At 41.1% G+C, this 72089-nt stretch overlaps 1 protein-coding gene across 4 annotated transcripts; it reads right to left on the reverse strand.

Moving 5' to 3' along the window:
• Window positions 1–20194: 20194 nt before the first annotated feature.
• KMT5B (lysine methyltransferase 5B) lies at window positions 20195–54351 on the reverse strand. 4 transcript variants are annotated; one of them, XM_075712628.1, is made up of 10 exons: window positions 54016–54351; window positions 44097–44339; window positions 43113–43260; window positions 32062–32227; window positions 30632–30741; window positions 28215–28381; window positions 27529–27548; window positions 27228–27364; window positions 24301–24497; window positions 20195–23004 (listed from the first exon to the last, which is right to left on the reverse strand). In XM_075712628.1, exons 2-10 carry the CDS (start codon window positions 44254–44256, stop codon window positions 21539–21541), a joined length of 2571 nt encoding a protein of 856 aa, XP_075568743.1. In that variant the 5' UTR covers window positions 44257–44339; window positions 54016–54351; the 3' UTR covers window positions 20195–21538. The 4 variants fall into 4 exon arrangements, with proteins under 4 accessions (XP_075568743.1, XP_075568744.1, XP_075568746.1 ...); XM_075712629.1 differs by having other exon boundaries at window positions 44097–44342; window positions 54016–54032; XM_075712631.1 differs by lacking the exons at window positions 43113–43260; window positions 44097–44339; window positions 54016–54351 and adding an exon at window positions 40988–41014.
• Between the last annotated feature and the right edge of the window lie 17738 nt (window positions 54352–72089).

Raw genomic sequence — 72089 nt, forward strand, 5'->3', positions numbered from 1 at the left:
CTGTAGCACTTCATATTGAGGAAACGTCCACTTGTCCACTTGTCCACTTCGGTAAGCAGAACCTCCACTTCATGACTCAAGGAGAAGAGCTGGGGGAGGAGGAAACAAGTGAGATGGAAACCAAAAGCAGGCTGAAAGGCAGATGATCTGCCTGATGAGAGCTATTTAGCTGTGATTACACACTGCTACTGTATGCCCTTTGACTCTCTTGTACTGCCCTATAGTAATTCAATTGCTTCCCTATTTTCTTCTCTCCCTGTGTCCCATTGTTTACTCAACTCTGTTGCTGTTTTTCTTCCATGGTCTCAGCTGAAATTAGTGAGGCAACTCCCCTCACCCAAAACACACACAGCTTGTTTATTGCTATCAGCACACACCTTAGTGCTTACTGATCTCTGTGCCTTAGAACAGGTCTTCCCCTTCCATATTTTGTATCCTCTTTGGAGACCATTTAATTCCAGCCTTTCCGTTTCTAGCCCTCTTTCCTGTGCTATTTTCCTAAGTATGCCAGGGCTCTTCATCCTGTACTAGAGAACCAACTCACTCTTCTGGTGCAATTCAGTGCAAGAAAGGAAGAATCCTAAGCATCCCTTGCTGAATCCTATCTACACCTCAGTCATGCACTTACTGCTTCATCTGCAGCCAATGCTGTGGAGTATTAACGGTCCTCTCAGGTCCTGGGTGTCTCTATAATACTTGAGTGAGTTTATTATTTAGCAGATAAGGCCAATGTTATTCTTTCATGCTCACAACTTGTGCAAAACCCTTGACAATTCACAGCCAAGTTCTCGCGGAGCCTGTGGTGATCAGTAACACCTGGGTTCCAGCTCTTCAGCCCTCTTGGACCAGGTGCTCCCTCCATCAGTGGTTCTCTTTTGGTAGACTAGGGTGTAGCAGGCATTGAACAGCAAAAGGCCTGAGCTAGCAATCATTCAAATTAACAGGAGCTTTCCTATTGACTTCCGAGGTCTAAGTAACCCCAAAAGGCTCAGCAAAGAGGATATAAGAAGTGAAGGGTAGTCCTCCATGATTTGGGGGAAAGAAGCTTTCTAATAAGGTAAAAACAATCAACATCTGTCCTGGTTTCGGCTGGGATAGAGTTAATTTTCTTCCTAGTAGCTGGCATAGTGCTGTGTTTTGATTTAGTAGGAGAAGAATGTTGATAACACACTGATGTTTTAGTTGTTGCTGAGTACTGCTTACTCTAGTCAAGGACTTTTCAGCTTCCCATGCTCTGCCAGGTACACAAGAAACTGGGAGGGGGCACAGCCAGAATAGTTGATCCAAACTGACCAAAGGGCTATTCCATACCATATGACGTCATGCTCAGTATATAAACTGGCAGGGGTTGGCCGGGGGGGCAGCGATTGCTGCTCGGGGACTGGCTGGGTATCGGTCAGCGGGTGGTGAGCAATTGCATTGTGCATCACTTGCTTTGTATATTGTTATTATTATTATCATTATTGTTATTATTATTATTACTATTTTACTTTATTTCAATTATTAAACTCTTCTTATCTCAACCCAGGAGTGTTTTTCACTCTTACTCCTCCGATTCTCTCCCCCATCCCATCGGGGTAGGGGGAGTGAGTGAGCGGCTGCGTGGTGCTTAGTTGCTGGCTGGGGCTAAACCACAACATCATCAAAAGCACCTTGTCTAGAGCGCCAGGTTTTTAAGTCTTCTTTTAAGCAGCCCCTCTTATGCAAAGTGAGTGAACATGAAAGCAGGAGCATCTGCCAAAGCTTTTAAACCAGAGGAACCGTCTGTTCTGAGTGCTAAGAGGCCTTCACTGAGGTCACTCTGATCCAACCAAGCCTCACAATCTTGCTTTTGAGAAGCACCTGACCAAAGGCATCCCAAAAGTTGCGGATCTTGGATTGAGCTTATGCCAGCTGTTGTATAGACCAGAGCAAGCTGAGAAGATGTGGGATAGGTGGGGGACATCCTGTAGGAAGGCACTGTCTGTCAGTAGCAGCTAGAATGAACCCCAGCTTTCTTCTGCCTGTATCAACCTACCCCCAAACTCTTTCAATGTAGGGACTGACTGGAAATATCAAGGAAGATGGTGTTGGATATGGAGGGTGGGCAGCGTCCTGTCCAGGTGCTTCATGTTCCTTGTGTGCTCCTGCAGGCAAGAGGATCCATCCTCAACTTTTCCCTGAAGCGAAGCTGAGTAAAAGGGCCCTTTCTAGATTGCCAAAGTAGGGCCAGTCCTCCATGTGTACCAGAGTGAATTTGAGGAAAAATGTAAAAAACAGCCACCTGAGCTCGTGTGCCGCTTCTAGGGCCCAAAACATAATGAAATCAGCAAAATCAGGGCAGTTTCAAGGTTTTACTAACTCAACAATGCGGTGACATCCACCCTACAGTCTTCTGTGAACCTGCTAAGTGAGTGGTAGAGTTGGCAGGGCGGATTTCACTCTGTCCCTCAGTGGGTCTGATCCGCCACTGACTGGAACTTTAAAGCAGATGAGAAATGTTACCTGCTCAGATTAGTTGCCTTGCTTGCATGGACAGTGATACAAACTTCAGGGGAGGCATGAATTCAGCATGACTTGACTTGTACAGAGAGAGGAATTTCCTTTAAATCATTATTGTTCTACCAGCTGTAAAAACTCAGATTTCTATTTTTGCACAACACTTCTCCAAACAAAGGCATTATACTGACATGTGTAATTAAAATCCACACTCTGGGGAACTGCAAAATTGACCATGCCTTCTGAAGAAGTAGCTTCTAGAAGAAAAGTCAGCAACTCTAGAGAAAGGACAAACTTTTTCACAAAATTGGGGGAGGAAACAGAAAAATCCCTCACTCTTGGATTTCTGCTTTCTATCACATGGTACATGTGTTTATCTCCTTCATTGCATGAGAAAATGGTTGCATAACTGCCTGGAAATCTCAGTGCAAGGTCCCTCCTCCTCAGTACAGTTTAGTCCCGTTAATCTCTCCAAGGTCTCCCCTTTCCACTGCCTATTGTACTTCCATCTCCTGGGCCATCACTGCCTGTTATTCTTTCCTGTCAAGGTCACTCTTACCTCTGTTCTTGTCCCATTCTTTCTATCTCCCCCCTTCTCCTGTTGCCATCTTTTGTGCAAGTGCCACTCAGCCTCTCTGTTGTCTCACTAGCTAACTCACCCAGTCTTGATCCATTTCCAGAGCATTGGGAAGAGAGGAAATTGGAAGAAGTTGGAGAAAACAAAGCCTTCAAGCCTGGCTACAGGACCAATGTTTTTGCTGTCCCTCGTAAGTGGAAGTTGTTGTGAAGAGACTTGTTGCCCTTCTGCTGTGGGTGAAGATGTTCTCACATAATGTTTCAGTTCATAACAAAAAGGCTTGTGCATGCTCAATATAATAGCAGATAAGAAACAGAGCAGAAAGGGTTGGGAGGCTGTGTTGAGCTTGAACTGCAGCAAATAGTATTTCCAACAAAGAATAAGGGTAGTCCATAGTGTCAGCTGCTGTGTTTCTCCCTCTGATTAATAGGTCAAGAAACCTCCGTTCTCCAGAGCCCTGTGCTCTGCAGCTAGAGTGCACTTCTGCAAATGCCAGAATGGACAAGTGACGTTCACTCACTGGCAGTGGTCTGGCCATTGATATTTCTCAATTAGGTATTCAGCTCCATCCCTGCACACTGAGTTTAGCAGCTTAAAGGACTATTGCCACCCTTGCTGCATAGTTTGCTCTCAGAGCATGAGTGACACAGGGTGTCTTCTTACTGCCCCAGAAGCAGAACAACAGCACAGGATGTACAGAGCCTGAGGAAATGATTTGCTGGAGTATACAATGTTGGCCTAGTGCCGCTGCTGTGGAGGTCAGGGATGAATCTGCCATAGGCTTACGTGGCAGCTGGTACTATCAAAAAATGCCACCCTTGGCCTCTGTGAACTTGGTCTGCTTTCTCTAGCCCACAGTAGAATTGAAAACTTCTTTCACCCACAGCCCTGTGGAGAGGACTGGCAGTAAAGAAGAGCTATCCAGACAAATATCTTGCTTCCTAACAGCACTTCGAGATCTGCCCTTCAACGAGACTCCTCCACAAGGGGACAAAATCACAACCCTTAAACAGAAACTTTTTCTCTACATAGATTTGCATCCAAGTAGAAGTCAGAGAGCCCACTAGTTTTCAGAACCCATCTAAGTCCTCATCCAAAACTTCAGTTGAACTTAGCTTCATGCCACAGCTTATCCTGTTTGGTAGTTTTTCTCCTTGTTTAAATAGGTGCCCAGACTCAAGCAAAAAATGATGAAATCAGAATCCTGGGAGACCTACTATGCATGACTATCACAGTTTAAGCATTGCTGTTGTGCTTTCAGATAAAGTCATATCCAGGCAGTGTGGTGCCAGCAGGTAGAAAGCCCACCTGAAAAGAATTTGAAAACATAAGACACACAAATGAAGTAATGAAATATCCAAGCAAAGAGCTAGAAAGGCACTAAAATGAAGCCTGAAGAGACTTGCCAACATCAACAGACAAAATCTGCTGCACACCCAGCCTTAGCAGGAAGAAGGAATTCCTTGCCTAGAGATGTCTTCTGACCAGAAAGTCCTGGGGATGATAAGCTCTGTAAGAGCATTGGCCCTTGGATGATACCAGCCAACAGGTCTATGGTGAGACTGCAAAACGGATTCCTCTGAAGTAACACATGCCATTCGTCTCAGACCACATTACAAAGTGAGGTGGACATGGCATTTATATCGAAGTTCAAGTCATCCTTGTTTCAGTGGACAGGTAATTCTGCAGCCCTTTAGTAATTCTTCAACTGTGGAGGTCCAGAGTCTAAGGTCGGGCCCTCATAAATGGGAATTTAGTCATGTTCAGCTGACTCTGTTGTTGCCCTTTGAATGGACACATCAACAATATGAGTTGAACTGCCTCACCCACTTCCACTAATCCCCTCCCTTTTTGATACCATTTTGTCAATGCAAACTGGAAGCAGAGAGGACAACTCAGACCTGCTACAGTGAACTTTGGCTGCAGTGTGAACTGTTTACCCTGACCACTGAGTACTATCACCCACCAGGCTCCAAAATCAACATGAACTATATGATCTGACGGGCTTAGATAACATTCACTAACAGCAAACAGAGCAACACTAGAGGAGCAAACTGACATACTCCAGCTACTGCCTTGTGATTTGCAACACCATTCAGGTATAATATACTCCTCTACCCAAAGAAAGGACACGCGCAGCTTTATAACTGAAATCCCACTTCACTCATGTACAGAAAAGGGGACTTAAGCATGCGCCTACACACTGTTAAATTGGAGTATCAGGGGCTGCTTGTAACACAAGCTGTTTGCAAGCACTTGATCATGCCTGCTTGTACTAACTTAAAAGGTACACACTTAAAGTTTAGCCCCTTTCAGGCTATGTCTCTAGCACAGTAGTCTCCTAGAATGGCTGTTAGCACTGATACCTTGCACTGTTCTTGTTCTGTCCTTCAGAACTCTGCCTGATGCTCCCTGGAAAATTTCTCAGAGTGCTTCAGCTGACAGTAGCATTAAAAATCACAGCATGTGTCTGTAGTCTTCTTTGTATCAAACATTCAGAAATAGCACACAGCAGATATGTAATTGCATGTGAGGTATGCTCTTAAAAGACTGCTTCTGTCTCAGGGTATGTCTTTACCAGAGATGACCATCTCCAAGCAGACAGTTGCAGATCTTGCTCCAGTGAAAATAGTTTATTCCCCTAACAGCTGTGTAACTTCAAGTCTTTGCTGCAAAATACACTACTCAAGTTTTGTCCTTAATTTGAGTGTCATCCATGCACAAAACCTCCTAAATTTTTCCACTGGCACATCAAGATGAAGAGTAACACTTTTATTAATGCCAATCACTGCTATGACAGCCTTCCTGCCACACTAGTTTCCAAGGACTGCTGTTGAACAGATACCTTGTGCTGTCCTCCTTGTCTTGTCCTTGAGAATTCTGCCCATTATTCCTTGGAAATGTTCCCAGAGCAGTTCAGCTTAGAGCAGCACTAAGAATTGCAGCACATGTCAGTAGATGTTTTTGTATCAGATGTTCTGAGATACAATGCAGCAGAGGCTTAATTATCACAAGGTTAGCTCTGTTATATCCCCTCCTGGTTATTAAAAAAAAAAAAAAGAAAGGAAGAAAGGAAGAAAGAAAGAAAAGTCGTCAGCAAGAAACCACAAACCGTTCCTTAAGCGGTAACCAGGCTACCATTTTTTGGAACTTTTCCTGCTATAACAAAAGACACCATGAAGACAGAAACTTTGGCAGCAGTGGTTTTGAACTCCACAACCCCTAATTTTCCTCTGCTTTTCTATGCATGTGTCACTGGATATATAATCGACTGCTAGGGAAACAGTCAACCTGCAAATAGATATCTAAGCAGCAGCAAGCCTCTGGATGTTACTATCGCTAGAATCGAAAGCAGATTTTCACCAAAGCAGCCCCAAATTCCTGAGTTAACTAATATCTTGTTTTGCCTAATCACTATTACCATAGTGACTGCCGGAACTGCTGCTGAGCCATCACTCTGCGGCTCGGGTCAGAGATGAACAGGACGCAGTGCTGGGAAGGAAGTGACTTGAACTCAGGGACCAGTGATGGGGATGTGGGCTGTGGGATGGGACGCTGGAAGCAGCCTTGGTAGGAAAGGCAGTTTAAAAAGGGAAGAGGTCCAAGCATCTCCACTGAATAGCAGCCTCAAAGGGCTAGCACAGTCAAAGGTACAGCAATGCTATAAGAGGAATCAAAAGGTGAAGGAAGAGGAGTTGAAGATGAGGACCATGAAGGAAGAAGGCGTTCACAGTAACACAGCAAATGCAGTTTAGCTGGAGCAAGCCGATTCATTTCCCTCGGCAGCATTTCTGTGGACTGCTCCCTCTCCTGGGGAAAACTTGAAAAGAAGGAAAAAAAAATCACAACCCAAACCATTTCTTCAAGCAAACAATGCACCCACAGAGCTCACACGGGGACAGTCCCCATGCTTGCAGGTTCAAGTTGGAGAGGGCAGGGTGCAAGACTCCCATGCTGCCCTTCCCAGTGTGTGGCTCTGTCCTGGCTAGAGGAGCCCAGGGAGGTCAAGAAAGCCATAACCTCCAGACTCTGGTGCAGAGCTAAGCACTGCTCCAGCCTGCACAAACAGCAACACTGTCTTCTCCCTGCTATGGTACTGCTGCCAAGCACCACCCAGACCATCCTCCACTCAAACCAGTGGAGTTACCCAGTGGCGCAATAGGCCAGGATCCACAGGAAACAGTGCTTGCAAGCACTTTTCAGTGTGAATGCTGGAATGGAAATGCCTCTTTTCTGGGAATTGGACAGAGATCATCAGTTCCAGTCGAGTGCTGGTAAGGACTGACATTTTTAGCCATATAAATAAATTTCAGAGTCTGTGAGTGAGGAGAAGGAAGGACAATCTTGAAAAGTACTCTCATGGTGAGAAATAGTCACCACCCTTACTCCTTTAGGATTCCAAAGTCCAGTTAAAGTCTTCTCAATGAAGCTAGCTCAGAAGATCTTGCAGTAATATTAGAACCAGCTGGTGAAAAATGGCATGTTATAGAAGCCAGTAGATATCCACGTGAAGCAGCCCTGGAGAGGTGAAAGGCTCTGCTGAGCTTAACAGCTCATGAGCATATACCATACTAGCTGATACTGGTGTACAGCTAATGCCCCTTTAGCCTTTTTCTTCTAAATCCTTGTCCTGTTGATGATCTGTAGAAAAGTTATGATTCTCTGCTGTAGAAAAGTTATGATTTAAATACATACAATTAAAAATGACAGAAGAATGATTTCCATTTCACAGAGGGAAAAAGGGGGACAGGTTTGCCTGTAAGCAGGAAGCAGTGGCAGGGCTGTGAAAAAAACCCTAACTTTCCAAATCCCTGGAGTTTGACCAAAGAATCATAGAATGCTTTGGGTTGGAAGGGACCTTTAGAGGTCATCTAGCCCACCCCCCTGCAGTGAGCAGGGACAGCTTTAACCGGATCAGGTTGATCAGAGCGCCATCCAACCTGACCTGGAATGTTGCCAGGGATGGGGCCTCCAATACCTCTCTGGCCAACCTGTTCCAGTGCTTCACCACCCTCATTGTAAAAAACTTCTTTCTAATGTCTAGTCTAAACCTATTCTTCTTTAGTTTAAAACCGTTATTCCTTGTCCTGTCACAACAGGCCTTATTAAAAAGATTCTCCCCATCTTTCCTGTAGGCCCCCTTTAAGTATTGGAAGGTCGCAATAAGGTCTCCTCGCAGCCTTCTCTTCTCCAGGCTGAACAATCCCAATTCTCTCAGCCTGGCCTCATAGGAGAGGTGCTCCAGCCATCGGATCATTGTTGTGGCCCTCCTCTGGACCCGCTCCAGCAGGTCCATGTCCTTCTTGTGCTGAGGGCCCCAGAGCTGGACACAGTACTCCAGATGAGGTCTCACCAGAGCAGAGTAGAGGGGCAGAATCACCTCCCTCGACCTGCTGGCCACGCTTCTTTTGATGCAGCCCAGGATATGGTTGGCTTTCTGGGCTGCAAGTGCCCATTGTTGGCTCATGACCAGCTTTTCATCCTCCAGTACCCCCAAGTCCTTCTCCGCAGGGCTGCTCTCAATCCCTTCATCCCACAGCCTGTATTGATATTGGGGGTTGCCCCATCCTAGGTGCAGGACCTCGCACTTGGCCTTGTTGAACCTCATGAGGTTCACTGAGGCCCACCTCTCCAGCTTGTCCAGGTCCCTTTGGTTGACATCTCATCCTTCTGGAGTGTCAACGGCACCACTCAGCTTGGTGTCATCTGCAAACTTGCTGAGGGTGCACTCAGTCCCACTGTCTATGTTATTGATGAAGATATTAAACAGCACTGGTCCCAGTACGGACCCCTGAGGGACTCTACTTATCACTGGTCTCCATGTGGACATCGAGCCATTGACCATGACCCTCTGGATGCAACCATCCACCTTGTCTAGTTGCACGTTCTATGCCAGCTTTGTGGAAGCTTTCATCCTGGTGATGCAAGGATGAAAGAAAGCCTTGCTTGATTCTTAATAGTCTATGAGAGTCATCATATGATACGATGTCAGGCAATCACGCAATCAGCAAAGGTCACAAGACATACAGCCATTCCTCTTGGCTTCACAGTCACTTTCTAGAGCCAAGACTCCTCCTTCTTACACTATTTTGCAGTCAAGTGCAGCAGCACTCATGCCTGCCAGGCACTGGGAAGCCCTACCATAACAGTCAGGACCTGTAAGAAGCACACCATTTTTTTTGTCTACAAGCACCAACAAGAGAACCATAACGGATTTGCAAAATCTAATTAGCATAAATAGATTCTTACTGACTGAAACTGCTTGGCAACATAAAAGGGGTGCAAGTCTCACTTTTACAGATATGCTAGGGGTGGGGTGGGGGTGGGAGAAGAGCTTTTCCACAAGATAAAAGGGAATGGAGGAAAGTTACTGTTGTCCTACATCTTCTACAAGCTAAAAGAGGAAAGAGGTCTTCTAATTATTTTACTCTTCTATCAGAGTTACAGCTATCTAATTCAAGACTCATAATAAATACATAAAAGTTTGCATAACTAGGAAGAGTCCTTGTCCTGAGGAGCTTATAGTTTTATTATACTTAAGGGCTTTATTAGGCTTATAGCTTTATCAGGTGACAGGTAATATCATCCCTGTTCTACAGACAGGACACAGATCAGGAGCCAGACTTCAAATGCTTCAGTGACATGTAAGGCAAGTATGAAGGACACACAGGAATAGGAGAAGTAATAAAGATAAGGTGGAAAAGTTCAAGACTGTAAAAAAAATAGTATCTGTTGCAGCCTTCCCTGACCAAAGCAACCAAGCAGTCCAATTCCCAGGCACTCAGACAAACTGATCCTTTCCCCCTGAGACTGCCATCTCTGCCGCTGGGGCTGTGGCATGGGATGGTAGCCAGTGCCTCAGACTCCACAGTGCAAAGCATGGGCTTTGTCACTGTCCTGGTTTCGGCTGGGATAGAGTTAATTTTCTTCCTAGTAACAGGCATAGTGCTGTGTTTTGGATTTAGTAGGAGAAGAATGTTGATAACACGCTGATGTTTTTAGTTGTTGCTGAGTACTGCTTATGCTAGTCAAGGACTTTTCAGCTTCCCATGCTCTGCCAGGTACACAAGAAACTGGGAGGGGGCACAGCCAGAATAGTTGATCCAAACTGACCAAAGGGCTATTCCATACCATACAACGTCATGCTCAGTATATAAACTGGCAGGGGTTGGCCAGGGAGCAGCGATCGCTGCTCGGGGACTGGCTGGGTATCGGTTGGCGGGTGGTGAGCAATTGCATTGTGCATCACTTGCTTTGTATATTATTATTATTATCATCATTATTGTATTGTTATTATTATCATTATTTTATTTTATTTCAATTATTAAACTGTTCTTATCTCAACCCAGGAGTGTTTCTCACTCTTACTCCTCCGATTCTCTCCCCCATCCCATCGGGGTAGGGGGAGTGAGCGAGCGGCTGCGTGGTGCTTAGTTGCTGGCTGGGGCTAAACCACAACAGTCACTCACCCACCTCTAGCAGAGATCATGCATGCAAAGAGGGTGGCTGAGGTGGGGGATGCAGGTTCCCTTCTGCCTCCTTTGTCCTGCTAATTCTGGCAGAGGCATTTCTCTCAGTAAGGTCTGGAAAAGCTCAGCTCTCAGGGCCCTTAGCCCACTGACATCTATGGCTATTTCTTCACTGATTAAAAACATCTACACATGCTTTAGGTTTGGCAGAGCCTCCTATCTCCTCACCTTCCTTTCTGTGAGTCAATTTGGCTTTCTGGAGCACCCAACCTAAGCCAGACTTTCAGAGCAGGATCAGCATTTGGGTATTGTTCTGCTCTCTTTTTCTACAGAAGTAAAATTCGGATTCTGGGGCCCAGTTCAAGGGCACACAAACAGCTTTTAATAGCCAACGAACATTTCCTGCATCTCTGACCACTGTCATCCCACTGGACTAGCCAGTCAGTGTCAGCAAATTCTTAAACCTGCACAGAAGGTGACACATCAGTGTTTAGGAGATCAGTGCCATTTCAGAGTCTGTCACTTCTCTGCTATGTTCCCTTAAGGAAGCCAGTTCATGTTTCTGTGCCCCAGTGCCGCCTTTGCCACTGTAACTCTGATCTCCTTCATTATAATACATGGTCGATTATTGCCTCATTGTTCTTGGCAATTCTTGATCCAAAAAAAGGTATGGGCAAAAGTAAGAGTCCTGAGACTTAACCCCATGGTTTCTGTGAGAGCAGCAAGCCTGGGCTGCAGAACAAAGAAAAAGGGTGACATAGCCTGGATTGAAGGAAGGCCAGGTAATGTTCGGCTACATCTTTCACTATTTGTATTCCTCCATAGTTTTCATTAAGACTTTTAGAAATTAATCTACTAGGTCAGTTTAGATAATAAGTACCTTGCAGTGTGGGGGACAATAAAGTAAACCAAACATGAGGGTTCAGTATTCCAGAAAGACATGGTCAGGATCTTCCTACTACTGATAGCACATAGCATGGAGGTGCAACCCCTGAGCAAATGTTGGTTTAAAAGTACTGCATAGCAACAGAACAGGCAGCAGCCAACTTGTTCTCACTTGATTTTGGGAGCTGTGAGGCCAGCCAACAGCCCCTCCCGCCCAAGAACACATACAGTATTCCTGAGGCAAGCGTTAATGCTGAATCTTGACCAAGAAAGGATTCCTATAGACTCAGCAGATGACGAGGATGTTACACTGCTTGCCTCTTTCCACTCTTTCCCCACTAGCCCCATTCCTCCTGTACTTTTACTTCCCCTTGTCTGAGGACCTTTAACACAGTGGCAAGTGGCTACCAGAAGGATGCGAGGCGCAGCGGCAGGAGTTATTCTGACTGATGGAAACAGAAGAAACTCAAGAGACACGCATGGGTAAGGCTGGAAAGTGCTGAAGGGGGAACGTGCTCCTGGTGGAATGCAAGAGGATTAAAACTAGTAAGAGCACAGCTGCATTCAGCATCAAGTTATTCTCTGATTCCCCTTGCCAAGTCTTGCTGTGTAACTTGGATCGTTCCCTCCCTCCAGATCACTGCTGGCTAGTTGTTTTCTTCTCCCAGGTATCATTCAGATACACTCCTGGGGTATCACACAGTAAAAAGCACTAAATGGCCAAACAGCTTGTAACTAATACATACTGGTTTCTAAAAGGGAGGAGGGCTGAGAAATCCCTCTCTTGGAGTGTGAGTGCCACCTTGTGCTGGGAACGGTAACAGTCAATGGATAAAAACCAACTTGTCTGGAAAAATCAGGAGAGAAGGGGGACAAGAAGCCATCTTTGGAGCAAAGCTGCATTAGGCGTTTTGGCTTTTGGAGATCTTTCCTCCTGGTACCAACCAGCATCGCTCTCAATGTCCTGCTGTAGGGTACCTTCTGCTTTTTTTGAAGGGACAGGTGGGCTACAGTGAGCAGCTCTTTGCAGATCTGCTCTCACCTCAAACAGACCAACCAAGTCAGACCTCAGAGGTAACTATGCATGAACAGCTACAGCTGGCAGGTGTCAGCTCTGTCCTCAGCACGGACAAGTCCAGGAAGAACCAATGTGTCACCTCAGATGGTAAAATTTTGCTGTTACCAACATCCACACTGGAGCCTGGTTTGCAACAGATAAGGCTGTAGGTAATACAGGTGTGGAAGATGAACCCATAAAATGCAGCAAGCATTTTATAGAGCAATTTCAAAATGCAAAATACAGCTATCCTAAACCAATGTGCAGGTGAGAGAAGTGAGCTGGCTTGCTAGGGGAAAAGAAAAGCAAGGTTTGAATTTGTTTGTTTAAGATTCACTTTGAGGGTTTTACTCTAAAGATGGGTTAAGTTTCACCTGGTCAAATTACATGAGGTGCCTCAAATGAACTTCTGAAAATGCCTACTTCTCTACACTGATTTTTAGGGGAGCTTTAGTATAGTCAGTCTCATGGAAATATTTTTTGTTTGTTCAAAAATGGGAGATTGTTACTGTGTGAAAATACATTTCAAAGTCAGCCTAAAAGATTTTGCACTACTGTTGATCAATTTGAGTTTAATCTTTTTATAACTTTTTTATAACTTGGAATATTTTCTCAAGCTGGCTATAGACTTGGAGACAGTATTGCTTTGAATTTTACTTGCTCCATGGTTTCTTCACAAACTTAAGAGGAAAAAAAAAAGCAGATTGTGGAAAATATTTCTGTAGCAAGGTAGGAATTCCTTTGCAAACACCTTGGAAAGGAACAGGGTGTGAGTATCCTGTTCATGCAAACTGCTCACAATCAGAATCCAGAAACCTGAACTTTGAAGTTAAGACTACAGCTAGGTACACTAAGGATTAAAATGCCACAAGGACAATATTGTTTTCTCTCAGAGCAAGAGTGATAAACCCAGGAAATTCACAATTCAAGTTATGTTCAAAAGAAATCTGACTGTGCCATAGAAATGCAATTGGAGCACACAGCTCTTATCCCAAAGGGTCTTACACAAAGCATAATTCCAAAGCTACACATCTAAGCAGTCCCTTTGTCTCCAGCAAGACCAGAGATGCATATAAAGGTTACCCTCTATTTACATACTCACAAAGCCGAGTCAAACTAAAAGAGCTAGATGGATTATTTTTCTCATTAGTGATTAACCACCACAACTGCATGTGGACAGGGGGAGTACCATCTTGTTTTTCTGACAGTATGTAACTCCACATCCTGAGGAAGGAGGGAGGACCATCAACTGAAACTTCAGAGTGCTGAAGGCAGAGAGAACACCACCAGAGCTGAATTCTGTCTTCCACTTTCCTCTCCCAGACTCCTGCCTCTTTTGGCATTTGCAGCACATGAGCTCTGATGTAACAGGACAGACAAACATCATCAGTGATGTCACCCAGTTCAGCAACTAAGGTGGCAAAGAGGTGCCAATGTTGGTTCCCAGCAGCAGGGCCACTGTTGACTGCTTTGGTGCTGCCAGTACAACCTCACCAGAGTGAAGAGACTGCACTGCAACTGCACAGGGGTAAAGGTCTCAGTTTGACTGAAGCAGTGGTCCTTAAGGTGATGCTTGGCACCAGCAGTCCACATCAGCATGAGGACAAACATTAGCACCTACTGGGAGCACCACTGAGGGTTCTTGCTGACTGCTAGCTCTGCAGTCCTAGACATGAGCTGTTAGGTGTTTTTTTCCAAACTCCAGACACTTCTCTCCTCCCTCTGTAGATGTGCCACTTCCAGGGCAGCAACTGCATCTTGCATGCAGGTCAGCCACACAGGATGGAAGTGCGATATTGAAAAAGCCCTTAAAGAAAAGAGCCGAAGATGGAGTAAAACATTAAACTCCCAGATGGAAGCAGTAAACAGGGAGCAGGACTGTGTGAACCAAATACTTCCCAGTAGGGAAGTATACCATTTAATTGGATGCTTGATGCCATTGACATGGTATCTATGTGCTCTGCCTGACAGAGCTGCAAGAAGGGGTATGCACATATGAACTAATTACTGATTAGCCTAATAACACTGTCCATAATATTTCATTACAACATTTTTACTGACAGTGTTAATTACTGCCCAACCTAACAGCGAAGCGTTACACACAAGCAGGCATGAGACAGCAATCAGCTCATCCGTTATCTAACCTGTGTGTTCTCACTAGCTGACAGCAATCACTTTTCCTTCCTTCCTACCAAAGGCTTCTCACAGCTCTTCCCTCTTGGGGCTTCCCCCTCTTCAAGCCTGTGAAAGTCCTGTACATCCTATCCATCCTGACACACCTTGTATGAGCAAAGCTGTAATGGCTCAGACCAAAAAAGGCCCATCTATCCCAGCGTGCAATCTCTGCTAGTGACTGATAATGTAAGATTGGTGCATAGGTAATGGGTTCACACACTCCTTTTTAAGAGTAATACTGCCACCTGTCTCCCTACAACTGACTGAAGCTCAATGGTGTAAACTCACTCCCTGTTAAGTGACTACACTTACTACCGTCAGTGCTCCATAGGTATAATTACAGCTTTAGAATTTGTGTATTACAAACCTAAGAAATATTAATGTTTTATGTATTTTTTTCCACAACAAATAAGACTTTAAGTTTGGGGTTTTTTTTTAAATAAAAAGATGATATTCTACATTTCAGTCTTTCTTGAAACTTTAAGAAATGTTCAAAACACTTAATATCTCAATTCCTTAACCTTCTCCCATTTATTGCCTGCTATTCTTCTTCTATCTTGAGTTCACAATTGATGCTACTTGTATCTACCAAAATAACTGAAGCATACACATATGGTTAGTTTCACCAGAAATTGCATTTGTCATCCTGTGCTGTAAGTTAAAAGTAGATATACCAACAGCTTTGGGCTTTTTGCTAGGAATCTAATAAACCTGAAAAGATTTTCAATTTATTACACAACATATTCCCCAAGCTGGAATCCCTCCCCATTAGTCACTTATTCCAGACAGCTGAATCATCTGTGCCACTCAATACTGGCCTTGGAATTCAGAGTTACTTTCTACAGAAGAGGACTTACTCTAGGCTTAAACGTTATGCAATGCTGCATGGAACAGCATGGCTTTTTGAGGGGGGGTGAAACTATTTTTCCGCTTGATTTTACAACACTCAATTTCAATATAAAAGTTAACAAGGCAGCTGAGAGACGACAGAAAAAGATAAAAAGCTATTCTGCCTCAAAACAAATCCCTCTCCCCTCCAGCAACAGAAGAATACAAAAACATTTTTTCATTTCAAAATGGTTTTAAATGAAAAGCAGCATGCAGAAAATGCATGGGACATCTACAGATTTTTAACAACTCAAAATTTTAAAAAACTTGTGTGTTATTCAGCTATCAGATACACAACTTTGAAAAATAAACAAAATACATTGAATTTTCAGAAGTGATTAACATGATCTCAGAAACTGATGCTTGGTCCCATATTTAAATGGGATATAAGTACTTTGGCTTCTGGATTTCACTGTAGATCCAAAATAGCAGCACTCTACGTAACTTTTCTGTGCCATGTCAAGAAGAAAACTTTCAGAAGCATTTAAATCACTTAAAAGCCTAAATCTGGTTCTTAAATGTAACTGTAAACCCTGTCTTACTGTTAATACTGAACGCATCAGCACAGTGCTTTCCTTTCAAGAATGTATACTTTGAGGTCACACCCAAGGTTGGATCTCAAAGCTTGCTGTTACTTCTGAAGTTGGAAAGTGGTGTTTGCTGAAGCATCAGCAGTTTGGCATTATGTGAAGGTGATCCCTCCTGGACTGTAGCCTGCTGTGACTGGATGGGCCACAGCTAATCTTTGGCTCTAAAACATTTTGGGTGGGCCTTGCACTTGAACTACAGGAGAGGACTTAATCTCTGGATCTGGAAAGACTATCCTTCTGTCTCAGCATCCAGTATTATCCAAAAAGATTTTGGTAACCCTGACTGTGAACTACCCAGCTGTCCTGTCCTAATGCTGTATACACATAGTTTACACAAATATGAATAAAATCATGTCCTATCCAACACATTTGTATGATAGTAATTCTCTACCTTAGAGTTACCAGTTTACAACCAATTCTGTTATAAAATGTTGCAGCCAAACAGTAACTGGAGCAGAAAAGACTATAAATCTAATTACAAAATAGAATTGACTTCTGATGAACATCATAAAGCATCAGTGGAAAAATCTATGGTTTGTTGGACTCATTAATAGCTCCACACTTGACTGAAACTCACTACCAAACCCATGAATCTTTGCTTGTTAAGCTAAAACAATTCCTGAGCAACACTGTTTAACTGGCCCCATACGGAGCCCATACTGGCCCCATACTCCCATAAGGAGTCCTCCACCACCACCACCACCTAAGCTACTGTTTCTGTGCCAGGAACTGTTCTGATCAAGTTTCATGCAAGGATGAATCCAAGTAAAATTACAGTTAAATCAAGTGTAGCTGCCCGGGAAGAAGTAATGGATTTCCTCTGCCTGTGGGGAAGAGGAGTAACACTGAAACAATCATGTATAAGCAATAATATTTCATGGGATTAGTGTAAATAAGGTATGTGAACTGAAGAAACCAGAAAAAAAACCCCAGCCAAAAGCAGACGTGAGTACATACTTTGCAGAGTACCTTGGGTGCATTTAGCACATAGTGGCTGGCAGTATAAAGCCAATGCACTGTGAACAACAGAGTAACACTCTGAATGATGGTAAGCTTCACGCAAGCTAACACTTGAGCATTCAAAGTACATACAAAGACAACACCTAACACCCAACAAATTCATGTTCATCTTGCAGAGAATCCACAGCAATTTTATCAGATGATTTTTTCAAGTCCAAAACCCCCTGCTTGCACCCTATAGCTGGAGTTACAGATGAGGTAGAAAAAAGCATGCTTGATTAGCTCAGAGGGGCACTCATTTCAGACAATATTACAATAACATCCAACAGTCACAAGCTTCTGCTGTTGGCCGAAGCATTGCTTCTTGGCTGAAACAATTTTCCAGAAATTCCCTGATGTCCAGGGAAATGCCCCTGTACAGGTGGAGCAGGAAAGGCTTGATTCTTATTTGGCTATTTCCAATCAAATCACTCCTCCTCAAATAAATGTAAAATACCTTTTTATATCACTCCAAAGAAACATGGGAAAGGTTAGACTGCCCTATGCAAGACAGACAAACATACTGAATAATCATCTTTTTAGTCTCTCTGGGATCAACATGAATAGTATCCAATAGGACTGAACTGCCTGTAATGTATTTTGCAGAAACTTTACTGTACAGTATGTCTATGCAAGCTTCTACTTGAGAAGAGTGCTTAGGAGTGCTCCCTCTCCCATATGCTCACTGCATTTTTTATTTTTTTTTAAAGCAACACTCACAATTTTGTAACACTGTTTTGTTAAGAAACAGTATTTGTTATTGTCTTAAAAAGAATCAACACCTTTGCCCCTATCCTATTAAATCACCACACCAACAGTGCAAGTCAGTTAACAGTTACATCTGCTACCCAAATGTTCAAAAGCCCATGCTAAATCTGTCCTCAACGATACGGCAGCTCAGTATGCACTGCCTGTGCCAGGATGCTCGCAAATCCACAGCCAACCTGCCATTTTCATGGTGGTTGTAATGTTTCCTTTTTAGCCTCACAACCTGTTACACATAACGCAAAACTAGCTGGCAAAGCCAGTCTGTAATATGCTTCCTCCAGTTCTTCAGCCTGCTAAAGGATGTGCTGTGGTCACTCTAAACCTACCCAGCTGTTGCATCTTTTCTTACCAAGATCTTGGGAAATGAGAGACATAAAGGCTAGACGGGGTCCCTGACAGTCAAATCACTATTAACTTCACAGTGCTTCGTGATCTGAATTGGACAGCAAGAAACATCCCCAGGTTGTCAGGTTCTCATATATGGGACACAAACATTTGTCTTCCCCAACTACTAAGGTTAGGGAAACATTATGGTCTGCCAATTCACATATAAATGATGAAAAAAAGAGAAATATTTTCTGTGTCAGGGGAAGGACAGAAGATATTTGCGTTGTGCAACCCTTGCCTAGCTGACCACCTCGGGAGAACACATTTAATTATTTTCAAGGTGTGTAACACCAAAACTCTGTATAGCCAGATACAGCTATGGACCTGACTACCCTGGAAATAACTAAAACCTTTTGTTCCAAATTCTCCAAGATGTTTGTTCAATGAACAAGAGCAATCCAGAGTTCCTGATGCCCAAAGAGCTACTTGTACTTATTTCCGCATCAGAGAGAAAGAAAAGCAGCCCTCATTAAAGGGTTGACTGAACTATGAGTTAGTAGGAACATCTAGTCCAGGAAAACAGCTTCCACCTCTAAGGGCAGGATTCTCTTGCAATTTCTTCACCACCTGTTTCATGATCTGCTTTCATTGCTCGATGCTGGTTTAGCAAGCCCTAAACTTGCTCTCAAGCATACTGGTCAGTAAATACCAACAATAGCTGGCAATGTTTATTTGCTGCATCAACCCCCTTCTCCTCAAGTACCCAGCGAATTATGTTTCTGCAAACCAATCACCCCCCACTAGAACCACCAAGACTGCCAGAGGACCATTCAGCATGAGTCTGCAAGCAGGAGCAGCAGGGAGATGGAAGAGCTGCAAGAGAAACTGACTATGGAACAAAGTAGGGGAACTGGTATCCCAGAACATGCTACAGTAATCATCTATGAGACAGTGAACAGAAAGCATGCAGATGCTCTGCTCAGCTCTTCACGTCTTTCGCTGATACAGCCACATACTTGGAGGGCATATCACCCAGTGGAAAATGTGAGTGAATTTTTGAGGAAAGAGCTGTATTACTGTTACTTGTCATCAACTGTTTGCTGATAAACTTCCTAGTACAAAGCAAGCCCTTAAATAACACAGCTATCTTCCCTGTAACCCAACCTTTAATAACCCATTTTTTTATGACACAGTACAATTAAAAATCCCGCAAGACAATCCACCACAACTGACTCGGTACTCAAAAATGCCAGCATACTTACCAAAGCTCTTCTGTTCAGTCTTCTCTGAACTAAAAGCCGGGTCTGACAGAACAGACTGTGCATTACATACAGGCCTACCCATTTTTTAAAAATATATACAGTCTGTACATGAGACACAGCTGGCCTTTAACAGAGACTGGACATTGTAAAAACAAAGTTGCAAGTATTATACTTAATTCTACACTTAGTTCTCTGCTAAGAATACAGAAGAGAAGTGAAATGAAAGCAGATTCTACCACCTGATTTGCAGTCTACCAAATTACGGGAATGCATTTGGAAGGATTTCTTTGAAAAAATTCTTCATTTCTGTGAGGGTCAGAGAGATGGGCCAAACCATTATGATCAGCTCACATGCAAATTCACCCACCCATTTCCACTAATGCTTTCACAACTGGGTAATACAGTGGTCATGTAACTCAAGGTCTTGCTCTTCTGGGCAGAGAGGGTTGGACTTGACATGGAAATACTATGCAGCTAACAGTGGATTCAACTAATCCAACAGCACATGTTTTATGATGCGACTTGTATCTATGGGTGCAGAAACAAAAACTCTACACCTTAATCCATGGCTGAGTAAAAACACAAATACCATAGACCAAAGTTCTATACGGTTATGTCAACTATGACATTTTAGACCTGTTTCAAAGAAACGGCTTATAAATGAGATTTATACATACAAACAAGTCCATTGTGCCCAGAAGTTTCCTAACATTCTTTATTAAAAACAAAAGAGCCAAAGATTGCCCTGATGCTCTTCATTGTTATAAAGCAGACTCTGAAGTATTAAGTAAACTACGTATGAGCAAAGAACTCCAACTGATGCAGAGTTTAAAACTAGGTTTACAATTTCCTATTTTATTGGCATGGATGTATTTCTAAACTTAAAAACCCTTCTGGCAAGTTATCTCAATTTCTTATGACAAAATTTCTCACAACACACAAATATTTACAACATATACATATTTTTTCAGTCTTTTACAACTGGTTCTTAAAAGACAAACAATTTATAGGTTACCACAGAACAAAAGCTGTGACTTAGTTGTCTTTAATTTCATAAAACTATCATAAGTTAAAGTGAATAGATTTTCTTTAAATTCCTTGTAGCATTTTACAAGTGCAACAGAAAAATATGAAGAACCAATTTAGGATAGCTGCAGTTCATTGGATAAATGTTGCCCGTTGTAATCACATTATTTCACAGCAAATTCTTGAAAAAATAAGCACCAATCATTCTTGCAAAGAACAATTTTATCTAAAAGTATTGAAAAGTGTTAAATACAAGGTGTTTAATTTACATAACAAGCAATAAATACACCATATCCAAACTTTTATTCTGCATACTGCTACCCTTGTACATATAATGTACTAAAAAGTCAGCAAATTGTCAACACCTTTTCTTTTTTTTTTTTTCCTCTCTTTTTTTAAAGAAATCAATTTGACTTCCAACCAACGGTTTGCTACTATAACAAAGGCCACAAACAGTACGTCTGGGACAGCATACAGTGTTAAAACTGACAAACTCCAAGGGGGAAAAAAACATCTAGCAAATAAATTGAAAAGCTGTAGATCATTGCTGGTGATAATAACATATACTAGAAAACCTTAATATGCTGCTACTATGTTTTTTTTAAATTGTTTAGTCAAATATTGTAAGAGCAAACTAATGCTCTTACTGATCAAAAATAATTATGTAGCCACACTGTATTCTCATTGTCCTGCATGGAAAGATTTGATACAATTTCATAACTTTGCTTGAGCCTTTATTTTACAACAGAGCATTACCTCTAACTCAGAATTGCACATAAGAAGGCTATTAAAAAGTACAATAAAAATCTGCACAAATCAGACTTAAGAAGAGTCAGTATGCTGTACACTTTCTACAGTATTACGTTGATAGGTGAATAAACAATAAAGAAGTGCTGCCACTAAGTTTTTCAGTAAGTTCTTCAGTTGAGGAATAATCAAATGGAATTTTTGTTGGGTTTTGTTGTGGTGGGTTTTTTTTTTTTATTTTTTAAAATTTTTTAAAAAATGACATCCAGGTCAGTTTAAGACCTATAAGCTTATGCATTGAGCCTTAAAGACTGATCTTCTCTCCTCCTGGAAGAAATATCAATATCTATTGAATCCTTGCCAACAATAAGCCTTAATCTCTTTGCTGGAGGAAGAGGAATAAAGTCATCAAATTCATCATCATAGTCATCTTCCTCTTCATCATCCTCTTCTGATGAAGATTCATCTGTTTCCTCTTCATAGTGACCATAATCATCTACTTCCATTCTTGACTCCAAAAGGGAGAGAGTTTCACTGCAACACATACCATTTTCATGAAGGTCCTCAGGGTACGTCCCTCTGTTTTCTTCCTCTCGTTTTAGCTGTATTTTTAATTTTGTTGAACTATTGCCTGATCCTGAGTTAAACCCATTATTTAGCTTTGCTACATATAAATTATTATCTTTTTCATGGTCTTTACTTAATTTGATGCTTATTTTTGAAGAATTCATTCCATCACTTTCTTGGTCATTTGCCTTGCTACTGCTATCATGGCGTCTACGAAGAGTCAGTTTAGGGATCCCAGAGCTATTTTCAAGGATAAGCTGTGCATCATACCTCGTGATTCGTCTTTTCTTTTTACTTTTTGCAGTTCTAAAGCTGTCTTTTGATTTAAAATTGTCAGATGTTACAACAGAGCAGCCACCAGATCCAGGGATACAGTCTTTATGGCCAACAGGTGTGTCCACCACATTATTCCTCTCTCCGTGTTCTGAATGAGAACTGATCAAATCTGGTACTTCATCTTTCACAAGTGTATTGTGCGTAGTATCAGTTTCTTCTATTTTTGCAGATGGTTTCACAAGTTTTCCTTGTCGAGATTTCTTTTTTGACATGCCTGCATCATTTTTCTGGCACCTAATTTCCCCTTTATGTGATGGTCCATGAGCCACATCATTTTTGTTTATCACATGAGACTGCTGCTCTAACATGTCCGATTGTGTTCCGGTCAAATTATTCTTATAGCTATCCAACATATTTGGTTCAAGCTTTATGTCAGAGGTCTCCTTCAAATTCATCCTTGCTCTCATTGACCTCCTTGTTATGTATGTGCAGGGTGGTATATCACCATGCTCATGAGCACCTTTCACAGAATTCAGTTTATGTTCTCTTGCTGCATGCCTTGTTAAGCATCCACTAGAGACTGCAACTTTGACTGGTCCCTCCAATTCTTTATCCTTTTTAATGGGCAAGTTTTTATATAAAACTACTTTAGGCTCTTTGAGAACTAAATTTCCCATTTCGAGCTTTCTAGAAGCATTCTTTTGCTCTGGCCTTTTGCACTGATTTCTCAACTTTATCTTTGAAAGTAAAGGCTTTGCAGGCTTTTTCAGTCTCTTTGGTACCCTGGAATTATTTATATGAGTTAGTTTAGATGAGGTAGAATTTGATGATGCTGGAATTCTTGATATAGACTGTCTTGTTAATGTTCTATTTTTGCTGTTCTTTTTTACACCAATTGAAGATTTTCTGTTAGCTGCAAAAGCAAAAAGTGGTTTTGTTACGACACTTCTTTATCCTGAGTTTCCCACTCCCAAATACTGTAGTTATTTCATTGATTTCAAACACTTCATCAAAATCTGTGAAACAGGCTAGATGCTACACAGTAAGGAGTGAGACTGCTTAACTTGCAACTCAGACGTGAAAGGAATTGTCAAACAAGTCAAAAGTATACCTAAATTCCAGGTACACCTCCCACACTGCCCCCAATATACTAAGTTTGTTTTTTACCGAATTTCTTCTACCCTTTTTTTTAAAAATCCATGCCACATTATCCACAGTTTTTACTGAATATTATTCCATCAAAACCTGAGGATCAGCATGCTTTAGTATTAACCCCAGAATTTTTTCCTAGAGAGAGAGTTAAACACCCCAAAAACCTTAACTACTGTAATGGTGTCAGTTTCAGGTAACCAGTTGTCTGTCACCTACTGTGGTAAGCAAATGAGTTGTCTGTCCAAGCAAAGCTGCAACTCTAAAGCTTTGTAATGAGAGATCATAAGCGGGTTTTGGGAAGTGTTTTTTTCTTTTTTTAAATATCACAGCAGCAAACAGGAGCCAGATGGAACCATAGTATTTTATGTATCTCCAAACCTGTTTGCTAGTTACGCCAAAGTTTAATTTATTTATATTTTGCCTATCTTGAGGGTGGCAGAGGTGGGGAAGGGGAGAAAGTAAACAAATGATACTCACTACTCCATGAAGAGAAGTCCCTCAAGAGCATCACAAACAAAAATCCCTTCCAATTTCTTCTGAGATTACTAACTGTGCACTTTCACTTCAGAATAGGTACCTGAACTATCAGTCCTGGATGTGGAGAGGGAATAGCTGCCCAATTTAAAGGATCTCTAAAGGAAATGACTATTTGTTTAATAATCTCTACTAAGATGTATTTAAAAACTGTTTTTCCACAGAATGTAGGTAACTCAAACTATGTTTTCTTTCCTAAACCATACTACTACATGTGATAGTTTATCATATTCTGAAATACATACATTACTGATAGAACTTTAACATGTTTAGAAATATGACACTATTTGCTTTTGATATAAATAAAAGAAAACAAAAACATGCCACCTATTGTTCTTGAAACACTTAAGGAAAACCATGAATTCGCTATTTAAACTGCCTTCAGATTCCTGAATAAATTACAGTTCTAAAGACCAGTATCTGAGACGCATCTCAACACTGAGAGAGGAATTCCATCAGTGAGAGTTCTTCATGTTTTTATGAAACCTTTAATCCTGCACTCCAAGCTTTTCCCCTTACTTACTTGCATTAGCTTTTTCCTGAGTGGTATCTGCATCAGTGTTAGAGCTGACGGACTGGCTGTCTGAGTTTTTGCTGCTGTCACCCAACTTTTTAAGTCTGTTCAATCGTTTATCTGTTTCTCTCAGTCCGTATTTACTATTAATCACAGGAGTAGGTGCTGGCAATCCCACTCTTGATTTAAAAGCACCAGTTCCACGTCTACAAAGAAAAAGAGGACACAACATATTAATAACTCTTAATATAAACTTAGAACTTTGTTTCATATACAATAGTTTGAATCCCAGGTATATTTAGATAAACAATACCAATAACCACTGAATTTATTAGCATTTTGTGGGCGGTTTCAGTAAGATATCTGCATACTTACCTCATTTTAGTAAGATTTGCAGAAAAACCTTCCATTTATTTCTTGCAAGAAGAAAAATTGCAAAAGTAGGTTTCCCTTGCTTTATGTCTAGTTTAGTATCATTTCATAGTCAAATTATACAGGTGAAAATGAAATACAGCAGTTCAAAATACTACTTATATTAGCTTAGATAACAACTTAAATTTTTCCTAATCACATCAGGCCAGTAAAAAACACGCCAGCTTCAGTTACAATGCTTGTTACTGCATCAGCAAGAGTTGAAAAGTACAGAAAATGGAATAAAATTATCACATAGTTCTGTGTTCCTTTGTAACAGAAAGACTCCAGTATATATTTACCATGAAAATGAAATGGCTGAGCAAACCTAGAACTCTTTTTTCTTTCTTTTAAAGTAATCACAGAAAAGGATGAAGATTAAGAATTCCTGTACTTGCATTTCAACCTCTACTACTAGGATTCCTTTGATACTCTTTAATAATCCAGTACACTTGCACTTTGCAGAATTGAAGACAACTTCTGTTCAGTTTCCAGTGTGTTGTACAGGAAGAAAGTCTACAAAACTTAACCAAAAGTGTGCCAAAAAGATCAGACAGGATCTCAAGCTCCACAAAGTTAACTATTATGTAGACACAATACTTGTTCTCAAATTAACCGTTATTTGTTTGATATGGAACATTCTTTCAGTGTTATTTTGAATTCTGCAAATTACAGGTAGCTTAAGATACTATACTGAACTTAACACAAGCAACAGCCACTTCAGATCAGAAAGTAATGGTGCTATAAACAACGACAACTGTCTTCTGACATGTCATCTTTGGTGCCCAGTTGTCTCAGTTAGCCAGCATGAACAGCAGGCTCGCCTAAAAAGAGTACATGCACATAGGTAGAGATACGCAAGTTTTCTTGGTGATGATTTTTGGAGCCTTGAAAAAAAATTGCACAGTGCCAACCTTCCCACAGCTCCCAAATGTACCCCACAGATTCTTAGAAGTCTAGCATTTTAACATTACAAATGAACACCCTTTACAGCATAGTCAAAATTGGGTTGCTTAAAGGTGATTTTTTTTTTTTTTTTTTTTTGTGGCGTACAAAGCAACAGTTGCCTCATCAGTGCTGGTAAGGACTAATTTTTCCTTGCTCAACTCCCTTAAATTCAAATCTCTCATATTTGATTGCTGTAACACAGCCTTGTGACTGAAAAGCAGATTCCTGAAGTTAGAATTACCCAAACGTTAGCTTTATATACAACATTTTAATGTACTTAATGTATTTTTATATATACACACCTATTATATAATAGATATAATAATAAATATAAAATATATAAAACATATATATTATATATTATGTAAATATAACATTTTAATGTACTCTCAAATACAGAGATGACAAGTTAGTGAAAATGTTGGGACACATAAAATTGGTTTGTCTGAAAGAGAAAGTATGTCCGTATTACATTAAAGTCAACAATCAAAGGAACTTGAGCAAAAAGAAACATACCACTCCAAGTAACAAGGAAAGAACAATCATGGTGCCCGCTTATTCAATACTAAGCAGCTGCCAGGACTGGAGTACGTTTTCACTAGCAGCTCTCTATATATAAAGTCTGAGACTGCACCCTTCACTTGGAATGATCTACCAACATTGTATGAGCTTGGAGGTCTACACCACAAGGTTTTCTCTTGAATTGCAAGAATTGTTAGTGACCAAACTAGCTAGTAAAAATGAAGGTAGGATTATTAAACTATTTATATGTAGGTGCATTAAGCTATTTCTCAGTATGATTAATACTTTGTCCTTTATAGGTTTTTTCTTTCTACAGTTAGGTCAAACAGTAACAGAACTGTTACAGGTTCTGTGTAGGTCTTCTTGGAACTAGGTGAAGCTCTCACAAACGATGTTGAGTCTCCATGCTAACAGCAAGCAGAAGTTTCAACATAACAAAAAACAACTATGAAATTCTTTCAACTGATTTTGTGAAGAAACAAGGTTGGGACAGCACAGGTGAAAAACAAATATAACAACAGCTTTACTGCTATTGTGCGATGGACAGATATAGGCAAGTACTCTCCAAACCAGCAGATCTTTACAAATACACAAACCCCCAAGTCCTAATAACACAGGGTGAAAACTACTTTGCCCATTCCCAGCAGAAGAGAATTTCAGGTTAACACAGAAAACATTAATGAAATTTGCTTTTCTAGTGCAAAAAAAGAGAAAAAGTTGGGGGTCAGTTGCTAATACTCTTGTAGAAGCTATGACTGCTTTTTCTTCCAATTCTACTTTATTCAGTGCAAATATTTTTAAGAATCTACACTTCTTTGTTATTCTCACTTTGGGCTATCTTCAGAACAGAGAATCAAAAGAAAAACAGAATGCAGAAGCTCTCAGGAAACACGACCATTCAGTAACAACATAAAAAAGTCATTACAACAAATAGCCAGGAAGCAATTACAATGTATCCAAAAATCTGAGTACTCATAATCAAGGACTTTCAGTTTCACAAAATATATCATGAATATGCCCAATTCCATTTGAAACTTATTTATATCAATGCATACCTTTCACAGGTGTAGCATTCGCAGTATTCATTATTTTCTCCAAAAAATCCATCTCCATAGTAACAAGAGATTTCTTCTCCAGGTTCAATGTCTCTTAGAGCTTTCACACATGCTGTATCCCTGCCCGTTGATACAAACTGGGGAAGGAGATGACAAAGGGAGGGGGGGGGAGGTTAATCATGAAGGTTGAACAGTATCTGAATAAGAAAAAAAGTGAAACAGTTGGGGAGGAAAAGGTGCAGGGACAAAGGGAAAAAAAGCACGGGGTGCTTTATTTATTTACTTTTGATTTCTTGCTTACCTTACAGTTAGGTCTGCAATCTGAAAAAGGTCCAAAAGATAAAGTCAATTAACTGTTGATAAGACCTGAAACATGAATAGTTGTAGATATCTAAAGTAAGGATTCACTCTGGCTTCAGTAACTGTAGAATCTCAACTAAATACTGGGAGTTATGATAGTATTGCACAAAGCTATACATCAAAAGATACCTATTTTTATATAGTTTGGTTTTTGAGCTCTTCCCTATGCTTTCACAAATGTTCAGTTTCCCTCCTCTGAAGGTAATAGGATTTATTTCAAATCCTATCTGCTTTTCCTTCAGCATACAAATGCAACAGAATCAGTTAAGCTTCTGTGCAAAAGGGTGAAAAAGACGTAATAAGTTCACCTAAGAAATATGTTACTGTTGACTAAGTTCCCAAAGAATTCAAGATAACCCACAATATGCTCCACTAATTTAGTTGCCAGTTCCAAAGTCTCTGTGAAGGAAGAAGGCATCACTTCCTAGAGCCTTCTATGAGTTTCCCAGTTCAGAGCCGATCAGCTCTGGTCTGGGAAAATCCCAACAGGATTTTGTCCTACAGTAATCCAGTATGCCAGATTCAGAGATTTTCTCTAGTGTCTGGTGTTATTCAGCTCATATATAACAACACTTCTGAATAGAATTGCTTATGTCCTTTAACATGATTCCTGTACTTATTACTCACCATGATTGATAAATGCAGCAGGACCAAGCCACAGCTGTGCACAGTTTTTCCGTGTGGAATACATGACACTGAAGTCATTTTCCCCATGTCGCAGCAGCATGTTTTCTTCCACTTCTGATAGTTCAGCAATACAGCCCACAAGTAATTCTATTTTATCATTTCGTTTCCTTTAGTGTAAAAAAGTAGCAGAAATAAGAATATATATGCCAAAATTACACAGTAATTTCACAAAAAGAAAAGTTGTCAATAACAGGAAGTGTTTTGTAAACCATCTCTCAACCCCTATAAACCTCATGTTTTAATTCAGTTAGAGACAGGATATTAGGCTAAATAGACTTTTTATCAGACATGAAAGAAATGGTTTTATGCTGTTATATAGAATCAATTACATCATTTCTGAGACATTACCACCATTGTTTCTACAGTTTCCTGAGACTGCAACCCAGAAATTGCAAGAGTTCATTACTTCAGCTTCTACAGTTTTAAAACCAAAAGCAACAATTTTTTTGTGCACACTCCCTGCTTCCCTCCTCATCAGCACTTAAGACATTTTGACTTCCTCCAGCTGCTCATTTCCATTTCCTATACTTCTTCCTTTGACCAGGAAAATACAGCATAGTGAAGATGCTTAGAACTCCATAACTTATTAAGAAAGGCCCAGTATTGACTCAAGAAAAGGCCAGAATTCACACAAGATGTTTTCCTCTCTCACAAGTAGTTCTTCAGCATCAAGCTAGTCCTTGAAATAGACCATTGAGGGGGGCGGTAGGATGCAACCAACAAAAACCAACCAGACCGTGATGCCTTCATGCTCAGCCAGCCAATCTGCCATCATAAATATAGCACATCAGAGGCACCGAATAATCAGCCTAGGAAGAAGTGCACAATTTCCATTATCTTGCAAAGGGCATTGTTTCCACTGCTCTTTAGAGGCCATTCCAGATTTTGGCCAGATTACTCTGACACAGATCATAGAATCATTTAGGTTGGAAAAGACCTTTAAGATCATCCAGTCCAACCATTAACTTAACATTACCAAGTCCACACTAAACCAATTAAGGGTAGACTAGACTAAACCATGTCCCAAAGTGCCACATCTACCCGTTTCTTGAACCCTTCCAGGGATGGTGACTCCACCACCTCTCTGGGCAGCCTGTTCCAATGCTTGATTACCCCTTCCATGAAGAAATTCTTCCTAATATCTGATCTAAACCTCCCCTGGTGCAGCTTGAGCCCATTTCCTCTTGTCCTACGGAGATACTAAATATGCATGAAGGACACAAACTAGAAGCCAAGCCTTTTAAGTACAAAATTCTCCTTTTATAGAGAGTGCCAAGAACTCTATCAGTTTTGAGCCTCAATAGTTTTCTGAATATTGGCAGGGTTAAGAAGCAGCCCTCCTGTTTTGCTCTCTCTCAGGCCACTCAAGGTTTTGAGCATGAAAAGTTAATTAATTTTAAACACACCTGAATACAAAGCTTCAACCCCAAAGAATCAGCCAAGGGGAGAATTCAAACAACAACAAAAAAACCCCCCACCCCAAAAATACTGATTATATCATGATTGTGAAACTTCCAGCTACAGTGTAACGAAGAGCTAGAAACTGGCCTCGACCTTCTTAAAGCTTAATCTCCCACACCTATGGCCTCAACAGGCCATAGCCCTGCAGTAACAGTGTGCTTATTTGGTATGCTGCCAGTGTATAATGTCTAGCCACTCAATCCTAGCCCACACATAATAACATATCATCATCTCAGAAGTGTTGTTACAAGTATGTACTGCCACAAAGCAAAACAAATCTAAGTTGGGGGGGGGGGGGGGGCGGGGGGCGGGGAAGAGAGGGAAGCAAGGGGAAAATTTACCCAGGGATCTGCTGGTGCTGCCACAGACATGCTTATAGCAAAACTCAGATGTGCCAAAATGAGATGATGAAATACACTGGGGTTCCAACTTTGTGTTTCTAGGAGAAACTTATCTTGCACAATCAAAACATGCAAATAACATCCCTCACTTTCACAAAGGCAAAAAACTCATTTCCCCACAATTATTTGTTGTATAACAAATCCAGCATAATGTAAGTCTTGGCATGGTCATGTTTCTCACAGGAGGCCAACAACTCATGATTAAAGGAAAATAATTATCTGACTGAAAACAAGACAAAACACCTTGTATACTGAAAAATGTATGGCTATGTCCAAATATACAAAGGAATGTCTTACAAATGCATGTATTGTGTGCTAAGTACTTAGCAAAAACAGACACCAGATTTGATTTGCAAATAAAAATAATAAAAATACAGAACTTTCTATTTCACTGGTTGCAGTTTTAATTCTAAATCATACTTTTAATTTTTTTTTTTTAGAATCTTTCAAAATAATTGACAGAAATAGAATGCAACAGTAAACTATATTTCTCACCATTCTTTCGTTGCAACAATTTTGGCTCCATTTTGCTCAGAAGAATACCGATTACAAGGCAGTATCTCAAACCCACTGTCAGTTGCGAACATTCGTAAATAAATAAATACCTGCAGTGAAAGAAACAGTACTTTTCTGTTACAAGCAAAACAAAAGCAGTGTGGAACTTTTTATAAAAATAATGAAAGTCAGTGAACTGCAAAAGAAAAAACCCAAACCACACAAAAAAATGGATATTGCAATGTGATGTTGTTTGCTGAACTGCATTTCTGATTATAAGTTTTAGCTATACACATTATGTTAATCTTCAGAGTGACTTGCAGGAATCCTCACATGGATAACGTGACTATCCAAAGAGTTTAAAAAAATTAAAAGATGCTTTGCATGGTACAAAATTGGCCCAACCAATGAAAACGGATAACTTCTTAAAGTCACTGAGTAGTCGCATTCAAGAATTCTTCTCAGATCCTTAAGAACCACTGAGACTAATAATCTACAGGGTCCAACTTCATGCTTTCCAGTTCTGAAAAAGATATTACTAAAATCTAGATACTGAATTCAGGGATTGTTGGATCAATTATTTTTAGTTAAAGTGCGGTTGCATTACTCAAAAAACACTTTGGGAAAGCAGAATTTGCTGCCTGTTTTTTTCTACACTACTGGATTTGATGCACTTTAAAGCAGGCCAAATCCCTTTTGGTTGTATCTGAAAACAATGCACTCATTCGTGAAGGACGGTTGTCTTGTTTTTTGTTTTGGTTTGGTTTGTTGTTTTTTTTAAGTAAAACAATACTATGATTTCCTTGCAACTTCGAGAGTCAACAACCTTTATGCTATACACAAAATGTATTTGGGGTGTGGGAACTGGAGGAAGAGGAATAACACTCCCACATAAAGCCCCTATACCCAAAACAACTGAGGCGTTTTGAGGTAACAAGACTTCTCCCTTTTCCTTTACCTTTCTTTGTCACACAATTTGATTTATAATAGCCGTAAGTTAAAAAAAAAACAAAACCCTGAAAAAAACCCCCAAACACACCAACACAAAACAAACAAACAAAAAAGGTGGGGGAACCCTTCCAAATAATGAAAGAAGTCCTCAAAACTCTTGCCTCCCAGAAGCAGGTCATCTCTTTTCTGCTTATGACTTAAGCCAACAGCAAAAGAGGCAAATGTGTTTTCCTTTCTACGTGTAAATTAAATAAGAGGTAATGGTAGGTTAACTCAAAAAAAAAAAAAAAAGGGGGGGGGGGTGAGCTAGCTGGGTTTTAAAAAACAAAGGAAGTTTCTGTTAAAAAGCAATCAAACAAACAACATATAACAGAGTAGTGGATTACTCTCCTTCACTACTGCTACATTCCTAAGAAATTTGTACATTTTCTTAGCCTTTCAACCATCTGAAAAAGCACATTAATTACAAATACACCTACATGTTCCTTGAACAACCTTTCCTGCATTTTGTTCTTGTTAAGAAAATAGTGCCGGGCCCAGTCACCTGACGTCAAGGACTTGAAGGCTTTTTCTAAGTGCTCATCTTTCTTAAAACGTTCAATCACCTCTTTTAGTTCTTCTTGCCTTCCTTTAATAGGTCGAAATCTGAAATAAAGAATAAAGCTATTCCAGTCCACTGTTATTCATTCTCAATTCTTCCTCACAGTTACTTGCAGGGAGAGTTCTTTTGCTAGCCATATAAATATTTAACTCCTAGCATAAAGAAACTGACCATTATGTAATCACACCACACGCCCTCATTTCCTGAGGTAATGGTACATAAGAGGTAAGGCAAAGCCAAGCATACTACCTGGAACATTAAAATCCTCCATTCTGCTGAGAAGCACAATTTATTTATAAAACAAATCTCTGATAAGATTAACCAACACGGAATACTATTTCACAGTTTTCAATACCTATCATTTGGAACAAAGCAGCTAAAGAACTAGTATAATAAAAGTGTTACTGTCCTTACTTTCTTAATAAATTTACTATCATTAAAAGTGTATGTGCAAAAAAATCCAGCAAATAAACTGGATGCTCTAAGTTTCCTAGTTAACACTGGTATCAAAGGATCTATGCAGAGTGCTGGCTTTTGTAGCTGGGTTGGGGGGGTGTGTGTGATTTTAAATTTAAGCCCTCTACAACCTCACATACTACACTAATTTTTTTTTTTTTTAATAGGGAGCAAACAATTAGCACAACTGAAAAGACCAAGTAAGAAATCTCAAAACAGAAGAAAATGTACAACTATCTTGAAGAGTGATTTCAAATCAACTTTTGCCCAACCCAAAGCCTTATTATACTGACAAATCCACTATATGGGTTTATGCAGATTGTAAACTCAACATTTGCATTCATATAAAACACACCTCTTAATGACTACACAAGAAGTATCTGTAAATAGTAACACACTGCACAGATACTACATCTGTGGAAGACTGAAGTTCCATAAGTTAGTGCAATTATAAGAATTTTTCCCCAAAATATTGGCTACAGGAAACAGGTAGCTGAAAATCATGGGTAGATAAAATATGAAAATAAACCCCTGTTCGTTAGCAGAGAATTCTGCCTTCTTCCCAAAGCTTGAAATTTAAGAAAAACTATCCTTTGTATCTTCAACAGGAAAAAAATGGTTACAGAAAAAACCTATGTGACTTCAAGAACCAGGAGCTCCATTTTTGAGCTGCAAAACCATTAAGAGAAAGCAGAATTTAATTAGAGATTATATCTAATCTCTATAAATTGCCTTTACCTGAGGACATACCCATATATGCTCCACTTTGGGGTGGAGGTGGGGTGTGTGTACTTTTAAGTGTATGACACACCACAGGGGACTCCTCACATATAAATTTTCTAGGGTCATGAGAAAGTTTTCTGCAGCTCCTTTTACAACTCACACCTTTTGCTTACACAGCATATGATGAAAATGTTAAACAAGCTAACAGCTTTTGATTAAATCCATAAGACTAAGTCCCACTACTTGTTGCTTGAAGTGCATTACCACGCTGATTTTATCTCCTCTTACTTACCAAATGAAGTCTGTATTTGATGACAAAAGTAAACAAGGTGAAATAAATTCTTGAAGTTGGTGGAAGGAAACCTCACCAACTCCCTCACTGATACCCTATTTTAGAAATTACCATATGACTTGGCTTATTCTCATCTTAGAACACTGTTGCAAGTGACTTCTTTTCAGATCACCGAATAAGATTTGCTTCTTCCATGCAACTTGTATGAAGGAAACAAAATACCTTAAGTGTTGCACATCCCAATTTTATTTTACCTTGTAAAATAGTAAGAGTTTAATCAGAAATAACTAATAATGATGAGGATTCAATTTCCTTCTAAAGAAGTAAATGCTGTATTTATGCTCCCGATACAATAAAGACCTAACAATAGTATCACTTCCAGAAGCAGTGTAGGTTCTCAGCTTTCCATGCTATTGCTTTTACTCATCTTCTCTGCATTCTCTATCTGCAAAACTTCCTTGTAATATGACTACGCAATCTTTTAGATCTTTTTGAATACAGCAAAAGTTATCAGCATAAACCTGTGAGCTTTCAGAGAAGATACAGTAAGTAGTTCTGAGAAGACATTAGATAAGTCTTCTTCCAGCTGGGATAACATCTAACAAGACAGCAAGAGTCAGTCAAGAAATAGATGCCCACTTAGAATTGTAGTACGTACCGTGCCAAGAAGTTTCAAATCAAGTTCTTCAATAAAGAATATACTTATGCCATCTCCCCGAAAAGCTAAGTGCCTAACAAGCTGCTGAGATCTCATCATGGAAGAAAACTCCCTTTCAGACTATAGATGATGTGATCTTTATTATTTTTGTTCTGTAGCCCAGCAGTGTCTCCCTCAACTTGCCAGTCAGATACAAGGAGCATACCTCCCAGTTCTCCCAAAACCAGAAAGACTTCTCCCAGATTTAATAGTTACAACTCACAGAGCTTCCTCAGACATTAAGGGAATTTAAAATGATACAGCCTGAACTGAACCTGATTAGTTTCAGAATAGGACTTGCTCTCATTTTCAATCAGAAACAGTTTTCCCAACAAGGGCCCAACTGTACTTACATCATGAGGAGTACAAAGCACACCAATATGCACAAACATGACAGGTCAACATTTTGTTTACATCTTTATCTGCAAAGATTACAGGAGGAAAAGCCACAGGATTTACAGCTAAAATTGGTCTTCAGCTATGTCTATTCTTGCTGGGCTAAATGAATGATTGCCCTCTCCCTTACATTTTATATGTTGAAATGCACCATTTTTTTAGCTAAGTGACCTGCAGAAGCAAAGACAGGTGGAAAAACCATCACACTCAAAATTGCATTAGCACCCAAGACCGGCAATGTATGTGCTGATAATACTTGTTTACATCATCAAAAAAAAGCTTGGTCTAGGCTAGCTAAAGAAAGCAATATCCCAACTCAACCACCAGCGGGGGGGGGGAGATGCTAAGCTTAAACAGTGGCTCTCAAGACATACAGGAAAAGAATCAACACCCTACATTTTCTAGCAATTAGGAGCACATCTTATAGCCCCAAAGTGACACTCATGTTTCAGGTCTTTTACAACGTACCATTCTCAGAGGCTAACTAGATGTCTACCTGACTAGCTACCTTAGGTAGCTCCGAACCTGGCCCCAACCCTTTAAAAGTCACCCACATACCTCCATGAATCACACTCAGCAGGTGTTTCTACAGGTTCTTGCCTCAGGCATTCCACACTGCTGGTGGAATTCCTTTAAATGTCTAGCAGAAGCTTATGTAACATCATTCCTGATAAGTGGAATAGTTAGTGTATGCCCAAGTCTTGAAAAGGCCAAAAAGAAGGCTGGAAACAGGAAGGGGGTGAAGAGATAGTAAAACCCCCAAAACATTAAAAGGTCAGACGAATGTTACACTGTATACCAGGCACTTGAAACAGCAATCAGGTTTTTCAAAGAACATGACTCTCGGCACCTAAGGGTTCAAAAATTAATACAAAGGACCTCCTACACCACCTCTATCAAAACGTTGTACTGGTATTTTTTACATGGTGACAAGACAGAGATAATGAGAAAAGATAAACAGGAATCCAAACAAGCAAGAAGTGTCCACAAATACATGGAAAGATGCTGGAAACCAACATCATGATGTACACCATTTCACCTCAAGGGTTCCCAAATCAATGAAACAGAATTGATACTTTGCCCCCTGAGCCTGAGTTAGTGAGTTTTTCACAGCTCAACAGCACATGTGAACTCCACTGAGAGCATATAAAGTTTATCAGCTAATCCAGAATACTACAACACAGACTCCTCATGAAAGCTTTAGTACTTTCACAGGTGTATCTCCATATATACTTTAAAAGGTACATTCTGATTTGAGACACTGAAGAAGCCAATATGCCAAGAAAGCCTGGAAGTCCAGTGTTCCTCAAGAACCTGAGGGTCTGCTGGTAGACACTTCACTTCTCCCAGGGGCATCATGAAGTAGCAGTTTATTCACTAGTCTTTCCCAGCACTACTTACCAAAAAGCCCATCGGTTTTGAGAAGCAACCTTAAATACTATCATTTTGGAGTTACAGGGCTTCCTCATTTACACACGACATTAAAAAAAAAAAAAAAAATCTACGCATCTGCTGGAAGAGTCTACATGACTGTAACCAAAGAAACCAACTTTTAAGCATCAGTAAAATAGGAGACTAGTTCAAAGAGAAATAGAGAGATAGAAAGAGCACAAGAAAACCAACAAAACAAACCAGCCAACCCAGCCTCTAAACAGAGTCAATTAAAATCAGAATTGTTTATACAGACTTCCGGCTTGCTCCTATGAACAGTACCTTTATTAGATTCGATCACAAAAACTGAACAAAACACTCTGGTGTTTGAACCTGCTCACAGGCACAGACTCCTTGAGCCACCCTACAAACAGCTTCAGCTCTCACAGAACATGGAGTCTGCCACAAAACAGTCTGTTGTTAAAAGTAAGCTAAGAATGAAAAACTTGGCTATCGTATAAAGAAATAATAATAGCCGTTCTTCCTGACAAGCTGCAGAATAGAAACTTTTCACACTTCCCTAGGAAATATTTATTTCTCCCTAGTCAACAAGATCCAAAAAAGCTATGGCTATTGCAATTTCAAAATCAGCTAGAAGATGATCTTATCCCAGTTAAGGGCAATTTGAGGTGGTCTCAATAAGGAAGACATAGGAAAATGGCTTAGGGAAGCAAAGCTCTTTCTCTCTCTCAAGTTTCTCTTACCTCGGGAATACTTAAAGAATCTTGAAACTCCAAGGTATAAAGCCAAAGGTCAGTGAGATGCTTGCCTATAAAGGAAGTTAAAGGAGAGTTTCTGGTAAGTTCAGAAGCACAGTACCTTGCTCAGTCTCAGTCACTGAGAGCAGTGAGTTTGAACAAAAAGGATAAACTGATCCTGCAAGAGATCCGGTACGGAACTCCACATAACGTACCAGTGTGTGATAAAGAGCTATACTTCTAAACCTATTTCTTAACTTCTGACTAGGGAACATCAAGAAGAGTGAATTTATCAAAACGTACCATCCCATTAGCCTCTTAACAACAGGCACTTTGTCTGGATATTTCTATTTAAGTGGCTATGGAAAGACAGCAAGTTACTGTTCATCTAAAACCAGATATTCAGCACAAAAGCTAAAACTGCAAGGTTGTTAAGCATTCAAGACAGCACAACAAAAGTTGAAAATCATCTACTTATTATAAGCGGAAACAATTTCTTTAGTTAACATACATTTTGGCTTCCCTCCCCCCACCACACACCCTGTAGAATGAGTATCTTAATTAAAAGCTAGTTATAAAAAAAATCAACTTGTGTGTTTAATCTCCAGTGTCGTTATCTGGAAAAAAGAATCACATTCTTTAAAGGCCAAAGTTCAAAACGGCATTTTTAATCAAGAAAGTAATCCACATTACTTAAACCTCTTGAACTGAAACTATACATGCACCAGTGTGCTCAAAACTCCCAATACAGCCTAGAACAGAAGAAAACTCTAACAGCCACATAATTTCATTCTCCTTAGTATCGTTAGCAAATAAATGCTTTTTTAAAATAAGTATAGGGAACAAAAAAAACCCCAACACTTTCCTTCATTCCTGTGCTGACACTCCACATGGTAAATTTAACTTAGCAGTTACCATGACTACTGGATGCAAGCCACTCCATCTTTTGGAGACACACTTTTCATCGAAGTTAAAGGTGCAACTAGAAAAACTGTGTAAGAGTAGGGTGGTTTGGTTGGTTGTGGGGTGGCAGGGTGGGGTTTGGTTGTGATTTTTTTTTTTTTTAAATCCAAAACATTCATCAGCAGCAAGACAGTTAGTTCCAATATAATCACTGTGTGAAGACAGACAACCAGGAGCAAGCTGAAGGATTTAATTCAGTAATCAGCAAAAATTAAAAAAAAATGGTGAAAGCAGATTTTACACAAAAGTCAAACAAAATCATCTTGGCAAGTACACAGACACTGAGGTCTGAAGAATATAAAAGCTTCATTTTGAAACAGGGTGTCACTACATAAGAGCTGTGTACCTCTAATATGGTATCTCCATAGCACCACAACAGTGAAGCTGAACTGTATCACCACACAATCTTATTTAGCAGAAGCCACATGACTTGTTCTACCTCCAAACCATGTTTGAGATGAATACACAGCCCTTTAATTATTATATTGAAATGAGCTAAGCAACACAGAAGAGATTCAGTGCAGACCCATGAATACAAGTGATATGGAACTGCTTTGCCTTTTCTGTCTTTATTGCTCAATGGTGACACTAAGGGACAAAGAGTGACGTACCCTGTCAAGTTCAGGAATGACTGACAGTTTACACCCAAGGCCACCAATTGCTCTTGGTGCAGCGTGAGAGAAAGCAGCTTCCTGTACATCATCCCCAAAACACTTCATGTTTGCATGGAAAACATGGAAATTCTTAAAGCTTGGTTCTTTAGTCTCACATTATCAGATAAAACCACCCACACCATACACCAGTTTGTAACTTCACTGAAAGCAGCAATACAGCATTAGGAAACACTCCTAGATTCTCCTAAAACAGACTACAATGCATTTGACTTCCTAAATCACTTACTTACTCAAAAAGACATTGGAACTGCTCTCAGTATTCCCTAGCATGATGCTGGTGCTTTAGGCAACCAGGAAACAACAGTGACTGGTAACAGCAGTCTGATCAGGAGTCTGGCTTAAGATTTAAGTACTAACACACTTGTGTGCAAGACAGTAAGGAGTGGATTAGCCATTAAGGCATGCAACTTCAAGATTCTGCGCTCAGCCTAGGGAAAAGCATCTGAAAATAAGAGATGCTAAGATAAGCAAGAATTCACTTAACTTTTTACAAGCATCAGTTTTAATCTCTAGACAACCTTCAACCTAAGAAGTAACAGCTTGCAAAATCAGTTTTGTTTTTACAAAAAGGACAGGCACGCATGACTAAGTAAATCTTACAGCCAGGATAGCCTTTGTCCCAAAAAAAAAAAAAAAAAAAAAAAAAAAAAAAAAAAAAAAGAAAGAGGGTCAGATATAACAGGATTTGTACAAGAAGCAACAAAACCTCTTAGAACAGCTATACTTGACAAGATTATACTTCCTAACATTTTTTTTTTATTATTAACTGCTAGCCTGCCATTTTGTCGAGATAAAAGCTACCAATTTCATGAAAGGACAAGGCCTGTAAAGAGGGCCAGAAGCTCTGAAAACAAGCTTTCTCTTAGAAATCTAAAAGGATGAAAAAAAGTTACTTTTGGGTAAAGCCACTGAAGACATTTCTAGAGCTACATTTTATGCCGTCCATCAAACCCCTGGTGACAAGAAGATATTCCAGAGGAACACGGGACAAACTCATTGTGGGATCTGATTGTGTCCTTCTGAGAACTAGTCTTCAGCTCTTTCAGACATTACTAACTTAGAATCATATAGAATTGTTTAGGTTGGAAAAGACCCTTAAGATCATCCAGCCCAACCATTAACCTAACATTACCAAGTCCACCACTAAACCAATTAAGGGTAGAGTAGCAATTTCATGTTTCCTGGCTTGGTGGCTGGATTATTTTTTAATGAAAGTAAAAACTAGGAGTCATTAAGGTTGGAAAGGATCTCTAAGATCATCAGTCCAACCATCAACCCAACACCACCATGCCCACTAAACCATGTCCCAAAGTGCCAGGTCTACCTGTTTTTTGAACGCTTCCAGGGATGGTGACTCCACCACCTCTCTGGGCAGCCTGTTCCAATGCTTGATTACCCCTTCCATGAAGAAATTCTTCCTAATATCCAACCTAAACCTCCCCTGACGCAACTTGAGTCCATTTCCTCTCATCCTATCGCTAACTACTTGGGAGAAGAGACCAACACCCACCTCACTACAGCCTCCTTTCAGGCAGTTGGAGAGAGCAATAAGGTCTCCCCTCAGCCTCCTCTTCTCCAGGCTAAACAACCCCAGTTCCCTCAGCCGCCCCTCATAAGGCCTGTGCTCCAGACCCTTCACCAGCTTCATTGCCCTTTTCTGAACATGCTCCAGCACCTCAATGTCTTTCTTGTAGTGAGGGGCCCAAAACTGGACACAGTATTCCAGGTGCGGCCTCACCAGTGCCGAGTACAGGGGGACAATCACTTCTCTAGTCCTGCTGGCCATGCTATTCCTGATACAAGCCAGGATGCTGTTGGCCTTCTTGGCCACCTGAGCACACTGCTGGCTCATGTTCAGCCGGCTGTCAACCAACACCCCCAAGTCCTTTTCTGCTGGACAGCTTTCCAGCCACTCTTCCCCAAGCCTGTAGCATTGCATGGGGTTGTTGTGACCCAAGTGCAGGACCTGGCACTTGGCTTTGTTGAACCTCATACAGTTGGCCTCGGCCCATCAGTCCAGCCTGTCCAGGTCCCTCTGCAGGGCCATCTACCCTTGACAGCTTACAGAGCTAATAGCCCAATTCCCAAGATGGAGGGCATTCAGGAATTGCAGGACTTTATTTTTATGGCCCCCAGAGGAAAAAAAAAGGAAAATAACAATGATGTTCTTATTGCCACTCTACCATAAGATCACTAATTCAGTATAAAAAAAGATGGAAAACAAAGATGTTCCACCAATACTCTACATATTTTAGTAGAATGAGGGTTTTTTTCCTCTAATCAATACACTCTGAGCAAAACAAAAGGTCTTTACGAACTCTTGAACAAAAGGAATGAATGAAGTACAGAAAGTGCTTATATAGAAGACTCTTATACATACAAAAATACAGTCTTGGCTTCCAGAGGTAAGGTAAAGTACCACTTCAGTAAGTGGTCATCAACTTACGCTGGGTTCCTAGTTGCAAAATACAAACCTCTTATGTGTTTCCAACAGCAAAGCAGAATGCTGGCACAGTCACTTCCACAGCATGTCTTCAAACAAATCAGAACAAGGGAACAGGAAATATTTGCTTGCCATCATAAACAGCTGTTTTATTTTAAGCGCACCTCAATACACGAACTATGTAACTAATATGACTTCATCATACTGAAGCAGAAGATACCCAAACATTAGCTCTAAATCTTAATTTCTACTACAATCATGTATTTGGGTCCTGGCACCTGGTATTTTGAAAACAGTCTAGTCTTTTCATGTTTGCTTTCCCCCTGCCTTCCCTCAAAGCCATACAACAACAACAAATCTCAGGAGCTCTCGAAAAACTATAGCTTACTACATGGAAGAAAGATGGTCTAAGCTACAATAACAAGCAGATGTCATCACTGTACCAAAAAGATAAACAAGAACTATGCTGATGCCTTTATTTTAATTCATTGCAACAATAGAAACTCTCTCAATAGGACATTATGAAAGAGGCAAGATGATGTGTTTCTAGCAGAAGTTGTAAGCCTCACCTAAGTATTTCCCATACTGCTCCAAGATTATTAACTATTGTCCTTGAAGACTGCCTGTAACTGTTCTCCAACTCTAAGAAAGGAAGAAATACATGATGATAGCCTTTATGTAGTCTTTTGATTCAACTTAGTAATTAAAAAAAGTATTTTAGGTGTTGAAAACATCAGCATAAAAAAAAAACATTTCTGAAAGTAGCTCCTCCAACTATTAAAAAATGAATACATCATTTCCTTAATAAAAAGCCTAAGAATTAGCTACCTGTGCATAACCTGTAGACTACCATTCATGCAACAAAACAAAAAAGTCTTTTGAGCATATATATTTAGCTCAATTAACTGCTGGCAATACAAAGAGACTCCGAACTGAACTGTAATAGTATCTACCTATACACTGTTTTGGGCACAATGTGCTATTGTAACCAGGAGCATGGAGGGAACAGGAAGAACTCAAGCGCTCCTCTTAAAGATGGATGTTGCACTCTCCAGCAAAAAAGAAGAAATTCTTTGTAGTAAGTCTTTACAGTTACTAGGATTACACTGCTGCAATTTCATGTGCAACTCATACCAGCAACCATTTATGTTACGTGACAACACCAATTAATCTAGCAGTCATTTTTGAAGCAATCAGCTTGTTACATACATACAAAAATCTACTTAACTGATACTCTGGTTATGCAACTGTGCTGCACATGTAAACTTATTTTTTAAAAATAGCAACAGTTTGAAGGGTTGAGCAGCCTGTTTCCCATGATGTGCTACCTGGAAACCCCAGCTCTTATTATTGTACAATAATAAGCACACAGTTCCTGTCATTAGAAACTTATCATTTATATATAGCTTCTCCATTAAGCTAGCAATGCAGATCTTGTATGCAAACAAAAGCTTAATAGATATCTATAGAATACACTTATCATCAGTGGTATGTCTGTAAAACAGGAAGAAGCATGCAACAACTAAACCCTTAAGACCACACTGGATTTAGACCAGAAGCACTCAGACAGGTCCACAACAGTGCAAAAGTATGTGCAATTCTGGTAAGCAAGTTCCCAGTGTACACATTATTTTATACATACAGACATGCTTGAGTAGCATTCCTCCAGTGTGGGTCTGCAAGAACTTAAGACCAAGTGGCACCAACACTGAAGTGCTCAGGAACTGCCATCTTTCTTGTGATGTTGTAAAAGTAAGGGGGGCCGGGGGTGGGGGCAGGGGAAGCACCCAGGCACATGAAAGAAACAGAAAAGTCCCCAAACACTAATTTCTGTCTTTGAAATATTTCAAATGGCTAATGGTTTAAAACTTATGATTAGTTAACTGTTTAAGCTAGGAAACAGTGTCCATTAACAACCTGTTCTACAGCATAAACAGACAAGGGCTAATAGAAAGACCTATGACAGCGTTACAAACGCACGCTGCTACAGAGCTCCGAGTTCCAGTCTCACATGCAACACTATTTTAAAGGCAGAAGCTACTCACAAAGTGCTACTTTTTCAGACTTTTGTAAACATGCAAGAAATTCCACAGTTTTGTTCTGACTACATCAACTAAGATGATCAATTCTTTTCTAGAAAAATAAAGACAAGTTACCTAGTATTCATTTTGTGTGTCTGAAAACCTAAATAGGGATCAAGAACCAAACTAGTTGCTAGGTCATCGTTTTCACACAGTTCCTTGGCAGACATTCCAGAGGAAGGCACATAACGACTTTGACCCTCAAATCCTGAAGCACCGCTACCTGCAAATAAGAGAGCATAAATTAGATATAATTTAAGGAATGTTATAAAGCCCAGGTGTGCTCAGGGACAGCCAGCACACATTGGAGACAAAAAATATAGAACAATTAAGAAAGACGATAAAATCTGAAGAAGCAGGAGCACATTTAATTTTTCACTCTTGTTTTTGTTTATTTATGTAGCAGCCAATGGAGAAAGTATTTTAGAATACATTTTATGGGTGTCTTTCATTAATTTTGGTTTCCTTCTCTCTTCCACTCCCCAACTACAAGCATCTTTCCAGACTACACAGTTCGGTCATGCCTGCCTCTAAAATTTCTGACCTATAAACATGACGAAGCCACAAAAATTTCCAACCTGATCTTCCCAAAATCTGAATAAAGGACTTACTCTGAATTTGTATTTAGTCCCTCATTCCAGACTAACAGCAAAAATAAAAATCCACATTCCTTATAACCGTTTCATAATGACTATTGATATATGTGACTTCATTCAAAATGGAGTTTACTTCTACATGTGCATTCACTAAAAGTTGGGCTAGTAATTCAAATTATGTGTTATCCATTTCCAATCACACTAGTTCTCACTTAGTGCCAATCATGTTTTATACTTACACCAGTTCAAAATTAATTTACATCCAGTTATTCTTACTTAACTTTTAAACTGAAGAGATCTATATTCCTGGAGTTAACGCATCCAACAAATACAAACATAATTAATACTTCTGATGATAGCTACACACTAAATGCAGACCTCCTTCATGAATTAAGACAAGACAGAAGCCTGACTTGCAAATTGATAGATGAATCACATACAGCACTAAGCCACATAAACATACATCTGCTTGATCTTCTCTCAACTCCATTTTTGCCTGTCTTCGGATTCTCTTTTCCTGCATGCTGCAATTTGGTCTGATTCTGTGCGTGGTCATTAGATGACTTGCTTCCACTTCTCCTGCCATTCACGACCATGTTCTTGGATTCTCCCAGCCACTTCATTCCCACAGACAATCTGACTCAGTTGCATTTAGTCACTTTTCAAAAGGCTTGGAGAAGTGGATGAATAATTTCAGTTCCAATTCCTACTGGAAGCAAAACATAAACATGATTAGAACTTACTGGGGAAACTGTTTCCAAGACAGAGATTTTAACAAAAAGAAAAAACAGAAAGGGGGGTAGGGGAAGATGGTGATCTGCATTTGCATTAGGAAGAAAGAAAAGCAGTTCATTAGCACTAGTACAGGGAACTGTTACAAATACAGATATCCACAGGTGAAGTATTGTCCTACAACTTACAACCACATCTGGAAGCAAAGACAGAATTCTAAAGCTGATAAATAGCTACACATGACTCAAGTCTTAAAATTGAGCTGGACTATACACACATATATACCTACGTATTTATATAGGCATACATACACATGGACAAATACACACACAGCTATGTGACTCCAAAAATGGAGTATTTTCAAATACACACCCAATTAAGATCATATTTCCTAATAAATAAAATCTGTAACTTGTTTGGAACTCTACAGCAAAGAATGATATTATACAAACATCCTCCAAGAACTAAAAGAGGAACACAGATAAAAAAACAACAAAAACCCAACCAGAAAACTGACAACATTTTTGGAATTGGGGTGGAGAAAAGATATTATTTAAAATTATTATTATTTAAAAATCAGAGTTCAAAAAACCCTCAATGATGATCTAGAGGACCCAGGCTACTATTTTTACTGTTCTTTGTAACAAAAAAACAGTCACAACACATCTGGCTCAATGGGCCAGTAGTATGGTCACAAATAGAGCTGAAATTTTACAGTACACAAATGGCCAGCAAAGCACATCCTAGTTTTTGTCTTCAGTCTCGATGCCTTTTGCAAAAATAATCATAAGAAAGCTACTAATGCTTTTGTACCCGTTGTGTCTGTCTGTATAACTTGCAGGAAAAAAATCTGACACGGATTTACACAATTATTTTACAATTGCATTTATGCATTAGTAATTCATTTACTTGGTTTTAGTTCATCCTCCTCCCTACTGCTTCCTCAAAGAAATAAACTGTGCCCTTTCTTTTTACTGTTATTAAAAAAAAAGAGTGTTAATGGTCTGCTCACAGCAGATAACAGGCATCATGTAACAGGCATTTCAATCTGGTGGAAGAAATTCGCAACAAACTAACAGAATGTTTTGAAATAGTGTCTTTTGTAGAAATTCTGGTTTTAATCCATTAAGAGTAGCAAAATACTGGATTTCTGTTAGACACCTATGTGATCCAGCTACTTAAAGCCATGGAAATATTTATAGCCAGATGATTAGTAACTAAGTTATTTACAAAGATTCAGAAGATTGAGGTATTAGAGAAAAACAGTAGAGACAAATGACTTAACAGATGTATTGGCTCAAAACATCTTACTAGAACTATCATCCAGAAATCTACAGGTTTTAGAACCTTTTACAAATTGTCACAGAAGGATAGTAAGATTATCAGCAATGTGTAACAGAATCATACTGAGGAAAAGCTGGCTGAACTCTGCCTCAATATAAAGAAAAATAATTGAGAGGATTTCAGTGGACATGGAATTTTCTTGCTGCCAGTGATAGAAGGGATTGGCTTTGACCTCAAGGTTCAAAAAAAAAAAAAAAAAAAAGTTTAAATATTATTTTACTGGACCAGCAAGCTTTAACATAGCTCTTTAACAGAGCTGAAACAGAACAGTTTGATACCAGAATGCAAAAGTTGCCCTGCATACTGACAAAATTCTTTAGGAAGTTACCAGATACAGCCTTCAGAAAACAAACCAGACTTATAATTTGCTAGGGGGAACCCCATTTAGCTATACATAGAACCAGATATTTTTACACAGTATCTCAAAAAAAAACCCTTGGAAATCTTGCAGCTAAACTTGTAGTAGACAACACTAGGCTTTTTTTTTTTTTCTTCATAGAGCTTGCCTGATAACATACATTTAAAAAGGGAAAAACCCAAAACAAAACCCCCAAACTTTCTTGTTAAACATCCCACCTGAACTTCTTTCAGAAGACAGGTACCCTGTGAAGATCTGCACTATCATGTAAACAGTGACAAACACACTCTTAAACTTCCCTTTTTTCTGCTTCTCAATCAATTCATTTTACAGCTCTATATACCCTAAACCCTGTTCCCCATTTTTGTAACAGTGGTAATAAAGAGCATTAAAACAGCAACCACATTAAAGTCTTCCACTAAATTCAGTCTTGGTCTCTCTGTAAACCAGGACTGAACTATAGTCTGTGGCGTGCTACAGTTCAAGAGCAGTACAGGTAAATGGAGTCCAGTTGTAGATGAATACTGGTATGCAACAATCTGGAGGAAAAATATTCAATACGGTAGTGTTTCTGACAACTAACAGGTATGGTAGCTACATTTTCAGCTGTAAAAAGGCATACCCTGCACAAAGAAGGAAACAAGTCCAGTTTGCAGAGGGTGAGTATTATCTGTGCTAAGACACTTCTGCCCAACTAATACAGTAATGACAAGGAAAGTATGATAGCAAAGGTAAGAAGGAATGTGGCCACAGAAGAATACTCAAACCATACTAAGCATTAGGAAAAATACTTGGGTTTGCTGCAAAATATATTGATACAGATGACAACAGAAGTTCTCCCCAAGCAAAATCAAAAGTCAATTAGCGAAGCCTAGCAAACATTCTTGTGAAAAATCATTATTTATTTGAGCCTAGCAGCCTAATGAGCAAGAAAACCTTTGTCTCCATCTACTACTGCCTTTTATTTTCCAAGTGTGCTTCTTCAGCCTCTATTCCTTCTCCCAATACACAAACACTACTTTCAAGAGATGGTATCAAAAGCCAGAATCAACGGACAGGATTCCTTTCCCAGTGAATATCGTAGCTCCTAATGCCAACAGATAACCTAAAACAGAGCAAGAGATGCCCCACTCATCACCAACATATGATCTTTAATACATCTTCAGGTGTGATTTGCTCTCAATACTTTCTACAGACTGATGCTGACAAGTCATTTAGGAAGGGAGGGAGAAAAGGAAGAGATGAACACCATCTTCCTATTAAAGAAAAAAACCTGGAATATACTTATACCTCCATATACTTAGAAATTCCTGCTAAAGGGCTCCGCCATCAAATAATATAACACCATGCATGGATCACTTATGTCTTTGGGTTTATCTATACTGTTAAGTTTACCAACACAATGACAGCTTCCAAGGGACCTTTTTTATTTCAATGCAAATGTCCACATTGCTGTTTTAATCCTTTATTAATTATACTGCTACTCGTTGTAATTATACCGCCTTTTAAAATTCTATTACAGTAGTTTTATAGGCACATTTCCTCAAACGTCAAAATACAGCATTTGGCACATCTCATCAAGGAATTTAGCATTTCATTGCAACAGTAATTTCTCAAAATTTCTCAAAACAGTTTCATTTCTCAAAAATGAAAACTCAAGTTTCATTTACCTGATTCTAAATTTATTAAACCTATTAACACATTTTCTGAGCATTATTCGCATTTCAGTAACATTTGGAAACACCGTCAACTGAAGCACAATTAATGTTGTCATTGCATAAGATACTCAGAAAGCCAGATTTATCCAGAAGCGTTTACCAAACTGATTGAACAGTACCATTCAGATTTATATCACATATAAAAATCCTTAGTCCTTTTATACTGGAAATTATAGGAAATCCCTATGAATTTGAGTAAAGAAATTCTGTGGCTCTTAAAATGGATCTCAAAAGCTCAGATGAGCCTCACAGGTTTTGGGCTCTCATGTGGGAAATCTATCAATTAAGAAAAGTCTTGTTGCAAGCAGGAAAAAAAGCTGCACAAAATCAAATTGATAAAACCCTAAACCATACAAACACATTGTCGTGGTTTAGCCCAAGCCAGCAACTAAGCACCACGCAGCCGCCCGCTCACTCCGCCTGCCCTGATGGGATGGGGGAAGAGAATTGGAGGAGTAAGAGCGAGAAAAACTCCTGTGTTGAGATAAGAACAGTTTAATAATTGAAATAAAAAGTATAGTAATGATAATAATAATAATAATATACAAAGCAAATGATGGCACAATGCAATTGCTCACCACGCGCCGACCGATACCCAGACAGTTCCCAAGCAGCAATCGCTGCCCCCCCGGCCAACCCCCCCCCAGTTTATATACTGAGCATGACATCATATGGTATGGAATAGCCCTTTGGTCAGTTTGGATCAACTATTCTGGCTGTGCCCCCTCCCAGTTTCTTGTGTACCTGGCAGAGCATGGGAAGCTGAAAAGTCCGTGACTAGCATAAGCAGTACTTAGCAACAACTAAAACATCACTGTGTTATCAACATTATTCTCAAACTAAATCCAGAACACAGCACTATGCCAGCTACTAGGAAGAAAATTAACTCTATCCCAGCCGAAACCAGGACACACATACATTGGTAACCATAAGAAATTCAAGTATCATTTATTTTAGTCTTCCATAACACAGTTTTTGCATATAAATATTTATTATTTAAAGGACAGGGCTGCTTCTAAACAGAGGCAGTGGATTTGGATGGGCATACTCTTCGCTGGATAAAAAACTGGCTGAGTGGCCGAGCCCAGAGAGTTGTGGTGAATGGAGTTAAGTCCAAAAGGCAACTGATCACGAGCAGTGTTCCCCAGGGCTCAGTTTTGGGGCCAGTCTTGTTTAACATCTTTATCAACTATCTGGATGAGGGGATTTAATGCGCCATCAGTAAGTTTGCAGATGACACCAAACTGGGTGGGAGTGTCGATCTGCTCGAGGGTAGGATGGCCCTGCAGAGGGACCTGGACAGGCTGGACTGATGGGCCGAGGCCAACTGTATGAGGTTCAACAAGGCCAAGTGCTGGGTCCTGCACTTGGGTCACAACAACCCCATGCAATGCTACAGGCTTGGGGAAGAGTGGCTGGAAACCTGTCCAGCAGAAAAGGACTTGGGGGTGTTGGTTGACAGCCGGCTGAACATGAGCCAGCAGTGTGCTCAGGTGGCCAAGAAGGCCAACAGCATCCTGGCTTGTATCAGGAATAGCATGGCCAGCAGGACTAGAGAAGTGATTGTCCCCCTGTACTCGGCACTGGTGAGGCCGCACCTGGAATACTGTGTCCAGTTTTGGGCCCCTCACTACAAGAAAGACATTGAGGTGCTGGAGCATGTTCAGAAAAGGGCAATGAAGCTGGTGAAGGGTCTGGAGCACAGGCCTTATGAGGGGCGGCTGAGGGAACTGGGGTTGTTTAGCCTGGAGAAGAGGAGGCTGAGGGGAGACCTTATTGCTCTCTCCAACTGCCTGAAAGGAGGCTGTAGTGAGGTGGGTGTTGGTCTCTTCTCCCAAGTAGTTAGCGATAGGATGAGAGGAAATGGACTCAAGTTGCGTCAGGGGAGGTTTAGGTTGGATATTAGGAAGAATTTCTTCATGGAAGGGGTAGTCAAGCATTGGAACAGGCTGCCCAGAGAGATGGTGGAGTCACCATCCCTGGAAGCGTTCAAAAAACGGGTAGACATGGCACTTTGGGACATGGTTTAGTGGGCATGGTGGTGTTGGGTTGATGATCTTAGAGGTCCTTTCCAACCTTAATGACTCCTAGTTTTTACTTTCATTAAAAATAATCCAGCCACCAAGCCAGGAAACATGAAATTGCTACTCTACCCTTAATTGGTTTAGTGGTGGACTTGGTAATGTTAGGTTAATGGTTGGGCTGGATGATCTTAAGGGTCTTTTCCAATCTAAATGATTCTATGATTTTGTTCATCCCTCTCCAGGGCACAGGCAAAGACACTAGGATTAGGAGATTTCCTAACAAGCAGGGTCATCCTCCTCTTTCCCATGGTCTCCAGTACACAGGCCTCCTCCAGTACAAAGGCCCTCCTTCTAAAATATGGTTTCTTGATTTTTTTTTTATTTTTAAGAATTCAAACATCTAAACCAGGTTTGGTTTGGTTTTTTTTTTTTTTTTTTTTTTTTTTTTTAAATTAACTATAGCTGCCAAAAGTCTTCCTCAACAAGATAGTGGCCTAAAGCAAATATAGGACACAAAACCAAAGAAGACCCAATGACCACAGCCTCAGCTCTTCTGGACAAATCAATGGTATCAAGAGGAAAAAATATGTTTCATTACTGATAGCTCTAAAAAAAAATATAGACCTTTGAATTTGGGAAGCAAAGCAAAACTATGGAACCAGTTTTTCTATAGAACCATCAGGCCATACAGGATTTCACTACAGTCATGCCATCTGGGTAATAAAAACCCCCCACCCACTCGTAAAAGGTGTTCAAGTTTCTAAGAATACAAAGGACACTGAGCAAAATCAAAGCTGAATAAAAACCTGCATAGCTTTAAGGAGTCATTCTAAACAGCCTCAAAACTTAATTCGGTTACTGGTTTTGACAGCTCAGACAAATACCATTAAGCCAGAGAGGAAAGGGAGGCACAGAATGCTTCTGGCTCACAAAGGGTGTGAAGCCAATGCACAGTGTGACTTTAAACAGGAACTTAATGTTATATGTTACATCACAAATTATTATTGATGCTACTAAAACACAGCAAAACCAGGCATGGAACAGAGGTCTTTGCAACTACAGAAGGTGACAAAAAAGAAGATATTTGAGAGTCCCACAGGACTTCAAAGATTCTGGAGTTGAGGTTGCAATTCCTCAACAGGATAAAACCTACCTATGAAGGACTACTTCAGTCCCACCCCTGCAGAAGCTTATTTTAGCCACCTGATTTCACACCCACTTTTGACTTTGCCCCTGGGATGAACTGGTTCTGTAAATTAAATCACCAGGAAAAAGAAGGAAAAAAAAAAATGGGGTTTGAGTGTTTCTTTTCAGCTAGTTAGTTCTCAGAATAAACTCAGTGCAAAACTGGACATGGCACAAGTGACACATGGGAGGCTGTAAGACTGTGTCAAAAACTGACTCAGGTCAGTTCAAACTGTTGCAGAACTGCAGCCCCAAGATGCAGGCCTGTGAGAGCACACATGGATCCAAAACTGACCCAAACCCAGGCTTCAATCCCCCACTAATAGGTCAGTCTGTTCTTCCCACTTTCTCATGTGCCAGTTCTTTTGCAGCCACATGACTTTTGTGTGGCAGTTTGGATACTAATCCAAGTACAACGCAGGCACAAAAGCAACAGCGTACCACTACAAGTGAGTGGCAGAGAGGGAATGCACATACAGAAGTGTTTCAGCAGCTCCTGCCCCTTCTCCTTCCGCCCCCCCTCCCTCCACTAGGTGCCCTCTCAGGGTAAAGCTGAATAACTGGCTGAGCAAAGCACCCTAAAAGCTTCATGATCCCCCCCCAACTCACTGCAGCAACTCCGGTGTTCAGGAGACTTTCACAGAGACAATCCAAAAGCTCACTGCTGCTCAGAGAGGGAGAACCTCCTTCCTCCCCCTTGCCAATTCACACAAACACTCCCACCAATTCTGGAGCTCAGTGGACCTCTCCGTAACTCAGTTTAACCTCATTAACCCAGCACAGGGGAGAGCAGGTAATTTTCTGCTGGTTTAATGAGCAGGTTTAGCAAGGATCCAGTGGGCACTAGAGCAAGAGAGGATGCAGTACTAGAGGAGCAGCAGCAGGACCACTAAAAAGGGAAGGAAAAGTGTCAGCTGTTGTAACAGTGTAACTACGTGACTTACACAGGTTCAGCTGAACCTAACAGTCCAGGGCAGCCCCACCATGGCTGGCACAAACAGCGCTACAGTTCAATGAAGACTTCAAACCAGTGTAACACCCCAAGTAATCCTGCTGTCCCCTCACCTGCTTGTGCCCCCACTTCCATGGCGTTCTCCCTCTGTGCCAGCAAAACAACTGCAGAGCCAAGCAGCGACCAAATCAGGGGAGTCACCAGAAAAGTCTGAACCTTGGTGGTTTGAACCAAGATACAAGAGGATGTTACGGGAGCATGGGGGAACAAGGTCACGGAAACGATCAGGAACCCTTCAGCTGGGCCTGCTCCCAAATGCTTTGCATTCTCAAACCACAGCTCTGGATTCACTGTTTAGCACAGAAGTATCATACCTTACACTTCCTATGTTAATTTGGGCAACTGTCTATTGCATTAAAGCACAATGTTTGAAGTGAAAAGAATAGTAGGAATTGTAGTCCTGCAGTAGGATAGTGCTAACAGAGCAAAACAAGTATTCAAGAGCCCTGTTCAGTCCTGTTCCTGAGTATACAAAAATACATCATGCCACTTATTCATTTAATATGCAATGCACCAAGTAATTATTTTAAATAAGTCTTACTTTGCAGTTTGTGAACTCAAATGGGTACAAAGCAGAGATCTTTGTATGTGTCTATCTAGCTCTAATAACAAAATAGCATGATAAACAAATAAAACCCATTTGTCAATCAAGTCAGTCTTGATTTCCTCATACAGTGTTACTTGCAAGGAAGAAGGCCTAAAGAATTCAAGACAAAAGTTCATTTTTAATTTTTAATGAAAACAGAAGAGGATGCATCCATAGCTATAGTGACCAGATTATGGAAATTGGACATGACTCTGTGTGACCTTATTCTAGAATACATTTTAACCTCAGTGATTAAAACCTCCCACTATATTTTTATAGTTACACTATTAAACACTCTCATCAGATGGCCACCTCGCGTGTCGCCCTGCACTGAATTCAACCCACCAGAAAACTACACCAAGTTACATACTTATGATTCTCATACCGCCTGTGACACAACTCAACAAAACCCCACGTACTCTCTCTCATCCCATCTTTACTTTCTCAGAAAGTAACGTGTTGAACACAATTTGACTTTAAAGTTTCAGATGTAGATGCTGGACAAAGATGTGCTTTACCCCTTCCTTAAAAGCATATATTCCCCAACGAAAAAAAATCACAAAAAAATGCCAAGCTATCAGGCGTTTCGATCTAACCGCAGCAAGCTCTGAGCCCGGAATGGTCGCTCAAAACAGACCGTAATAAACACCAAGCCGTACAAACACGGGTTAAAACTCCTATGACGGCTCACACGGAGGAAAGCCGTGCCGTCAGCACCACCAGCCATTTAACACCGCAAGCACCACGCGCTGCCAAGTAACTAGCAGCTTCCTCCCCAAGTCCCCCACACGCCTCCCTAGGCTGAAACGACTCGCACAAAACCCAGCGACAGGCCGAGGGGGAAGCGGGCGGCGGAAGGGGCGCGGGGCCGGCCGGGCCGGGCCGGGCCGGGCGGCGCCGCCTCCCCAGCCCCGTGCTGCCCCCTAGGGCTCGCCTCCCGCCGGCGCCGCCATCAGACCCCGGCCCCGCCGCGGCCCCCCGGTGCGGCGAGGAGGCGGCACCGCCTGCAGACGCCCCTCTCCCCGACCGGCCGCCGGTCCCCCCGCTTCAGCGGCCCTGGAGCGCGGGGTCCGTTTGCCAGCGCCGCCGAAAGCCGCCCTCGCCCTGCCCGAGGCGGCGGGGCACGCCGGCCGCCCGCGGCGGGGGCAGCCCCCGGGCAGGACACCGGGCGCGGCTCCTCACGCCCCCCTCTCTCCCTCCCTCGCCGCACTTCCCACACGCTGCCCGCCCCACGGCGTGCCCCCCCCGGCTCCACCGCCGCCCCCCCCGCGCTGAGGGGCACAGCTCCGGGCGCCCCCGCCTCACCGCCCGCTGACAGGCTGCCCCTAGCGCCTCCCACGCGCGGGGGCACCCTGCTCACAGGGCCCACGGGAGTCGCGACCCCCCCCCCCCCCCCCAAAGACACACACACACACACACTCACCTCCCGGCTGCCCTCCGCGCTGGGTCCCTCGCCGCCGCCGGCGCTGCCCCAGCCGCCACTGGGGGAAAATGAATCATCAAAGGGAAAGGAGCGAAAGGAAAAAAGGGGAGGAAGGTAGAGGGGGGGCAAGCGAAGACTGAGCGAAGGAGGGGCGAGGGGGGAAGAAAATTAATGGGGGGGGGGGGGAAAAAGCAGCGATAGCGATAAAAAATAATTCCGAGTGGGGGTGGAAAAAAATGGCGGATTAAAATCCAAGATGGCGGCGCCGAGAGGCGAGCGGTGCAGACGGGAGGCGATGAGGTAAGCCGCCTAGAGATCCCTCCGCCGAGCCCCTCGAGAAAGAGTCCCCTGGGCTCCCTCGCAGAGACCCCGCGGGGCGGCGGCGAGGACCGGCCGCCGTCACCACCGCTTTCTCCTCCTTTTCCTTCTCTGCGGGGAGCCCTCTTTCCGCCGGCCTGCCGAGCCAGGCGGGCCGCTGCGCCGGCCACCGTGCCCCGAAGTTTCTTCTTTCTCCCGGCGAAGCGCGCGACCTCCTCGCCCCGTCCGGGGAGACGCCGCCTGCTCCTGCGCTCCCGGTTGGCGGAGGGACACGGCGGGCAAGAGCCGCCGTGCGCCCGCCGCCGCGGAAGGATACACTACGCGGAAGGAAACACACTCCGTCCGTCCGTCCGTCCGTCCCCCCCTCAACGTGCGCCGCTCCCTGCCTCCTCCCCCGGCTGCTGCTTCATACCGGTCGGCTCGGAGGCAGGCCGCCAGCCCACGAGTCTCCGCGCCTCGCCCGCGGAGGAGGGACAGCGCGTGCCGCAGCTCCCATGACCTCTCAGCGCGGCGCTACACCGTGGCGGAGGGATTTCGCTGAGAGAAAACAGGGCTCGGGCCACCCCGCTGGTCAGGCCGCCCGGCCGTGTGTGCAGAGAAGAAGTCCCGGCCGCCTCACACAGAGGCGAGATCCCTCCGCCCGGAGCTGCCCTTTAAATGCGAGGGACTCCCTGCCGTGGGGGCGAAGCCGCGGGCGGGTGTTTTTATCTCTGCGACGGCCCGGTGGAGGGTTTAGGTGCTCTTCCACCTTGGCCTTGTGGTCTGTGAGGCGACGGTTCGCCCTGCCCCGACCGAGGGAGCGGGGACCGCAACTTCAGCGCCTCAGGGAGCTCCTGGGCGCCGGCACCTGCTTCCCCCGCCGCTGCCTGACAGAGGCATTTAAAAATGGCCCCTGCGGCCTGGAGGGGCTGGGACGGTACCTCCTTCCCGGGGCCGCTGAGCGGGGCAGTCCCGGAGGGGGGAGCGGGGCCGGGCCGCTCGCCCGCCCGTTCTCTGCCCACGCGTGTTCGTGGGCGGGCGTGGGTGCGAGCGCCCCGCTAGAGGAGGGGTGCTGTGCAGCAGCAGCTCCCTGGGCCACCCGCCTCGGTAAAGCCCCCATCAAACAAAAGGTGGCCTCGCTGCTCTCGGACCGGGTAGAGATTGCGAGATGGGGAGTGCTGAACGTGGTGCTGCCCATGAGCAGAAACAGGCTGAATTAAATGCATTTTTGGAAAAAAAAAAAAAACTTGCTAATGCAGTAACTGCTGAACGTTTCTACATTTGCAGGAGTTGGAAAACTGAAAGGCAAATGTTTTTATGCTCAAAGTTCATAAATTTTATTATGTACTTAATATTTCGTGTTGCCCTTTATGTTTCCTGTCATATGCTGATTATAGTATGGACTGTTCTCAAATACAGGTTTTATTTTTATAAATTTACTAGAAGCTTTTAGGTTATTTGCATTGATTTTAAGGTAACTGTAAACGTTTGTGAAAGAGGAAACGTTTTGCCGTGATTTGCCATGTAGCATCTTTCCTTTCAACAGCTACTCACCCAAAATACCAAATCCTCAGTTTTATTCATAGTAGGATGCTAAAGTTGTTTAATAAAATATAATTTCACATGGAACTGTGTTTAATTTTGCTTTAATTATACAAGTGAAACAATGGCATTTGTCCCAACAAACCAAATTGCTAGCTAAATTGATTTTACTACAATATAATAACAAGAAATTGCCTCTGAAGCTGAGATTTTGCATGCCCAGTTGCTAAACCAGATTAATACAGACTTTTACAGTGAAATTATAAACCTCTGAAAGATTTACTGCAAACCAGAATGGACTATTAATAGAATCTCAAGCAGTAACACTGTGATAATATTAGTAACAACATTTGTATATTGTTTTATAGATGCACCAGGTTGCCCTGTGTATTTATGGGAATGGCTGCAGTCATCTCAGAAGTTTAGATATCGCTAGACTAGAAGATGCTGGCTTCAGTCCTAATAGCAATAAGAATTTTCCATACCTCCAACAAGGGGTGGTGAGTCCTTAATGTGGTTGAAGTAGTGCACACAAAAACCCCTGTTTACATCCCCACCATAGATTCCAGCAGGTGATCCGGTGACAAAGCCTGGGCTATCTCTGAAAGGATGTTATTGTTTTCAGAATACATTTATCTAAAATGTATTTCCTTTGCTGTTCTGGGAACAATTCTAAAAGTTAAAGAAAAAATAAGCCGTGTTTCCAGTATGATCACAGTTGGGTGTGTTATTTCTTCTACATTATGGCGTTTGCCCGTTGTAGGTCTTTCATTCAATGAAACAAAATACTGTCTTTGAAAATAAGAAAGTTGGGTGGTCAAACCATGGTCAAATCATGATAGGATGCTTGAGGAAATAATTTACTGTTAAACAACTTTGAGTACCCATGTTTTTTCTGGAAACCAGCAGATACATGGCGACTAGCTCCAACTAAATGTGATTTCAGAAATTTATTATATTTTGTATTGTGAAAGGCCCATAGATAGTTTCAACATCAATTTCACTTCCTAAATTAATACTACCACATCAGGCTTAACCCTCACCAGAACACAGAAGGTCTCAGATAATAAACTTCTATTGTTTTCTAATTAGTTATCAAAGGATGGTGATGATGGCATTATTTTTTAAAGGCGTAAAAAATTCATTCACTCACATGTTACTCAATATATCTATGGTGATTTTGTGACTTCTGCTTGAGAATTTTTTTCTGATATTTTTCTGATATCTTTCTGACCAAAAGATTTCAAGCATACGCCAGGCAATGGATGAGCTTATTTCAGTGTGCATTGGCAAGAATCAGTCGTCTTTAATTCCCAAAGTAGTACTTCTAAATTGTTACAGCTATAAAAATTTGCTTTTTGCTGATTTTGTAGGTCTTCCCACTTTGGGAGTAGTAGCTTTTACATTTTCAATATCCCATATCTGCTATGACAGTACAGTCCTAATATCACAAACATTTTTAGTCATCCATTTTTCACTGAAAAATTGTAGTTATTATAATATTTATGTAGTGAGAGATTATGTAAAAAACATGACTTTTAAGAAGCAAATCTTGAACTTTATTTAGATTTGAGTTACTTGTAGAAGCTGCTGCTGCACTGCAATCTCTGTAACTTTGTATCGGTCCAGACTTCTGCCCACAGCTGCAGCATCAGAATCCAGCCCTCAGCCCTAAGCCTCCCTATTCAGAACCACCCCTGCAACAAAACCTTTCAAGTGATACGAAGCCAAATCCAGCTTAAGCTGAAAAAGATACAGCTCTAGCTGAGCAAATGCTGTTTTGTCCCTGTATGTCCATTCTTACCTTATTTGTATCTGACTTAAATACTGTGGTGGACTACAAACATATAATGACAACTGAAAAGTCCATCACCCGCTTGACAGTTTTACTCAGACAAGCAGGCATTTGGGGTTTTTTTGCTTACTTTCGTCCTGCAGTACTTTTACATAGACCCAGTGTAAGCGTTTCTGAAACGGACATCTGGGAGTGTTTATGTGCCAATAACAAAGCCGAGTTCTCATATATGTTCTGGCTCTTTAGCAGGCCTGCCAGGCTATAAGGCACCTTCGTGCCTTCAAAGTTTTAAAGCACACCATGTCTTGTGCTATAACTTACACATAACTTATGTTGGAATTTTAAACTGGAAATACTGTGTCCAAATCCCTACCGTCAGTTCTGCCAATTTTAAGAGCCCAGCAATATCACCCAGTGAAGTAGCAGCATGAGGAAACAGAAAGAAATACAAGGAAGGAGTCGAAGTAAATCATAAGGTGTAATGAGCTTTATCTTTCATTTATGGTAATGTTTTATCTTCTGTTTACAGGAAGCAGATGCTCTATGGCCATTATTTTTACTATTGGGAAGAAATGTTGTAGTGCAAAGGGGTAACAGGTTTCATATTGCAAATGACACTTTTCTATTGGCATGGGCACACAGAGAATTTGTTTCCTTTGTGTGCTGAGTCAGTAAATATCTTCCTGTGACATCTTTGAGAGGATCAATCCCTTCCATCTGTGCAGGAGCATGGCCTTAAGCACTAGCCATGGTGCCTCGCTAAACTTGCTGTGAGGTGTACCATTGCAATCAATGTGCAATCACCTCTGGTTAATATCACAAGTCAGTTTTCACTGACGATTACCAACCCAAAGTTGAACATTGCAAATGATGTACATAGGAATAAAATTAAAGACATTTTCTGTCAAAATCTTTTGATAAATTAATTATCAAAAATGTACATATCCTTAGTAACAGATGGTCAATAATAGATGATGGATGGCCTCCTCTGTGTAAATTAATGGCTGCAATTCACTTGAGGGGATCTGCTGATGTCATAAGCTGCCAGAGTGCAGCTTGAGTGATTTATTAACAGATGCAGAAATCCTGGAGTGAATTACATCCTTGTATTCACTTAGGGTCTGCAGATTGTTATTTATAAAATACAGGGGTTTATTTTCTTCATTATGATAGGGATCTTTTCTGTGACTCTAGGTGCAGAAATGATGAGTATAAAAGCTCAGCTCCCTGCCTGCAGTAAAGGCAGATTTTCTCCACTAATGCATATCAACAGCAACCCTTTCCTTTATTTTTAAAATAAGCTAACCAATATATGCAGAGGTTTACATAAGTCCTGTTTTGGTTCCCACCACCACCGCCATCAAATACAAAAAATGTCAGTGTCTTCTGATCCAGGAGCCTCTGTCACCCAGTGTTTTAGTCACTGCCTCTGTGCACATTAGGCTATGTCCAAAACAAGATAGAAGAGGGCTGGGTACTAAACAGGAATAAGGGCTATCTCTAATAATAACTGGATTTTTCTGTTTAGGAAGAAAGCAGCAGGCTAGAAAAAGCACCTGGAAACCAAAATTCTTGGTGTACAGGGAAGAGACTATCCCATCTCCTGACACTATCCCTGTTCAGGGAGAAAACCCTTCCTTTCCTCCATAAAATTCCTACATGGTAAAAGAGAAAATTTTCTCTGTACAGACCCCAGATTTATCACACCCTTCTAACATGTAAGCGTATGCAAGCAAATGAAATAATACTGATTTCCATTCCTTTTCCCTCTTCCCCAAAAAATAGGAGGCGATTAGGATGATAATAAATCCTGTTTGTCAAACAAGGGATACATTTCCAAAAAGTAATGCAAGTTGTAGAGGGAGAGGAAAAGGGAGATAGGAATAAATGATGAAGAGTTGCACAGCAGGAAGGAACAGGCAGAATTCACTTGCAAATAACTCTGTGTATTATTTTTGCTAAAGATGCAGAATTTCTTGACAGAAGTCACAGCGAGTGTTTAGACACCAGCTAGATTCCAGTGAAAACCCTTCCACCCTTCTCTCTTCTCTGAGATTAGTTTTGTTTGTTCATAGTTAGATTTTACCAGTCCATGGGAGAATGCTGCAGTTATGGTCCTCAGCAAGGAATACTGCTTTGATACCAGACAAATACTGCTTTACTCCTGCTTTCCTTCACCAATGTCTGCCTGTCTGGGTGACCCATCTCTACATAAGAGGTATGAATAGAAGGAAGGTGATATTTGTACAGAAAACAAAGGTTAGACTTTGAAGAAAAACAGGCTTCAGAAATTGTTAACTGCCTTGAGGCAAAGCCCTTTGAAGTCATTATGAGTTTACTAATTTCAGTAAGCCTGTTAGTGCTTTTACAGTGTCATGGACAAAGCCCAATCACATCAGGATCCTACTATGTTAGATACACAAATGCACAGGAAAAAATTGCCATTTTTTTCCTCCTCCTTTTCTTTCTGCTTTCTGGAATGAAATACTGTCCTTTGGATGATTTTAAAATTGCTTATGGATTCATAGTAGCATATATCCGAAAGCTTGACTCTCCTGCTTACCTTTAATTTTGTAGGAAATATACATAGAGCAGATGACCAGCTGGACTGTAGTCTGTGCATGATTTGCAGCTTCCAGGTCAGTTCTGAAACAGGCTCCCTCATTTCCTCTCAAATTATATCTGAATCCATCTCTTTCCTTTTCAAACTGACGTTAGGTTGGTTGCATTGTTTTGCTTGTTTCTATGTGTCTACTTGCTTACTTCCGACCCAGTTTATATGAAGGTTGGTTTGCAAAAAAAATGAGAGCTTGGCAAGTGTCACCCTTAAGTTTTATTGATCTCCATCATTTTCATGCTTTGGAGGGACTAGTTGTTACTGTTTTTGCAAAGCTCCATTGTTGTTCAGAGATTTGTTACATCGGCAGGGATTTTTAATTTTCTTTTGTCATACCAACAAGGAAGGCTACTAGTTCTGTACAAGTGCTATGCTTCAGGGTCCCAATGAGTTATGATGTACAGTATTTTTCCCTGTTCCTGCATTATTTCTGCAAGTTCTGAGACGATTTGCTCCATAAACAACAGTGAGCTGCCTAATGCTCTCAGTCCCCTAATTCCTCTAAATGGCAAAATAGATGTAATCGTTACAGCTGATCTAATCTTGAATGGCTACCGAAAGAAACAATATATTATTTATTATCTATAGATCCATGGTAAATAGCAGTGGAGCAGGCTCTGCTATGCAGTCTGTTTGGGTTGCCTAGACTGCACCTGTTATAAGGGAGGAAGGAATTTCATTCATCCACTACAGATTTCTAAATCCAAAATGATGGTATTTGCAGTTCTGTCACTGAACAGTCTCCAGACATGAGAACAGCAATGGGATGCTTTGTTTCAAGTGGCAGAACAAAAACACATTTTTTCACCTTGCAGGCTTTGTTACTGTAAAAGTTTTTGGCCTTTTTTTTTTTTTTAAGTACTGGATCATGGAAAATTTCTGATGGGTAGTGATCTGATTACAGCAGAGCATGCTGATCGAGGTGTTATTTGTCCATATATATTACCTGTATTAATTATCTCACACCTGGAAAAAATAGTATCTGTTTCTAAAATGATCCAAAAGGGCAGAAAAAGGGAAAAAAGGACCCAAAAATGTTCATTTCATGTTTTTGTTTGCAGATTTTCATGCACTGACACTGTTCTGCTCATTATCCAATTATAGAACCTAATAATAATTTCTTCTCATCACTGCTTTTGGTTATATTGGAAAGATATGTGGATATACATCTTTCTCCCTCTCCTACCAGAGTCTGGCACGCCTTCAGTTTCCTCCTGATGGAGGGTGGTTCTCAGGTGCATTTTTTTTTTTTAATTCATGGAATGCTCACTCCTTTTATGCTCCATCAGTACTAAAGAGTTACCTCACAGTGAGCATTGGATCCACATGCAAATCATGTATCCCATCTGACATAAACCACACAGGCACTTTGCCAAGAGTAAATCCCATGAGAAGGGCATTAAATCAAGCATGATGTTCTATTTTCCCTGTGGATACCTCAAGCTCCAGCTATTGTTTCCAGAGAGGCTGCTTTACCCAGCAATGGTGCAGTGAGGAGAATGATTTGTGTGCTTGTAATTCGAAATTCATGTCCCAGGGCTGGCATAAGAATTTTTCCTCTCCTGGGAAAAAAAAAAAAAAAAAAAAAAAAAAAATTAGAAAAATGGAGCATTTCTGTCAAATGACAAAAAATAAGTCCCATCAAGCAAAATGGAGTTTACTGTGTTCATGACTTGCTCAGAAAGGGAAAAGGTTGTCTTCCATCATGTGATTACACATTTTGGAAGCATGCAAGAGGTTAATTTAGGGGAGGGAAGGATGGGGAATTAAACAAATTCTGTCCTTGTCATCTTCATTCATCTGTTTTGGGGAAGAATAAAAAGTATGAGCTGGAGTAAGTTTGGACTAGATAATATATCAACAACTGCAACAAAGGAAAATGGCTTGGGATTTAATATGTGCAACTATTGATCATCTTTTTTTCTTGCATCTCTGTTACGATGGAGGCTAGCATGTTACAGAGGTAGCTTTGACACCAGGTTGGAAGGAAGACAGAAAAAATTCTCTTTAAAAGCCAGCCAATTTTCGTTAGGCGTTTGTATACAGTAGCAGCTATCAGTTATGTGGACAAAACCACTTTGATTTTATTTGAGGTTGAAAGACATACACCCATCTTGGTGTTTCTCTGGTGATACAACCCTACAGGTGCAAAGTATCTGCTTTGCTCTACCACCCTTACAATTCTGCAGATGGGCGTGTCACACCATTTTACAGGACATTGGCCCTAAAAGAGTATTTTCTCAGCCTCAGGAGAGGTTCATGAAAGTCCAAGGCAAATTCACTGTGTAGAGATGGAATTTTTTGTGACTTTCCCTTTGGTTTTCCCTATCACCAGCCATTTAAAGTGCCTAGCTTACGCTGATTGAGAGAGGTTGTTGCTCTGCTCTTTCTGTAATTAGAGATTGCTGTAAAAGGTCACAAAGTGGGCACTCTGTCTCTAGCCGCTTTTGAAAATTTTGGTCATAATGCCCAGTTGGCTATTTTGTTTGTGCAATGGTGGGTTCTGCTTAGAGTCTCTGGGATAGATAATGAGTTACTTTGGTTACTCAGAGTGGAAAGAAAAATAGATCATTTGTCTATGCTTACTTTTGAGGCTTTCACTCAGTGTGCCTGTGATAAGAATGTATATTTCAGTGCAATGGAATTACAGCTTTGGTAATATCCGCTCCTTAAATATGATAGAAAGTATCGCTGGACTCCAAAGAGCAATGCAATAAATTGTCCTCAGTTATTATTACTTCAGGAGCTGTCATAATTGACCTGGTGTCAATTGTTGACCTTGTGACTGTAAAACACATTGAAATATGTCACTGGAAATGGCCTCACTCTCCTTTCAGCTCTGTCTAGAACTGAAGTTTGGAAAGAAACATCTGGCTACTGTCACAGACGTATATGGAGGTGGCTTGATGTCTCTGTTCTAAGCTTTGGAAAGACCATGATATTCATTGGGGCTGAATGGAAGGCAAGAGATGGAAATTTGGGCTGTATGCATTTTTTCATACAAGCAAGTGAGAAATTACCAACACATCTGCACTGAGCTTTGCCTTGGCAGCAAGTGGTTTTGGGGTTTTTTTCCTCCTTTATGGGCTCCATCCTGATGACTTTGGCCTTTGTGTGAAACTGCAAAAATGGCAGATGTAAGAGGCAGGATTGCAAGCTCTGAACTTGGTGAGCAGAGCTGATACTTTTAATGACAGAAGGATAGGATCAGACAAACTCAAAAAATCGGGATATAATGTGTTCTAGGTATGCCTGCCTATTCTTCTGACTTTGTTTTTCTGCAGAAGACACTTTCCTCTTGGTCAATCTCAAAAGCTGTCTGTCTGCTTTTTCACTTAGTTGTAACAATTTGCTAGCAGTTTACAGAGGAAGCATTACGAAAACTAAAAATTCTTCTGCTGAAAATGGTGCCATTAGAGGTTAGAGAAGGACTGGGATGACAGACGCCTCCATGCAGTGCTAGTTTTGCACGTGAAACATTTCACTAATCTCCTGTCTCCCTGTCTTAGTTCATTGTCTTTAATCGTCTTTTTTATACCTATCTGTAAGTTAATGAAATCTACCCCAACAGTTTGCTATGTGACTTGACAGCATTTAAAAAGTGCATTGCAATAAAGTAAAAGGTCCTCCTGAAATTTAGCCTTTCACATTCTCCTTCTCTCCCTTTATTTAGAGGAAGAATGAACTTGCATCCAGCTTTCTAGCTGAGCTGGGAAAAAAAGTTCTTTAGTATTACTAGAAGACAAAAATTGTCATTCTTGTTCAGACCATCTAGAAGAAAAAGTATCAAAGCTATAGTCTGGAGACTATTGCTCCTCAATTGCAAATGCAGATTGTACCCACATATGTTATTCGATTTTCTGTGACTTTCTGACATTCCTTCTTAGTTTTCTGACAGAAGTAACCATGGTGGTAGCAGTGCAGATGATAGGTCTTGCAATGTGAAGGCTGATTGGGCAATTTCATCGTTGTTGAAATCTCTGCAGGTTTTGAAGACCTGGATCAGGTTTATAGGAGGGTATAGTTTTGGCAGCAGGAGAAAGGAGATCCCAGTGTGCAGATACTGTGTTAATGAAGTGTTGACAAAGAAGCAGCCTGTGCTCCAAGGCTGAGGGCAGGTCTGGCTCACATGATTCAGGGCTTTGAGTCTGTAGCTGAAGGCCAGCCACTTAAATGCCAAACCCATTTACTTCTTTGAAGAACTCTAAGATGCCTCTGAGGGGAGGTGGAGAGGAACAGAGAAACTTCTTCAGTGGTGCACCAGGATAAACAAGGAGTTTCCATGTCCAGGGTTAGTGAGAACATGGATAGAGTGATCAAAGTAGATGCTCACACACATGTCTGCATACAGAAAGCAAATGAATCTTCCTTCTCCTTTATCTGCTTTGCTGTCCTGCCTCATTCCTATCGCAAGAGAATGTCTGAGAATAGGGGAAACTTTCCTTGAAACTTCTGAATATTGATGGGAAGCCCCTTTTTCTTTAAGGAGATCCTGGATTTTCTAGTCAGTGTTTTTTCACATGAAGAGGAACTTCATAGTTCTGCTTTCACAAGTGCATTGTACCAGCCTGTCAGAAAGCTGCTTCTCCAACAGATGTCTGCCAACATGAAAGGTCATGTTGGCCTTACCTGCCACAAGCAGAGAGTGACTGTTCTCTCTCAGGGAGTTTATCTCAGCCCAGTTTATCAATGCAGCCTTCTTCACATCCCAATTACCCCGGAAAAAATAACTACTTGCTAGCTGCCAGGCAGCTAATAAATGCTTAGTTGCAAGGAAAGGCTACTAGGTTCAAATCTGTGGGCGACATGGCAGGGGAGTTGGCAGGGAAGAGCTGTCTAGGTGGTTGCAGGATGCACACAGCTTGTGATTTTTTAGGGAAAGTTGAAGGCAGTGGGAAGGCCCTGGTTTCACTGAGGACCTTGAGGGTAAGAGCAATGCCTTATTAAATGTCTAATTAGGCTGATAGACTCTGCCTTATGTATCCACAACAGAATTCCAGGCTCAAGATTGGACATTAAGGACTGCTTGTGTTCCTGTGCATAAAGGGCACTGTGTGTAAGTCCCAGCTGCCAAAGATGTTGCTGCATGTGCAGCATTGTGCTGAATCCAGAGGGATTAGTGTACCTTGACAGCAAACCATGAAGGTTTTCCTCAGCTGCCTCAAGAAATAGAGAGTTTATTCTTCACTTTGAAACAGCTTCTGTGCTGAAACGAGGAAGCACAGAAGAATAATCATCCTTTTTCCAGTCCAGCTTTGCTTTTGGTAGCGTATTCATCTCCACAAGAAAGCAGAAGACCTGATATTTATGAGCAACCCCTTTAAAAGGCTGCACAACTGAAACCAGAACTTGTTCTTTATTATAGCTCCCTGATAGGTCCGGGCCTTCTTTCCATTATAGCCAGATAGTATAAATTTACTTTAATTTTTTCATAGTAACACCTAATATCTGATAGAGGTATGCTCTTGGCTTCTGCCATCCTTTTTTGTCCAGAAAGTATAGATACACAGGACAGATCATTCATTTCAGTTAAAATATAGATGCTTTTAAAAAAGGAAAACAAAAAAAAAAGTTAAAAACTCCTTAAAATAGTATTTGGGTTGCAAGTGAAGCTTAATGCTAAACTCCAAAATTGTAGTTCACAAGATCCTATTCTGCATCAGCTCCTTTGTGAGGCTACAGTCTGTATATGGTCCCCAGTCTGCCAGGCCTATTGCACCCCATAATAACCACTAACCTATTCTCTAGGCTTTTTTCCCTTTCATCCAGTATCCATTAGGTGTAGCAGGCAGGGCTGGTAGGACAGGGTTGGCGGGTCTCATGCATCCTTGCCCCAAAGAGGCCACTTCACACTGATGCCCTGTCTCTCCAGTCATTGTCTTGTGAGCTGCTCTGACCATCTGGTGCTCCTCAGCTTGGGCAATACTCGTAAGGCTGTTGCATCTTTGAACCTAAGCTCTGTGTGTGGATTTCAGGTGATACCTTCTGCATTCCCATAGAAATGCAGATACTTTTTTTGCATTCTTCTTCCAGTTGCTTTGTGTTGGGGATGAAACTTTAGATGACAACCATATTTGAGCAGCAAGCAGTAGTGGTCTAGTTACAGTCCCTGTAAGCTCTTAAAAGCCAGATGGCCCCTCCTGACTGAGAAGGCATCAGTCTAGAAGCAATCTATTTATTATTTAAACTAGACATAAAAAAAACAACAAAAAAAAAGAGCAAACCTCTCTTAGCTGTTCATTTTTTCCTCATGCATTTGTTTACTCAAGGCAGAAAAATGTGTTTGGTTAAAGTACAAGGAAGCGGTATTTGCAGGACTAGCAGGGGTGATTCTACTTTTGGTGTATTTTTCAGCAGCATTTTGTAGCTAGTGGCCAAGTGCTGTACTACTGAGTTGTTCTGCTAGAGTATGTTCTAGCCCATATTGCTCTCTGCTATGTCAAGGAATGGAATATCCACAGGTCATGAGCCAGTAACTTAGTGATTCATGATATCAAACAGATATCAGACATTTTGCAAAATCCTTCTGCCTTTGTCTAGCTGTTCATCTAGCTGTTTCTTGATGTGGAAAGTTTTGTCATATCTTGTGGGTAAGATTTTTATTTGAATTTTCAGTTTCTTTGGAAGCAAAAGGTTTTCTGAAGTGGAGTTTTGCAGAGGGAATCTATTAATGGACTGCATGTGTCTCTGTAACATCTTGTGGTGAGACAGTATGTACACAGGACAGACTGACAGTGCCTTTTTTTGGGGGGTGCAGCACACAGTCAAGCTTGTTTTCAAAGGATTATTGGATCCTTGTTTGCTCTCTTGCTCTTTGCAATCTTATTTATGATTCTGCTCTTATTCCTCCTATTTTAGGAGGGAACTGTAAAGAAAGGTGATTCATCCCTCACAATGCCTGACACCCTCTGACTCTCTGGAGCCTGGATAGTTTGTGTGCCCTGTACAAATTTGGGTGACTGCGTTAGTTTTGTCAATACTGATCGTTTTAGGTCATCTCTCTCTGATTCTCTTGACCATGGAAGTACTGACATGCTTAGACATTATGGCAGGCACATGTTCTTTAATGGCCTTATTCTTTACTTTTTGGCAAAAGACACTGGTAAGCTTTGCTTACCTGTTTTGACTCCATCATCTTCCTCTACTATCTCAAAGTGAATTGAGAATTTTAAGTTCTTCTGTCAGCCCCTCCTCAGTGTTGGAGCCGTTTCAAGGTAACAGTGAAGCCGTACAGGTAATGCTGTCTCCAACATGTTGAAGGCAGACATATTTCTCATTTTGGTTTGTTTGGTCAGTTATGCAGTATCCAGCTGGCAGCAGGGCCTGGAGGAAGATAAGGTGGCCACATCTGTCAGCAATGAAGTTAGGTTAGGAATTTGGAGAAAATGAAGGAGCAGCAGTCCGTGCTTGTGCCACTTGAAGGATGTCACATGAACTGTGTGTTCTTCATATGGCTGTGCCTTAGCCATGAACTTCAACTGATATGATTGCCCATTGACTGCAGAGTGTTTTCCTCAGTAAACAGCTATTTGTGCTGTGCAGTCTCTGTTGGCTTCTGGATTGTCAGATGGAATGTGATGTCCTAACCAAGTTGATTCCTGGATACCTGAAGGAGAGAGACTGATACTGCTGCTTACAAGACTGTCTGAGGTATCTGGGCTAATAGACTCTTCAGTCAAAAGACAGTTGACAGAGAAGGATCTAGGACTTTTCTTGAAAATAAATTTTGGATGAAATGTGTTTCCCCCACGTGCCAGTTTTGGCTGGGGTAGAGTTAATTTTCTGCATACTAGCTAGTATGGGCTTATGTTTTGGATTTGTGCTGAAAACAGTGCTGATAATACAGGCATGTTTTTGTTAGTGCTGAGCAGTGCTTACACAGAGTCAAGGCTTTTTCTGCTTCTCACATCACCCCACCAGTGAGTAGGCTGGGGGTGCACAAGAAGTTGTGAGGGGACACAGCTAGGACAGCTGACCCCAACTGACCAAAGGGATATTCCATACCATATGATGTCATGCTCAGCATATAAAGGTGGAGGAAGAAGAAGGAAGAGAGGGAAGTTTGGAGTTATGGCGTTTGCCTTCCCAAGTAACCATTATGCGTGATGGAGCCCTGCTTTCCTGGAGATGGCTGAACACCTGCCTGCTGATGGGAAAGTAATGAATGAATTCTTTGTTTTGCTTTGTCTGTGTGCATGGCTTTTGCTTTACCTCTTAAACTGTCTTTATCTCAACCCACGAGTTTTCTTATTTTTACCCTTCCGATTCTCTCCTCCATCCCACTGTGGGGGAGTGAGTGAGCAGCTATGTGGTGCTTAGTTGCCAGCTGGGGTTAAACCACGACACCACTCCAAGTTGCTCTCATGTTTTCTCTCAGTTTCCTGTCTAGATCTTTCTCATTTAATAGCGCCCTTCCTCTGGCAGAGTAAAGCATGATGGATCAGACTTTTTTTTTTTTTAAGATGACTGGCACTTATCCTTGTTAGATCAGAAATCCAACAGACCCAGGTAGAGAGAATTCCTAGCTGTGTAATAAATGGTCCTTGTTTAAGACAAGATTGTAGGTATGAGCAAAGCTTCTACAGCACTGAAGTTGCAATGCTGTTTAGTTTACCAGTAACCACACAGTCTCTGGAAGTCTTCAATGGCATATAGACCAAGGCCCAAATCCTAAGAGGTTGCTTAAGCAACTAAGTAGAAATTAGAAATCTCATTACTCATGCATTTGTAATGAAGTGACATATTCAAAGTGATGACCAGGATGTGCATTTAGCATCTCTGAAATTCAGCCATGCTCAGGAACTTAAGGTCAAACTCTATTGTAAAACAGGGTGAGTCATGAAGAATACAATTGCCTTGAAGGTCTCTCGGAGACCACTGGGAATTTGGCATGCCTATGCAGAAATGATGAAAAGTAGATTCATCCTGGTCAAGATTGGAACTGCAACTGTCATATATGAAGCTTAGAGTTAGTTGATAATTATGTATGTAGGTAGGCAGTAGTGTGAACTACATGTTAATGTTTTACAATATGAGGACTCCAATCAACGTAATCGGAAGAAGGTAGCAACTAGAAAGAAAAATCAGCAGAGAATTTTGACAGGATAGCATCTCTCTCTCATATCTTACTTATTACTGAAAGAAATTGTCCCAAACAGACAAATGTGAATATAGACTTGTGTCATTCCTGATCTAGAGAAATTTAGATTCAGTGCTATAACATGATTCTGTAACACAAAATGCTTATTAGGTAGAATTTACAAAAATGCTTTGCTAAATCTGGAAGATGATTGCTCAGACTGTTCACTTTGATCTATTTCAATTGCCTTTTAAAAAAGAAAACTTAATATCTTATTGTTTTCCCCTACTCCTGACCATCACTGGGAATTGCACAGAGATGCACAAGTAATGCACAAAGCAAAAAATGGTGTAATGCAAGCATGCATTTCACCTTCCCTTTGAAACATACTACCTATTAAAGATAGAAAACACATCCCTCTTCTTTGTAAATTTCTTACTTTAGCTCCAGATCATTAGTATTTTGCCCAGTTCATTCAGAGATTCAGGAATTAGTTCATCTACAAGAGGGGAGAACAAAATGCTGCAGATGAAGGGGGGAAAAAAAAAAGGGAGGGGGATGTTAGATATGAAACATAATATCCCCCAGGCTATTATGTTACCCAATTGTGTTTTCATTAACATTCAATATTTCTTATTTTAACTTGCAACTTGTATGCCCTGTATTTTAAGGCATCAAATTATACTGCCATATTGAGGATTATTTAAGCAATCCCAGTAAGTAGGTCAGCCAGTAATTTACTCTTGGTTTATTAGAGTGTGCTAAAAGAAAAGAGCAACACCGTTATTTGTTAAATGAACAGCTGGCCCCAAATTGTTGCAGGAGAAAAAGCCATTAGTTGAGGATGTGTTTTGGTAAGATTTCTAGCGTAAAGAAAGTATGGCAAAATCTTTGTTTGCCACATAAATTTGTGTAGTGAGCAAACACAATTAGAGCAGTCTCTTTTGCACAGCAGGTTAGACTAAGCATCAGGAGGAACAATGCAGAGAAGAGCTCTGTATGACCCAGGGGACCAAGATAGAGGATGCATTTGGTCTTGTGTAGCCTGATTAGACTAGGTTTTCCCCCAACTGTGTTAACAGTCCAGAAGCTGCCACTGAAAGAAAGAAAAGGATCCCAGTCAGATTTCTTTATAATCACAAGGAAGAATCATTCACGTGCATAAAAGCAAAAGTTATGAAGTTGTCATTATGAAACTAGAATAGCCTTCTTGAACCAGACCTCAGGTAGCTACTTGTGAACTAATCTCCAATTTTGCTTTAAAGAGAAGGTATTGATTTTGATGTGTGGCTGTAGGTAAATATGTAAGGCTAGCATAAAGCTTTTAAAGGACACTAATTGAATGGCATAGAAGGGGTGAAAAGGGCAAAGATCTGCTCTTAAAGTTGTCAGATCAAAGCCCTAACACTTATCCTTCCTTCTGAAAGCAATATCAGCAGCTCCTCCATGTGAAAACTCTGTGGTGAGGGATTTTCATGGGTTTGGATAAAGATGAGGGTAATGTCCTGTCTGTGCATTGTGATCCCAAAAAACTGTCACAGTCACCCAGAATGGGCAATTGTGTATGTTCATACTTAGCGGTCATAAAGGATATAAATAGCAATGTTGTTCTGCCTCAGTTATTTTACAACAGTGCAACTGTGACTGGGCTGTGGTAGTGAACCAAAAGTTTTGCTGATGTTGGCCTCAAGAGCTTCCTTGAATGGTAGCTCTCAACTACAGTTTGTCTTTTCATTTACTTAGAAACTTTGCTCCTTAAAAGCAAGTTTTATTCATAAACCTAGCTCTAGCTGGCCTTCTTCAGTGCAGGAGACTGATTTCAAAAGTTCAGCTTCCCTTCCACTTCTCCCTCCCTCACAAAGAAATTTTTTTTTCATAACCTCTGAAGCAAAACCATCATTAAATTTCCAAATCACTGCTAGAAGATTTTATGGGAGGCTTAACTTTCCAAAGGATCCTGCAAGAGATCAGAAAGAGGGTTTTATTAACACCTAATTAAAAATATCCTGCTAATTTTTTGTATTTATAAAAATACAGAGGGCAAGTAGATGGTCATGTTGCTCTGCTATAGAAAAGAGAGAATTTGGGGCAGTGAGCAAGAAGAAATGGGTATTCAGAAGGTCAATATTGAGACAGTCCCTGGTCTCTATTTAGTTCTCAGTTTTTGAAGTTCATAGAAACTTAGAACTTGTGGTGGATAACAGGATGTTCCTATTAAATATTGGTGAATATTAAGCAGTTACGGAATACATTTTTGAACATATTACAAGGAACAGCTTTACACAGAAGGCAGCATGTGCAAGTCCCCGCTGTTCAGAGCATTAGGAAACACTGGGCAAATGCACGCACACAGGCAACCCCACTTTTAAGGGTTCAGGAAAACAAGTATAGATTTGAAATATGAACTGAAAGTCAGTAAATTAGGGTTTAGGGTTGTACCAACCTCATGGGGTGTCATGGTTTAACCCCAGCTGGCAACTAGAGCACCACACAGCTGCTCACTCACTCCCCCACAGTGGGATGGAGGAGAGAATCGGAAGGGTAAAAATAAGAAAACTCGTGGGTTGAGATAAAGACAGTTTAAGAGGTAAAGCAAAAGCCATGCACACAGACAAAGCAAAACAAAGAATTCATTCATTACTTTCCCATCAGCAGGCAGGTGTTCAGCCATCTCCAGGAAAGCAGGGCTCCATCACGCATAATGGTTACTTGGGAAGGCAAACGCCATAACTCCAAACTTCCCT

The sequence above is a fragment of the Pelecanus crispus genome, chromosome 6 (assembly GCF_030463565.1).
Source record: "Pelecanus crispus isolate bPelCri1 chromosome 6, bPelCri1.pri, whole genome shotgun sequence".
Classification (NCBI taxonomy): domain Eukaryota; kingdom Metazoa; phylum Chordata; class Aves; order Pelecaniformes; family Pelecanidae; genus Pelecanus; species Pelecanus crispus.

What these genes read in the sequence shown, in the direction of transcription:
- KMT5B (XM_075712628.1), bottom strand. Translation starts at nt 44,256, where the DNA reads ATGAAGTGGCTGGGAGAATCCAAGAACATGGTCGTGAATGGCAGGAGA. An exon ending in TGCTGCATTTATCAATCATG is followed by an intron (nt 27,549 to 28,214) that starts GTGAGTAATAAG and finishes GACCTTTTTCAG; the next exon opens with ATTGCAGACCTAACTGTAAG. An exon ending in GAATGCTACACCTGTGAAAG is followed by an intron (nt 24,498 to 27,227) that starts GTATGCATTGAT and finishes TTTTCTTTGTAG; the next exon opens with ACGTGGAACTGGTGCTTTTA.